General features: G+C 43.7%; 2 protein-coding genes across 2 annotated transcripts in view; one reads left to right on the top strand and one right to left on the bottom strand.

Annotated features, from left to right (window-relative positions):
• LOC142858500 (lactase/phlorizin hydrolase-like) overlaps positions 1–28,955 on the top strand; it is a 40,855-nt gene extending 11,900 nt beyond the window's left edge. The window contains exons 3-17 of the mRNA XM_075987809.1: positions 3,177–3,260; positions 3,690–3,792; positions 4,926–5,004; positions 7,090–7,810; positions 9,144–9,789; positions 12,132–13,688; positions 14,806–15,074; positions 17,542–17,832; positions 18,517–18,715; positions 20,675–20,877; positions 22,849–22,958; positions 25,258–25,392; positions 25,930–26,153; positions 26,576–26,809; positions 27,639–28,955. Coding sequence (XP_075843924.1) covers positions 3,177–3,260; positions 3,690–3,792; positions 4,926–5,004; positions 7,090–7,810; positions 9,144–9,789; positions 12,132–13,688; positions 14,806–15,074; positions 17,542–17,832; positions 18,517–18,715; positions 20,675–20,877; positions 22,849–22,958; positions 25,258–25,392; positions 25,930–26,153; positions 26,576–26,809; positions 27,639–27,856 — 5,073 coding nt within the window. The 3' untranslated portion in view covers positions 27,857–28,955. The remainder of the gene's footprint in view (positions 1–3,176; positions 3,261–3,689; positions 3,793–4,925; positions 5,005–7,089; positions 7,811–9,143; positions 9,790–12,131; positions 13,689–14,805; positions 15,075–17,541; positions 17,833–18,516; positions 18,716–20,674; positions 20,878–22,848; positions 22,959–25,257; positions 25,393–25,929; positions 26,154–26,575; positions 26,810–27,638) is intronic.
• A 4,990-nt stretch (positions 28,956–33,945) lies between these two features.
• On the bottom strand, positions 33,946–66,690 carry Ubxn4 (UBX domain protein 4). The gene is made up of 13 exons (XM_075987810.1): positions 66,273–66,690; positions 57,173–57,275; positions 56,002–56,030; positions 55,061–55,179; positions 52,529–52,703; positions 52,148–52,241; positions 50,708–50,762; positions 48,785–48,949; positions 46,518–46,642; positions 42,369–42,471; positions 39,093–39,224; positions 36,763–36,965; positions 33,946–34,553 (listed from the first exon to the last, which is right to left on the bottom strand). The coding sequence occupies exons 1-13, from the start codon at positions 66,352–66,354 to the stop codon at positions 34,415–34,417; spliced, it is 1,524 nt and encodes a 507-aa protein (XP_075843925.1). The 5' UTR covers positions 66,355–66,690; the 3' UTR covers positions 33,946–34,414.
• Between the last annotated feature and the right edge of the window lie 5,120 nt (positions 66,691–71,810).

Here is a 71,810-nt window from a genome sequence, read left to right as displayed (position 1 = left end):
GATAGGTTTACCTTTATAAGTAAGTTGGCCTTTTTCCTTTGCGGCTCTTAATATTCTTTCTCTATTCTGTATATTTTGTGTTTTGATTATTATATGGCGAGGGGATTTTTTTTTTGATCCAGCCTATTTGGGGTTCTGTATGCCTCTTGCACCTTCATAGGTACATCCTTCTTCAGGTTGGGAAAGTTTTCTTCTATAATTTTGTTAAGTATATTTTCTGGACCATTGAGCTGCACTTCTTCTCCTTCTTCTACTCCAATTATTCTTAGGTTTGGTCTTTTTATTGTGTCCCATATTTCCTGAATGTTTTGTGATGAGAGTTTGTTGGACTTGCTGTTTTCTTTGATCAGTGCGTTTATTTTCTCTATGTTATCCTCAGACTCTGAGATTCTTTCTTCTATCTCTTGTATTCTGCTGGTTATGCTTGTTTCTGTAGTCTCTATTCGTTTACCTAGATTTTCCATGTCCAGCCGGCCCTCTGTTTGTGTTTTCTTCTTTGCCTCCATTTCATTTTTCAAATCATGAACTGTTTCCATTATCTGCTTGATTGTTTTTCCTTGCTTTCCTAGGGTATCATTCACTGATTTACTCAATTCCTCGAACTTTCTGTTATACTTCTCATCCATTTCTATAAGGGCGTTTTTTATATGCTGTTTAAGGGTGTCAATCCCTGTCATGAAGTCAGTTTTTTCTCCTTCTTCTTGATTAAGGTGTTCATGTCCTCCTGTTGTGAGGTCGCTGGCTTCTGGTGGTTTCGTGTTGTTTTTCAGATTGTTGGGTGAATTCTTGCATTGGCGTCTCCCCATCTCTTCCTCCCAATATTCTCCTATGGATCTTCTTTTACAGGATCAGGTCTTCTTGCCAACTGATGTACCTTCCCAGTGATGTCACTCCCCCGTGATGTTTCTCCTGGAGTCCAGATCGGATCTCCTTGCTGCTTGGTTAGCTCGCAAATAAAGGGCCCACCCTGCTTGCTGCAGGCAGGTTATGGAGACAAAGGAGCTACCACCTTCCCCTTTGCACTCACCTTCGGGTTCAGTCCCAGCGCCCAGGCAGGCTGAGCAGGGAGGCGCTCTGTCCCAAGAAGGCAGGGATGGAAGGAGACAGGGGGTAGGGGGATCTGGATGTAAGCTGGATGGGATAGGAAGAGAGAGGAGGTACCGGGCAGTGTAGCCCTGTAGGTTGATCAGGAAGTATAGGCGGGCTGTTCCCGGGTGCCGCAGCACTCACTCACCACAATGATGTCTCACTAGGTGCCCTGATCGCAACTCCGTGCTGCTTGGTTTGCTCGCAGACAAAGGGCCCACCCTGCTTGCTGCAGGCGGGCTATGGGGACAAAGAAGCCCCCGAGCTCCCCTTTGCCCTACGCTTTGGGTTAGGACCCAGCGCCCAAGCCACACTGTTGTATTCTTATGCCTTGATCCTGATTTAAAGTTCTTCAAGCATATGTAAACCACAGACCAGATAGAATCTTGTCTTTTCCGTTATGATTATTTTTCTCTGTGTGTGCATGTGTGCACTGACTAATGCATTACATGTGTGTGCAGGTGCACTGACCTGCTCATCTGTGAGTGTCCAGGTGCTTGTGAAGGCCTGAGGCCGACACTGGGTGTCTTCTTCTGTCACTTTACCCCTCCCCTTTTTTGGAGACAGGGTCTCAGTCTCTCTGAAATGGGAGCTCACTGATTTGACTGGACTCACCGGTCAGTGAACCCCAGGACACACCTGTCTCCATCTCCCAGCATTCAGGTTAAAGACATACTCTCGGCTGAACATGGTTTAGTCTCACTACTTAGAAGGCAGATCTAGGAGTTCAAGGCCAACCTAGTCCTCAAATTAATTCTAGGTCAGCCAAAGGATGCTAAGAAAACACCAACAACAAAATCAATGAGACGTGCTCGTGGATCCTCGGGGGTACTGGGTGTCAGAAAGCATGGGAAGAAGTCACAGAATGAGTCCATTCTCCAGCCCCTTCCTTCCTTTCATTTTTTCTTTTCCAAGACTGGGTTTCTCTGTGTAGCCCTGGTTATAAGAAACTTGCCGTGCAGACCAAGGTGCCCTCAAGCTCACATATCTGCCTGCTTCTGTCTCCTAAGAGCTGGGATTAAGCCGCCTGGCCTTCCCTTCTCTTTGCTTTCTGCTTTGTTTTGTTTTGTTTTTATTTTTGATTTGTCTTCTTTTTTTCGAGGCAGGGCCTCTTTGTACAGCCTTGGAGATCGTTCTGGAACGCTGTAGACCAGGCTCCATCAAACTCATAGATCCACCTGGCATTAAAAGTGTGTGCCACCACGACTGTCCTTGATTTTTTAAAAATTGATTACATTTTTATTTTGTGTGTTGTGTATGTGGTGTACATGTGCTATTTGTTGTATGTGTGTGTGTGTGTGTGGTGTGTGTCTGTATGTGGGCGTGCACATCATAGGGCACTTATTTGGAGGACACAGGGAAATTTGGGGAGTCTCAGTTCTATCCTCATGTGTGATGGGGTAAACTCAGGTCATCAGAGTCGAGGGCAGACACCTATAGCTGCTAGGCCCTGTCACTATTCTCTTCCTCCTCCTCTTCTTCAATACAAGATCTCATGTTGCACAAGCTGGCCTTGATCTCACAAGGTAGCCAAAGATGAGTATACTGGAGTAGAGACGGGCACCACCATGCCCTGTTGATGTGGTGCTGGTGACAGACACAGGGCCTTGCACGCGCTCAGCAAGCGTTCTTCCTACTGAGCTACAGGCTCAGTGAGCTGGAGTCCCTAGCTAGACTATGGGTTAGAGAGTGCTGGTGATCAGGGCTGTGTAGCTTGTTTTTCTGCTAGTAGAACTGCTCAAGCCAGGCTTGACTGGGGGGGGGGGGGGGCTTCAAGCTGTGGCCTGAAATTAAAACCAAACCCCAGCCCCAAGAGGGTTCCCAGATATCACAAAGGTCAGGGGAGGGGGATCTCTGGGGGAAGCTCCAGACACTGATTCCCTCCCTTGGTGCTCCTCCATTTGCTGGCACTGCACACACAGCACACACATTTTCACACTTGCCAGTTCACCACACTCCCGCTCCTGCTGTACTCACATGCACACTCATCCTCAGCTTTCTCCTGGGAATCCCAAGATGGGGTAGTCATGGGGAGAACCAGCACACTTCTGAGGAGGCCATGTTCTAATGCTTCTTCTCCCTGTTTCTAGGACTCGGTTGACTTCCTCTCTCTTGATTTGACTTCCACATGCCAAAGTGTGGCGACTCTACCACAGAAGCTGAGTGACCTGCAGGTAATGTGAGGGCTTTTCCCTCGTGATGGCGAGTGGACAGCTTATCAGAAATGTGACATTTGCCTAAGGCGTGGACTGAGCCTTACATAAGGCAATCAATAACATGATCACGAACACTCATGATCATGGTGATGCGGCCTCTTGGTTAAACATTTTGGGAAGTGCAGGCTCCTATACAAGCAGAAACCTTGGTCTCAACCCTAATCTTCTTGCTGGCCTATGAAGTACTCCATGTAAAATGAGCTGCTATGGTTATCACTTCATTTAGGAAGGGCTGGTGGCCGATGGTCACTGACTGTCGCTCTCCAGAGTCCAAGTCTCTGCCCTCAGTAGGTGGGGTGACTCGAGGTTGTTTCCAGAAGATGAGCATGTAGCGTCTCCCCTGTTCCCATTACTAAAGGCATACTTGTTGGTCTTCATCTTTTCTAGAACATTGAGCCCAAAATGAAGGTTTTCATCTATACCCTAAAAGTTCAGGATTGCCCATCCACAGGGAAGAGCCCCTCCTCACTGCTCTTCAGCCTGCTTGAAGGTGAGTAGACCGACATGTGGCAGGTGTCGAGTGGCATTTGTTACACTGGCATGTTGGGGAGCAATACTGACATCGGGGGTTCTCATGAGGGAGGGGCCTAGGTAAATGGCTGAACTAAGAGCCTACCAGGTGAGGCTAAAGTCCCATAACTCCCCTAGCAGAGAGCTCCTCCTGTCCGGGTACACAGAGTGGTCCTGTATAGATGTCAAGGGTGCCCAATATGAAATGTTCCTGACTCAGGTGTGAACTGTCAGCATGGAAACAGCCTTGTGTTCCCCTGTTCTGAGCAGTTCCTGGGGCATCTAAGATGCTGAAAATCTCTGGTGTAGGACCTTGTGGTCTAGAGGTCAACTGTGTAGTCCTGCCAGGCCTTGGACTCAAGGGAAGTCTATTTGGTGCATGCATGTGTGCATGTCTGTGTGTATGTGTGTGTGTGTGTATGTTTGTATGAGTGTGTGTATATATTGATACAGTTTCATGAGGAGAACAGAAGAGGCTGTTGGATCCTTTGGAAATGGAGTTACTCACAAGTAATTGTGAGCTGCCTACACTGGGTGCTGGGATCTGAACTCGGGTCTTCTAGAAGAACAGTTTGCTCCTTATCCAGAGTCATCTCTCTCATCCCATGCCAGGCTTTTGTGTGGTTCTGGGGGTTGAGCTAATTCCTCATGTTTACCCAGAAGGCACCTTACTTATTAACTCCCTACCCTTCTTTTTCAAAACTTTCACAAGAAGGTGGCAGTGGCAGACACTTTTAATCCTAGTACTCAGGAGGCAGAGGTAGGCAAATCTCTGAGTTCAAAGCCATACAGCTCTAAGAGCTACATCGTGAAATCCTATCTCAAAATAAATCCATAAATAAAATAAAAAGCCCGAAAGAGGTATGAACATGTTCCTAGGACCAAGACTCAAGGGTGGGTCCAGCTATCTTCTGAAGTTTTTGGGTCACTGATATTCACCCTGAAATATGAGGACCAACATTCTAGTTCTAAGCAGACCAGATGCAGCTATGTTATCTTCAGAAAGTCTTAGCATCGTCCTTGGGTTAGAGTGGTCTTAAAATGAGGTTAAACTACAGATTGCATGTTTCTGCTCCAGCTCCACACACAGTTAACAAACTGCTTCTTTTACAGCCATAAACAAAGACCAAGTACAGACTGTTGGGTTCGACATCAGTGCATTCCTGAGCTGTTCATCCAGTTCTGAGGAGAGGTAATGCTGGCTTGTGCCGTTAACAAGAAGGAACGGTTACTCTGGGTTATATTGTGTACATGGGCAATCACTGGGGACCATTGTCCTTGTGTTTGGTTTTGTTTGATGTGTGTGTGCACGCATGCAGGATCCTGAGTATGTAGTGCACCACCTGCCTGAGTGAGCCCACAGAGGTCAGAACGCCAGAAGGACAGATCCCTTGGAACTAGAATTCCCATGTGAATGCTGGGAGCTAAACCCAGGCCTTCTGCAACAGCAGTGATTGGTCTTAACTGCTGAGCATTCTCACCAGTCCTGACTTTGCTCCTGGGACATCAAACAGGTCACAGTCATTTAGGAGATGAGAGGTGGAGGCTCACAGGGAGGCTGGAGAAGCAGTAGCTCGTGGAGATGTGCCTGGGCCCACACAGTCCGGCGTCCTCACTGTCATTTTCTCCTAGGTCTGAATATTTAGCAGAGCTGAGGTGAGGATACTGGGGAAGTGTGCACATATGTGGCAGAGAAAGCAGGTTATGGGGCTCCATGGTTCATGGGTAAAGGCACCTGTGCCCAAGTCTCCGCACATGCCGTGTGCACACCCCACACACAGAGTCTCTGAATGAATGAATGAATGAATGAATGATTCTGGTGCCTCCGAGGGAAAGGCCCTTGCCTGTGTCCTAGTTGACTTTCTGTTGCTCTGATAAAACAGTGACCACAGCGAACTGGGGAGGGTAGAGCTCATTTCTTCTTACAGCGTACAGTCCTCCAAGATGGGCGTCAGGGCAGGAACTCGAGGCAGAGTTGAAGCTAAGGCTATGGGGAATGAATGCTGCTTGCTTGTTGGCTTTCCATGGCTTGCTCAGCCCTCTTTCTATTTTTCACGATTCCTTACTTTATGAAGTTGTGTGTTTTGTCTGCATGTATGCACATCAGAGGAGGCACTGCATTGTTGGAACTACAGTTATAGACATTGCTGAGTCAACATGTGGATGCTAGGATTTGAACTCACAACCTCTGATAACACAACCAGTGCTCTCAACCTCTGAGCTGTCTTATCTCTCCAGCTCCCAGTCTGCTTTCTTGTACAACTCGGGACCATCTACCCAGGAGTCGTTCTACCTACAGTTGGCTTGGCCCTCTCGCACCCATCATTACATCAGGAAGATGCCCACAGACCTGTGTACAGTCCAGTCAGACATAAACATTTTATCAGTCAAGGTTTTCTCTTCTCAGATGACCCCAGCTTGGTGTCAGGTTGACAAAAACTGAGCAGCTCACCACGCAAGCCAGGTGACCCGAGTTTGATCCCCAGGTCCCATGTAAGTGCAGAGTAAGAGAACAGACCCCATGAAGTTCTCCATATATAAAAACCACAGCAATAAATAATGATAGTTAAAGGTGAATAAATATAGTAATTTTATTGAAGCGAAGAAAAAAGAGAGAGTAGGTGCAGATCTCAGCAGCCCACTAAAGCTTCATGAAGTTCCTGAGCCCAGTTCTTCAGTGTGAGATGTGAACACCTTCTCTGAAGCACAGCACCAACAGGAAGCAGAGCCTGCTCCAAGGGATCCTTATTTTAAAAAGTTCTGAGATCAAATTGGGCTGGAGATTCAGTCTGTCAAGTGCTTTCTCTGTAAACATGGAGGCCTGAGCTGAGAAAAGCAAAAAGAGCCAAGAATGGTGATGAATGAATACATGTCACCCCAGCACTGAGACAGAGATGGTCCCCTCTTGGCTCTGTTCCTCCTGACCCTCCTCCTTCTAAACCTCCTCCTACTGGCCCTCATCCTCATTCTGTTCCTTCTTTACTTTCTTTCTTTTCCTTCCTTTCTTTTCTTTGCTTTTTTCCTTTCGTCCTTCCTTCCTTTGTCTACTATTTCTCTTTCATCTCCTCTTCTTTCTCTTTTCTTCGTAAGGTTTAACTTGTAGCCCTGGCTGTGCTGAAACTCATTCTGCACACCAGGCTGGCCTCACATTAACAGACATCTCTCCGCATCTGCCTCCTGAGTGCTGAGATAAGGGCATGAGCCTCCATGCCTCACCCTGTGGGGCGTTTGTAACTCAATCATTAATTGTGTCCCTTGATGTCGCTCTGCCCCACAGCCCATCTTGTTCTCTAACCGACAGCCTGGCCTTTCAGACTGAGCAGCAGCAGGAGACAGCAGCTGTGCCCTCTTCTCCCGTCTCAGCCTACCAGAGAGTCTGGGCAGCCTTTGCTAACCAGTCTAGGGCAGAAAGGGATGCCTTCCTGCAAGATGTGTTACCAGAAGGATTCTTCTGGGGCGTGTCTACAGGAGCCTTTAGTGTGGAAGGAGCCTGGGCAGAAGGCAGCAGAGGGCCGAGCATCTGGGACCGCTACAGTGACCTGAACGCTGCCAAGGGCCAAGCGACAGCAAAGGTGGCCAGTGACAGTTACCACAAACCAGCCTCCGATGTGGCCCTGCTCCGAGGCCTCAGGGCTGGGGTATACAAATTCTCCATCTCCTGGTCCCGGCTGTTCCCCACTGGGCAGAAGAGCAGCCCCAACCTGCAAGGTGTCGCCTACTACAACAGACTGATAGACAGCCTGCTGGACTCCCACATCGAGCCCATGGCTACGCTGTTCCACTGGGACCTGCCCCAGGCCCTGCAGGATCAAGGCGGCTGGCAGAACGAGAGTGTGGTGGATGCCTTCCTGGACTATGCAGCCTTCTGCTTCTCCACTTTTGGGGACCGTGTGAAGCTGTGGGTGACCTTCCACGAGCCATGGGTGATAAGCTATGCAGGCTACGGCACTGGGCAGCACCCACCAGGCATCTCTGACCCGGGAGTGGCTTCTTTTAAGGTACTTCCTCCCATCCCTCAACTCCTGTCAATTAGAAGACACAGCAGGCTGTGGTCTCTCAGCCCTGGAGAGAAAAACAGAGAGAGAAGGATAAGCAGGTGATGTTGTCTCCTACACCTAGGCTGCTACTGAACTCCTTATATAACTGATGATGACCTTGAACTCCTGACCTCTTGCTTGTTTTCCTAAGAGCTGGGGTCACAGGCATCTTTCACCATGCCTGAGTTTTAAACAGGGATGAGAATTAGAACTAGGGCCTCTTCTATAATAGGAGAGCAGTCTGCCAATTGAGCCAAACCCTCAGGCCTGGTCAACACTCCTGGACTCCAAAGACAAGTTCCGGGCTGGGAGGATTGTCCTCAGCTGTAGAGCTCTTTCCTAGCACACACGTGGCCTGGGTTCGGTCCCCACCTCCTTGGTGCTGCGATGACAGACATGTGCCGCCCATGCCCAGTTTCATGGGGTAGACCCAGGGCTCTGTATTTCAGGAACGTACTTGTGTACATATTACTCAGCCTTAGTCAGAGCCGTTACAATCTTGTTTATTTATTTCCATTGGTTTATTGAGATGGGTCTCAGTTTGTAGCTCAAGCTAACGTGAAACACACAGTTTTCAGTCTTCAGCACACAGAAATCCTCCTGCCTCAGCCTCTAAAGTACACACTGAGCCATCACAGCTGGCTTTGGTAAGCTTTTGTTATTGTTGAGAAGTTCCTCAGTGTTTATAGTGTCTCCTGTGATATTTTATATATATTGTATACAGGCTGAGAAAGTCTTCATTTCTCCTCACATCTGTAGCAGTTCCTTTTCTCACCTCTAGGACAATACACCTGTCAAAAGCACTTACAGACTGGGTGGTGGTGGCATGCAACTTTAATCCCAGTAATCAGGAGGCAGAGGCAGGCAGATCTCTGAGTTCAAGGCCACCATGGTTTATAGGACAGCCAGGGCTACACAGAGAAACCCATTCTTGAAATACAAAGAACATCACACAAAATCACTTGGGGAAAGAAGGGTACCTTTGCCTCACAGTTCTAAGCTGCAGTCCTCCATAGCAGAAAATACGTGGCCTTGAACTTGCTATGCAGGCAAGGATGAACCCGCAAGCCTCCTGCTCCACGTCCCTAGCTCTGTCAGTGCAGACTTGCACCACCATGCCAGGTTCATTAGTGCAGGAAGTGGAGACCCGGGTTTTGTGAATATGAGGCTGTCTACCAATCCTGCCACGTCCCAGACACATTGCTGGTTCTGCTGACTTCAGCAGGAACTTGTTGACACTTCTCACTTGCTGGTGCCACTGTTGACATTATTTTCCTCCTTCGTTCCTCCCGAGGTGGCCCACTTGATCCTCAAGGCGCACGCCAGAACTTGGCACCACTATGACCTTCACCATCGCCAAGAGCAGCAGGGACGCGTGGGCATCGTGCTCAATTCCGACTGGGCAGAGCCCCTGGATGGGGAGAGTCCCCAGGACCTTGCTGCTGCTGAGCGCTTCCTGCACTTCATGCTGGGCTGGTTCGCTCACCCCATCTTTGTGGATGGGAACTACCCCACCACCCTCCGGGCCCAGATCCAGCAGGTAAACCAGCAGTGTGGGGGTCCTCTGGCCCAACTCCCAGAGTTCACTGCAGCGGAGCAGCAGCTCCTGAAGGGCTCTGCGGACTTCCTTGGTCTGTCTCACTACACATCCCGGTTGGTCAGCACCGCTGCGCAGCTTACCTGCGTCCCCACCTATGATAACATCGGAGGCTTCTCCCAGCACATAGACCCCACGTGGCCACAGACTGCATCTCCCTGGATCCGGGTGGTGCCCTGGGGCATAAGGAGGCTGCTTCGGTTTGCTTCCATGGAATACACGAAAGGAAGAGTTCCAATCTTCTTGGCTGGGAATGGCATGCCGGTGGGGGAAGGAGAGGATCTCCTTGACGACTCGGTGAGAGTGAACTACTTCAACCTGTACATCAACGAGGTGCTCAAGGGTAAGAAGGTTAACCTGCTGATCCCCAAGTCTTCACAGTTGTGTAATGGGACAGACCAGAGGTTGAACTCAGGCCTTCAGGCTTGTTCAACAAGAGCCTTTATTTCCTAAGCCATTTCAGCCTCTCCAGTCCGGTGTTCTCACTCTCTTAGTAATCAGTGTTAATTGAGAGCACGAGGAGCCTGGAACTGTGTACGACAGTAAAGGTGGAGTTGAGCAATGTCATCTTTTCTGAGGAGACTCAGTCCACAGTGGGATACAGCATGGACTGACACTTCGGACAGGACCCTAGTCCACTGACTGCCCTTAGGGCACCAACCCCTTTGAGCGCCATCTCCCTCAGCTGCTATCCAGTCTGCATTGCACCTCCCTGTTCTGCAGGTGAGCCGTGCATACATGCTCAGTCGGACCCAAAGCATCTTCTTATCTAAGTGGGAAAGGATGGCTCGTGGTTTTCCGCACATCAGTCACTAACCTAGATCAGTTCATGATGGCTGTCACTCACCGAAGCCAGTGATCAGGGTCGGGGATGCTCTCTGCAGAGACTCGGCCATCAGAGGAGACTGGGTTCATAGCCTAGCCCAGTCTTCCTTATATTCTCCAGCCACAGTCTATGTTTGGAGAGTGGCGAGGTTGGCTTCACGCCAGTCTATGCCTCCATCTTCGTGTGATCTTTCCTATTAGTGACACGTGTCGCTAGGCGTGGTGGTGCATTCCTTTATCCCCAGCAGCTGGAATCAGAGGCAGGAGGATTGAGAGTTCAAAGTCATCCTGGAATACTTAGTGAGAGCTTGTCTTAAAAACAATTAAATAGGCCCGGGATGCAGCTTGGTAGATTCTTTCCTAGCATCTGACAGTCGTGGGTTCCATCCCCAGCACCATGTCAACTAGGGAGTGTGTCCCTGTGACACCAGTGCTCAGGAGGTGGAGGACGTGGGATCAGGAGTTCACATTGAACCTCTGCTATTCAGAGTTTGAAGTCAGCCTGGGCCACCTTGTTATTATTATTGTAATGTGTATGCAGTCAGGCTAGGGTTGTTGTGGGGGGTGGCACCTGGAGAAATGGCTCAGTGGTTAAGAGCTCTGGCTGCGTCGGGATATGCTATTTTAAGGCATAAGACTTTTGTGTATGCTGCATTTGTCTAACTCTGTGAAGCTGTGATTCTTTGCCTGTCTAAAGTACCTGATTGTCCTATGAAGAGCTGAATGGCCAATTGGGTAGCAGGAGCAAGGATAGGCAGGGCTGACAGGCAGAGAGAATAAATAGAAGGGGAAATGAGGAAGAATGAGAGCAAGAAGCAATAGAACAAAGAGAGGAGGGCACAAGGCTCCAGCGACCCAGCAGCACAGCCAGCCACAGAGGAAAGGAAGACATACGGAAATAAGCACAGGAAAAAGCCCAGAGGGAAAATGTAGTTGGGATAATTTATAAGAAGCTGGCTACAAACAAGCCAAGGCTGGGCATTCATAACTAAGTATAAGTCTCATGTGTGATTTACATAGGGGTTTTGCTAGTGGCCCCCAAAGCCAAAAGAGTAAAAACATCTCTCTACAGGCTGCTTTTCTGGAGAATATGAGTTCAAGTCCCAGTAACAACATGGCAGCGCACAGTGTAATGATTGTTCTGTCTCTTTAAGAGACAAACCAAGCCCACTCCCCCTCCCATCCACTGAGGCTGGTGATCTTCAGCTTTTGGCCTGAGCTCTCTCTCTCTCTCTCTCTTCCATCTTCCTCTTGGTGAGGCAACTCTCTCCCTCTTCTCCACTTCCCTCGCTTCTATCTCTCTCTCCTCTCTCTTCTCTGGCTCTCTCTCAGAGAGGCAGCTTCCATCTCTCCTCTCCCCCCCTCTCTGCCACTCTCTTTCCCTCTCCTCCTTTCTGCCCTTTCCCTTCCCTTTCATAACCCCTAAATAAATGTCCAACTCCACTCTTTATGGTGTGCCTATCCTTCTCTCTCTTACCCACCCCCCACTGCCACATGGACACCGGTGCCATCCCTGCCTGTCCAGGGACCAGCTACCTGCTGGCATGGCCTCATGCACAGTCCCTGCCTATTACCTGCTGTTCCCGCTGCCCATTGCTGGGGGCTTGCACAGTCCCTGTATCCACTCTCTGCAGCTGGGGACCAGCCACCTTCCTGCTGCTTGGTCTTCTGCGCAGTCCCTGCCTGGGACTGGCTACTTTCCACAGCAAGATGCCAGGGACCTCCAGCAAATCCATTTCACACACCCCTCTGAAACTCAAGTCCCACAGAACCTGACGCTTTCTTTTGCCCTCTGCATGCCCTGCACGTATGTGGAGCACAGATATACATGCAGGGAATGACTTTGTTTTCTCTTTACAGCTGTCAAGGAGGATTTGGTGGATGTCCGTGCATACATTGCTCGTTCCCTCATTGATGGCTTCGAAGGACCCCCAGGGTACAGCCAGAGGTTCGGGCTGTACCATGTCAACTTTAGTGACAGCAGCAGGCCGAGAACAGCCAGGAGATCTGCCCACTTCTTCACTGGCATCATTGAAAAGAATGGTTTTCCTGCCAAGGAGCTGAGAAGAACCCCAGTGCCTATGAAAGCAGACTTTTCCTCCAGAGCCACAACCTTCTACAACTCCCCATCTGAGGTGCCCTCCCAGGCTAAAATCGTGTGGGAGAAGTTCTCCAACCAGCCCAAGTTTGAGAGAGACTTGTTCTATCATGGCACATTCAGAGATGACTTCCTGTGGGGCGTGTCCTCCTCGGCCTATCAAATCGAAGGAGGTTGGGATGCTGATGGCAAAGGACCCAGCATCTGGGACAACTTCACCCACAGTCCAGGGAACACCGTGAAAGACAATGCCACCGCAGACATAGCTTGTGACAGCTATAACAAACTGAATGAAGACCTGAACATTCTTCGCGCCCTAAAGGTCAAGGCCTATAGGTTCTCTATCTCCTGGCCTCGGATTTTCCCAACAGGAACTAACAGTTCCCTCAACGAGAAAGGTGTCGATTATTACAACAGGCTGATTGACGGCTTGCTGCAGAGCAACATCTTCCCCATGGTGACACTGTTTCACTGGGACCTGCCCCAGGCCCTCCAGGATATTGGAGGTTGGGAGAACTCTTCCTTGATTGATTTGTTCAACAGCTATGCTGACTTCTGTTTTAAGACCTTTGGTGACAGAGTCAAGTTCTGGATGACCTTTAATGAGCCCTTGTATGTGTCACAGTTAGGCTATGGTTCAGGGGTGTTTCCCCCAAATGTGCAGGACCCCGGCTGGGCACCTTACAGGGTCAGCCACACACTCATCAAGGCTCATGCTAGAGTCTACCATACTTATGATGAGAAATACAGGCAGGAGCAGAAGGGGGTCATCTCACTGAACCTCAACACTCACTGGGTGGAACCTAAAGACCCAGAAGTCCTAAGAGATGTGGAAGCTGCCGACCGGATGCTGCAGTTTTCCCTGGGCTGGTTTGCCCACCCCATTTTTAGAAACGGGGACTATCCAGATGTCATGAAATGGAATGTGGGGAACAGGAGTGAACTGCAGCACCTGGCGGGCTCCCGCCTGCCCAGCTTCACAGAGGAGGAGAAGGCGTACATCAGGGGCACGGCTGATGTCTTCTGCCTCAACACCTACTCGTCCGTGTTTGTGCAGCACAGCACCCCAAGGCTGAACCCACCCAGCTATGATGATGACCGCGAGCTGACGGTCAGCGATATGGACTCTTCGCTGACCTCCCCGTCAATGCTCCCAGCTGTGCCCTGGGGGATGCGGAGGCTGCTGAACTGGATCAAGGAAGAGTATGGCAACGTTCCCATTTACATCACGGAGAATGGACATGGGCTGTACGACCCCTCGCTGGATGACACAGACAGGATATTCTACCACAAAACTTATATCAACGAGGCTCTGAAAGGTACATGAGGCTTCAGCTCCTCTCACTAAACCTCCACTCTCCCTGTCCTATGCCTCTCTTGTGTCCAGTTTTCCTGTCCTCTGTCTGTCATGTGTCCCATGCTTTGGCAGGCACTCTGCACATCTCTCTTTTGGGTTTGTGCCAGGGCTCAGTTAATAAAGTGTTTTTATTGCAAGCCTAGGGACCAGAGTTCAATTTCCAGGGAATCATCAGACTTGGTTCATTTGTAATCTCTGTGCCAAGGAAGCAGAAAGGTGCATTCTTGGGGCTCTCTGGCGGCCAAGCCTAGCCCACTTGCTGAGCTCCAGATCAAATGAGAGGCTTTGTAAAAGACAGTGAAGTTCAAGACTTGATGTCTGAGGTTGTGTACTAGTTCCACACACACACTTGCTAACTCATACACACAGAGAGATTTACATTAAAAGGTAAAGTTTCCACTTCTAGAGCAGGGGATGAGGCTCGGTTAGTAAACTGCTTGCCCAGAATACACAGCCCCAGTCTCCACTCCCAGCCCTAGAGTGGACAAGGTGCAGCCTGCAATCCCACACTGGAACACTAGTGGCAGGAGGAGCAGAAAAAAATCCAAGTTTAATCTTGGTAGTGCAAGACCAGCTGTGCTACCTGGGATCCTGTCTCACAATGTTTCAAATGATATCACACTTGTGTGCTTACTAGCTACGTGGGCTGAGGCTTATCCCTTTACCTTAACAAATAGCACTTGCTATAAGGTCACTGAGGCCAGGAAGGGTAAGAGTGAAAATTGGTAGTCAGGGTGCTGCTGCGGGATTTAATTAGGCGGCTAGGGATGAAGAGGTAGGCTGAACTCTGAGTACGAGGCCAGCCTAGTCTGCATAGTGTGTTCAGGACAGTCAGGGTGACACAGATAAACACTGTCTCAAAAAAGAAAAAAAAACCCACAAAGACAAAAGCAAAACAACAAGAAGCAGAAAGTATGAGTGATGAGGTCACATGTCCCTCTCTCAGGAAGCATGTGACTGCACACTTGTGTGGTTTAGCATAGGACATAGCCTGGAGTCCAGTACCAGCAAAGGATTGGCTTCTCCAGAGCCCTGCCTACTGGCTAAAGCTTTCTTCTGCTCTCTTTGGCATTTCCTAGCCTACAGGCTGGATGGTGTGGACCTTCGAGGGTATATTGCCTGGTCACTGATGGACAACTTCGAGTGGCTGTCAGGCTACTCGGTCAAGTTTGGACTGTATCATGTTGACTTTGACAATGTGACCAGGCCTCGAACAGCAAGAGCCTCGGCCAGCTACTACACAGAGGTCATTACCAACAATGGCATGCCCCTGGCCAAGGAGGACGAGTTTTTGTATGGAGAGTTCCCCAAGGGCTTCATCTGGAGTACGTCTACTGCTGCCTATCAGGTGAGGAGTGTGGAGCCATGAGCTCACTTTCCTACTGGCTGCTGGGCGCCAAGCGTGTGCACAGGACTGGAGGCACACAAGCCAGAGCCGCTAGTGAACCTGCGCAGACCGTGTGTGCACGAGGATCCAGGTGCCTCAGACCCCAAAGTCAGTGAGATTCCTGTGGGTAAGGTTGTCTTGTTCCTTGTCTAGTAGCTGTGGTGAGGTACCTGACACAGGCCACTTATGGAGGGAAGGGTTAATTTAGGTTCACAGTTTAAGGCTGAGGAAAATTCCTGACAGTAGCCAGGTGAGGCTACTGGTCACATGACATCTTCAGTCAGGAAGTAGAGAGACGTGGATTTGGGTGCTCAGCTCACTTTCTCGGTTTTATTCGGTAGACTCCAGCCACTGAACGGTAATTGCCCAATAATGGTGATTTTTCTTTCCTTAATTAATTCAGTCTAGAAACTTCTTTATAGATTGGTCAGACATTTGTTTTCTAGGTGTCTGTAGATTTTGTCAAGGACTGAGATGGACATTTGCAGGAGCACATGGATCAGGTAGAGCCATGACAGAAGGTTCAGGAAGAACATGCAAACACGTAATCTCCCTGGAGGCTCCATCTGGAGGCAGATGACCTAACTGGCCCAGCAGTCAATCGGGGTATTTTCTGATGCTCTGACCCGGGGCTGCTACTGAGTTCACGACAAGGAGGTGAACAGAGAACATATGGTCTGTGATTCCCTTTCCTCAGGAAGAGAAAAGATGAAAGAGAGAGGGCAAGGGGTGTGTTCGGTGCAGGCACAGTGACCCTTCAGAGGGCTTGGTGTTTGGCCTTTCTTCACCTTCTTTTCTTACTCCTCCCCTTTTTCCTATTTTTTCGTGTCAGGGTCTGATACAGTTCAGGCTGGCCTTGAATTTACTGAGCAGCCCATATTCTTGGATTCTTGACCATTCTGCCTCCATTTCCTCTAATGCTGGGTTACAGGTGTGCGGTGCCAGGCCTGGTTTCTCAGTGCTGGCATGGGATAGCCTGGGGTCCACGCATGCTAGACAAGCCTCGACCAGTTGAGTCTCACCCCACTCTGACTTCCTTATCCCTTCGGGCACAGTGGGCGCCTCTGTTCCTCCTCCTCCCCAGCTCTTAGCAGCCATTTCTCTGGTGAGACCCAGCTGTTTTACACAGCAGCCAACAATTGTCCTCTGGTGTCCTGACTGCCCCTGGAGTGTCACAACTTGTAGGTCCTCTCAGTAGTCGGAACTGCACAGCATGTGGATGTTCCCACACATACATTTCTGTCATTTTACCCTTCAGCCTCCCCACTTTGCATTTCTTAATTCAGTATACAGGAGACAGAGTCTTGTGTAAACCAACTCACTCTGTATCCAAGGATGACATTGAACTTCTGATCCTCCTGCCTCTATCATCCAAATATTAGGCTTCCTAGCATGCGTAAATACTCTCAGCATTTGCAGTGCTGGGAATGGAGCCCAGCGCCTCATGCATGGCAATCAATGCGTCATCTAACTTAGCCATATCCCCCAGCTCTACGGTTTGTATATTTAAAGCCGTGAGTTCATATCCATGTTTCCAGTTCAAATCTATAGGGAAATGCTAGCCCTTTCATTTTCCATATTTGTATCTCCTTCAGTGAATAACTCTCTGAACTAATATATAGATCTAGCTCCTGGCAGCCTAGGCTAGTCCCTTTAGTCCTGGCCTCCTACCTCCACAGAGATGGTTCCTATGGCAGTACTCCTACTGACTCCACTCTGCCTCTCTCTGAGCCAGCACTAGAATGCCAACACCATCTCAGCTGTGACGTCATATTTGCTGTCCCACCATATCTGTTGAAATGTTCGAAAGTGAATTACAGATGTGGTACTTATCTAACCACGGACCACCACAGACGGCATTCTCCAAAGTCTTATTGGAAGGGAGTTAGAGAGGAGGAGGAGGAGGAAGGCATAGAAACAGCCATGTATATCTGGACTACAAATACTTTCTCCATACCAGTATCCTTGCAGTAGGCTTGCCTGTAGTTAAGGTAGTAGCAGATGTTAAACTTTCACTCAGGACCTTTGGTGAGTACCCACCATATGCTAGACCCCACTGCCAGAATTAATTTGTACACTAAAATGCGATACCCATTCTTGGAACTAGGGATGTAACTAAGTAGAGTACTTGGTTACTTTGTTACATGTTGTTCAAAGCCAGCCTAGGCTGTGTGAGATTCTCCGTTTCTCATGTGCATTGGTGTATATGTGCGCGCATGCGCGCGCGCACACACACACACACACACGCATGCACCTACACTGTATGGTGATATGGGAAACCAGCATGGGAGCAGAGTGCAGAGTGATGCCGCCATGTGTGCAGGGCAACTTTAGTAACTGGGTGCAGGGTGTGCAGAGAAGGCTCCCCAGGGAGCTGCAGAAGGGAATGTATTTGGTCAGTGGCTTAGACTACCTCTTGTCATCTAAGATTGAAGGCGCCTGGAGAGCTGATGGCAAAGGACTCAGTATTTGGGACACATTTTCCCACACACCATTGAAGATTGAGAATGACGACAATGGAGATGTGGCCTGCGACAGTTACCACAAGATTGATGAGGACGTGGTGGCCCTTCAGAACCTGGGTGTGTCCCACTACCGGTTCTCCATCTCCTGGCCTCGAGTCCTCCCAGACGGAACCACCAGGTTCATCAATGAAGCAGGCCTCAACTACTATGTTCGATTAATAGATGCACTGCTGGCTGCTGGCATCACACCACAGGTGAGGGTGGTCCCTGGAGGTAGTGGGTCAGGAGGACTCCGTTTAATATACAAACAAGTGGTGGGATTTTATTTTATTCATTTACTCTATATATTTTTAAGGTGTGCTGCCTATTTCTCATATCTATTTATTTATCAAATATGGTCCTACATATTTATCTATTTATCTACATTTGAGAAAAAATCTCCATTATCCCAGCAGACCTCTTACTCCTTATGTAGCTGAAGATGTTCTTGAACTTCTGTCCTGTATCCCACACCTCATAGTGCTAGACTTACAGGTGTGCACCACCGTGCTGTACGGATGGAACCCAGGGCTTGCTGCATGCTAAGCAGGACTCTATTGCCAACTCCAGAATTTGTGTGTGTGTGTGTATCAGAGAAAATCTTTATAGGAGTGACCGCTCTCCTCCCCCATGTGTATCCTGGAGTTTGAACCTACATCATTAGGTTTGGTGGCAGGCACCTGGTGAGCCATCATCTTAGCACCTAAATGGTTTTGTAACTTGGGTTTTGAATTGTCCATAGATTCACATGGTACAGAGTTAGAGAATGAAATGTTTTCTTCCCTGTAGTGGAGAAAGTTCAGAACTCCCCGAACCTTTCCTTGTAGTTTTCTTGCATGTCTCATGTTGTTGGCTTCCTGAGAGATGGTGGATAGAACATTGTTCTGGCTTCCCCACAGGTGACCATACATCACTGGGACCTGCCCCAGGCACTGCAAGACATTGGGGGCTGGGAGAATGAGACAATTGTGCAGCTGTTTAAGGAGTATGCAGATGTGCTCTTCCAGAGGCTGGGGGACAAGGTGAAGTTTTGGATGACACTGAATGAGCCCTACGTCATTGCTGTTCATGGCTATAGCACTGGGTTGTATGCTCCAGGTAAATATCCTAGATCCAACTTGCCAGCTGTTTGGATAATGACATTCACAAGACAGTGAAGCCCTGGGATCCAGGTGTCATGAGAAGTCCTGTTGCAGTCCCTACCTCCACAGTCCTGGGGAGAGGGCTCAGCTCTAAAGTGCTTACTGTGCAGGTCTACGGGTCTGAGTTCTTGCTAGAATTCACGCTAAACACAAAACATACAAACGGGAAAACCAGGTACAATGACACATTTGTAACCCTAGCCCTGGGAAGGCCGAGCCAGGTGACCCTCTGGGGCTCCCATGTCCCTCAGTCTACCCTAGTTCAGGTCCACAAGTGAACCTGTCACAGAGAAGTAGGTGGTCTCTCTGTGAATTATATCTAAGGCTGTCCTCTAGCCTCCACCTACAGTCACACAAGTCAGCACATGCTCCTGCACACACATGCTCCTGCACACACATGCTCCTGCACACACACATCATCCTGCACACACATGCTCCTGCACACACATGCTCCTGCACACACATGCTCCTGCACACACATGCTCCTGCACACACACATGCTCTGGCACACACATGCTCCTGCACACACACATGCTCCTGCACACACACATGCTCCTGCACACACACATGCTCCTGCACACACACATGCTCTGGCACACACATGCTCTGGCACACACATGCTACTGCACACACACATGCTCCTGCACACACACATGCTCCTGCACACACACGCTCCTGCACACACACACACATGCTCCTGCACACACACACATGCTCCTGCACACACACATGCTCCTGCACACACACATGCTCCTGCAAACACACATCATCCTGCACACACACACTCCTGCACACACACACTCCTGCACACACACACACTACTGCACACACACATGCTCTGGCACACACATGCTCTGGCACACACATGCTCCTGCACACACACATGCTCCTGCACATACACATATGCTCCTGTACACACACGCTCCTGCACACACACATGCTCCTGCACACACATGCTCCTGCACACACATGCTCCTGTACACACATGCTCCTGCACACACATGCTCCTGTACACACATGCTCCTGCACACACACACATGCTCCTGCACACACACGCTCCTGCACACACACACATGCTCCTGCACACACACACTCCTGCACACACATGTTCCTGCACACACATGCTCCTGCACACACAGCTCCTGCACACACAGCTCCTGCACACACACACTCCTGCATAAATGTGTTCCTGCATAAATGTGCTCCTGCACACACACACTCCTGCACACACACACTCCTGCACACACACACATGCTCCTGCACACACACACTCCTGCACACACATGCTCCTGCACACACATGCTCCTGCACACACACATATGCTCCTGCCACACACATGTTCCTGCACACACACATGCTCCTGCACACACATGCTCCTGCACACACACACATGCTCCTGTACACACACACATGCTCCTGTACACACATGGTCCTGCACACACATGGCCTGCATACACACACACACACTAAATTGAAATGGATTGGGAGGTATTTCTCAAATCACAGATAGATGCATCTTCTGTGGCTCTTAGTTGGCACTTTGATTTGAGCACTTGTTCTCGTGATGTGGTGTGTCCTCCAGTCCTGACCTCACGGTGGTCCCCTAGACCTCTAGGATGTCAACTGAGCATACGTCATAGTAGAAGTCCCACCAGAGGTGGGGACATAAGCCACCATAGATCAAGTACTTTCCCTCAGCCAGAGTGCTGCTGGCTGCTGCCCACAAACAATCTATTCCCTTCTTACAAGCACTCTTTGCTGCCTGTTCTCCTGGGAAAGGCACTATGAGGCTACTGTCTGCCATCCAGTAGGAAGGAGATGTGGGATTAGAGTGCCTGTCTCCCAGGTGTCAAATCCCTCCTGCCATACACAGGGAGGATGATGTTTTCTGCTGACATCCTGTGTGTGTTTCCAGGAATCTCCTCCAGGCCTGGCACGGCTCCATACACTGTCGGCCACAACCTAATAAAGGCTCACGCTGAGGCTTGGCATCTCTACAATGACAAGTACCGTGCCAGCCAGGGAGGCGTGATTTCCATCACCATCAGCAGTGACTGGGCTGAGCCCAGGGATCCCTCCAAGCAGGAGGACGTGGAGGCTGCCAGGAGGCACGTCCAGGTGTGTCCTCTGGGTACCATCTCTTCTTGGCCATCTTCTCTCCCACTGTGCTCTGAAAGAAGTAGATGGAGATCAGGAATCAAAGGTTTAGATCTAAGCCAGTTGTGTTCTCACTTGATTTTGTGATTCTGAAGGGAAGTGATCAACTGTTCTGTTCTTCAAGTTTTTCAACTGTGAACTAGATGTTTCTTACTCAGAAGTTGCTGTGACAGAGGGGATGAGTTATAAGAGATTGTTTTTTTTTTTAAGATCCTTTTTAATTATTTATTTGGTTTTTGGATTCAGGGTTTCTGTGTGTGGCCGTGACTGTCCTGGAACTTAATTTGTAGACCAGGCTAACCTGGAATTCACAGAGATCTTCCTGCCTCTTCCCCCAGAGTGCTGGAATAAAAGGTGTGTGCCACTACCTCCTGATTTATTTTATTTTTAATTTGTGTATGCATGTGTGCCTGTGAGTGCAGGAGCCTGTGGAGGTCGGAAAATGACATCAGAATTCCAGGAATCTGTGAGCCACATGGCCAGGCTATGGGGCACCAAACACAGGTCCTCTGGAGAGCGGCAAGTTTTTTGACTATTGAACCTCCACTCCATCCAGCGACTGTGTTTTTAGCCTTAAAAAATTGTCTGTGGGTTTGCAAGATGGCTTAGTGCTTGCCAATCCAAGCTTGGTGACTTAAATTCTATTCTCAGAACCCATGTAAAGAAGGAAAGAGGCCTGGCAGTGGTGGCACACGCCTTCAACCCAGCACCTAAGAAGCAGAGGCAGGAAGATCTCTGTGAGTTTGATGCTAGCTGGGTCTGCACAGTGAGTTCTAGGAAAGTCACAAGTGCTACAGAGAAGCCATTTCTTAGGCTGAAAAAATAAGGAAGGAGAGGCAGCTGTAGAAAGGGCTCATCAGGTAGGAGCACTAGGCTGCTTTTTTAGAGGCGGTAAGTTCAATTTCCAAGAGTCACGTGGTGGTTCTCCAGCTTCTGTAGTGTGACCTGATGCCCTCTTCTCACAGAAAGGAATACACCAGATAGAGCACTCATACACATTTTAACAAATACGGGAAAGAAATCAGTTCTCTAGGACTGAAGAGATGGCTCCTCAGTTAAGAACACTGTCTGCTATTCCAGAGAACCTGGGATCAATTCTCAGCACACACAAGGCAGCTCACAGGGTCTGTAAGTCTAGTTGTGAGGGTTCCTACATACTTACACAGATATGCATGCAGGTAAACATCAATGTACATAAAATATAAATAAATTTAAAAATAAGAAGGATGGATGGAGAGAAGAGACTTTACAGAGTTGTCTTCTAACCTCAACAATGGCACCCGCTCCTACTCTACCTCATACATATAGACGCATACACCACCACTGCCACTGTCACCACAACCAATAACAATAACGATAATTTAAACAAATTGTTACTACAGGGCTAGGGAGGAAACTCACTGGTTGCGTGCTTGCTTAGCATGCATGGAGTCTGAAGTTCTGTCCTCAGGTCTGCATGAGCCTGGTGGTGGTGACGCGTGCCTGTGAGCCTAGAACTTTGGAGACTGAAGCACAGGCATCCTTAGCTACACAGCAAGTTTGAGGCATGCCTGTGCTACAGTGAGACCTTGGTCACATGTAGGCCTCACTGGATGCAGCACTGACTTGATACTAATTTCCTCCACTATAACCTCCTGCTTTGCCTACAGTAGCTGTAGCCATCAACTCTGGGTGCCAAGAGTTCCTTAAATTCTGAGGAACTCGAGTGCCCCTGTTTTCTAATTCTCAGAACAAGGATGTGCTTATACAGCCCCTGGAAGTCTATACTATAGTAAGCAGATGCCAGCAGGAAACAGTCATGTTCAGTGAAGACCCCTGACAGGAGGGAGAGAGTGACCCCGATGGTACAACCTCCCCTAGCCTGCTGGTGCCCGGGAGAGGTGAGATGACTCCCTCCCATGTCAGTTTCAACAGTGATTTACCCCCTCACAGTTCATGGGAGGCTGGTTTGCACACCCCATCTTCAAAAACGGAGATTACCCAGAGGTGATGAAGACACGGATCCTTGAAAGGAGCCTGGCGGAAAACCTCACCAAGTCAAGGTCAGTGCTGTATCCTCAGCGGTGAGTGAGCGGTGTGAGTGTCAGTGCCAGGAAGGGCACCGTGCCTAGAACTGGCGTCCTTGCTATGAAGATGGCATTTGATAGCATCTGTAAAACTCAGGAAGACACTTAGAAATACCCATTGCCTCTGACTCTTACAATCTTCCCACTTCCTCTTTGCACATAGTTCTCAAGGGGAGGGCGGGTTCTAGGAAGACACCCAATTATGAGAGTGCTCCAAAGTCCCCCACTCTGCACCTTGTCCAGTTGTGGCTCTCTGTTAATTCCCATCTAGTGCAGGAAGAGTGTTTTCTGATGAGACTGAGTGAGCCACTGATATATGGATGGGGCTTTTTGTTTTGATTTTTGTTTTTGAAATAGAAGAAAGCAAAATTTGGTGAGCAAGAGAGGTTGGGAGGGTAGAGCTGGAGGAGGGGAAAACATATTCAAAACATTTTGTAGGACAAAAATATTTTCTTTTTATAAAAAAATTTATTTATTATATATTCAGTGTTCTGTTTGCGTGCATGCCTACACACTAGAAGAGGGTATCAGAGCTCATTCTAGATGGTTGTGAGCCACCAGGTGGTTTGTCAGAATTGAACTCTGAACCTTAGGAAGAGCAGGCAGTGGTCTTGACCTCTAATCCTTCTCTCCAGCCCAAGAAAGAAGTTTTTAATTAAAACAAAAGAAAACTGAGCTCAATCCTGGCACGGGAATATGCCTGGTGAGACAGTCGCTATTGTTATTGTTCTCCAGGATAGCCGCAGAAACTGTCCAAGAGTACCCGGTCCTAAGCAACTCCACTGCCTTGCTCAAGAACTAGTTCCCCAGTTTGTTTACTTGCTCTGTTTATCACCTTGAGAGAAAGCTATTGCTTGGGGACTGTCAGGCTTTTTGTCTTTTGGCCAGAAGATGGCAGTAGTTTGCAACAGGGCATCCATGTTTACCTGCTCTGCTCTCTCCCTGGGAGCAGCAGCTGGAAGTTATGGTTTCCAAGGTGTTCTTAATACAAAAGAAAGTAATAAAGGTCGGGACCAGAGTGCTCCACCAAAGTGATGTTCAGAACAAGGCTGCCTATCTTCAAAACCAACATCCACAAAACCTTTCCATGAAAGGCTCAAAAAGATAGCTCCTGGCCTTTCAGGGAAAGACTCAAAAGCCCAACTCTATCTATATCAAGTGTCTGGCAGAGGATGATAGGAATTCAGCAGACATCCATTCCTAATAGCCTTTGAGTCTGTCTCCCAAATCTGCCTTCTATCACAAAATTGTAGTTCTTACCTTGTAGCACGCACCTGGCCTATGTAGGGCAGTCCTGATGTGCAAGGCTGTGCCACTGTGTCTGAGTAGCAGTCTGCTAGTGGGCATTCTGGACCCTACACACAGCTGTGTCAGCAGCTACTGCACACCTGGGTCAGAACTAAGTGGTAGGGTCCATAGGCAGAGTCTGGCTGCTCCAGATGGTGACAGGCCAGCAGGGAAGATGAACTGGCATGGGATTCTAGTCCTCAGTTTCCTCAGTACAAAGAAAAGTCCAAAGACCAGGAGGATGGTCCACCTGGGGCTATCAGAGCCAAGGCAGGGGTATTGGAGGGCTGGGCCTCAGAACAAGAAGTTGTCTCAGGACTATGAGTCAGACGGAGGAAGACTAAGCAGAATACATACAGCAGAGTTGAAAGGAGCCTGCTGCAGGGTAGGGCCACATGGAAGCTGGACAGGGACATGGCCTTGAGGTCACAGCTGAAGAGCCATTACAGACTCCAGAGAGAGAAGCAAGGGTTGAGAACACAGGTCAGTGAAATGATCAGACACGAAAGTCCACAATCCAACATTCAGTTCTCAGAGCTTCCCCGTTAGTAAGGACAGACAGCCGAGGACACCTGAATGAAGCAAGCCCAGGAAAAGAGAGGAGCAAAGTGTGAGCTGGGGGGACACGAATGGCAAAGACTAAATTAAACACATAAAGGAATAGTTAAAAGAAATTACCTCAGATGCAGGCTTGGTTGTCAAACCTATCTTACATAATAAAACTCAGAATGTCTGAAGGTAATGGGGCAGGGGTGGGGGACAGCCCGCAGGGAGTGTACCCAGGACAGTGAGACCAGTGTGCAGGTGGCTCTTTGGGGAGAAGGGATGGAGCAGTAGGCAGGAGCATCACCTGAAGAGCTTCCCTTTGTGGAGCTGCTCTAGTCATGACCACGTGTCTGGAGTTCTGAGTGCCCCTACCCTGTCCAGACAGTCTCTCCTCAAAGTGTGATTCCTCCTGATTCTTCCCCTAATGGCTCCCTCTTCCCAGGCTCCCTGAATTTACAGAGAGCGAGAAGAAGAGGATCAACGGCACCTTTGACTTTTTCGGGTTCAACCACTACACCACTGTCCTGGCCTACAATCTTGACTATCCTGCTGACATCTCCTCCTTTGATGCAGACAGGTAAGACAAACAACAGGATAACCGAGGCAGGAAGTGCCCTCTGCCCTGTGTGGACTCAGGTCTGTCTGTCCTAAGAACATATCTGGTTGTCTGGATACCAGGGTTTGCTTGATGGCTACAGCACGTGGCAGCCATGTGACATTGCATCTCCCAGCTGCTTTCCATAACACATGTCCTTGGCTTCTTTTTCAATACAAAGGCTAAACTAGTATATCTGTGCTATATAAATAGTAAAAATGCATGGAGGAAACACTGAGAAACCAGAATAAGATATCCTTACATGAAGCTGGGGAGAGGGTTTAGTGGTTAAGAACACTGGCTGCTCTTCCAGAGGTCCTGGGTTCAGATCACAGCAACTACATGGAGACCCACTCTCTGACGGTAGCATTTACATTTCAACAGCAGACAGGAGCTGGAGACACGTGGAGCTGTTCATGTTAGTGTGAGGTGCCCTATGGGAGAAAAAGTTAGATGTCACAACCGAGGCCATCCTTGGGTTTATAAACAAGACATCTTCTTTACCTTGTGAACTTGCAGGGGCGTGGCCACTGCTGCAGACAGCTCATGGCCAGACTCTGGCTCCTTCTGGCTGAAGATGACACCTTTTGGCTTCCGGAGGATCTTGAACTGGCTAAAGGAAGAATACAATAACCCTCCAATATATATCACAGAGAATGGGGTGACCAGACGAGGTGACCTAGAACTCAATGACACCGACAGGATCTACTACCTCCGCAGCTACATCAATGAAGCCCTCAAAGGTCAGAGCTTCTGCCTCACTGCCTGGCCCCAGTGAGCCCCTTCTCTGCTGGAGCATAGCTACTCTACATTCAAGGGAACATACGGGAAGTCTTAACTATGGCTCAGATCTTTTGCTTCTAAACGCTCCTGCTTCTCCATGGGTATTTCAAGGTACTGACTCAGACCAATCCCCCCAGCTACTGAAGAAAGCTGTGGGGTTAGCTCAGGCTATCCAAGTTCCATTCAGAACTGAGCCTTTCTAGAAAGATACCAGTGGTCCCGCATGTCCACTGTAGAGAACCTGCTAGCACACAGGAAGGGTTCAGAGCTGGAACTCACACCCTACAAAGCAGTATAATGGGGACAACTATGAGCCCAGCTTCAGGAGGACTGGCAAACAAGTGTCTTGATGTGAAGTGTTCACACCCAGCATCTTTTTTAGCCACTGTGCAGGATAAGGTGGACCTTCGAGGATACACGGTATGGAGCGTGATGGACAACTTCGAATGGTTCACAGGCTTTACGGAGAGGTTTGGTTTGAACTTTGTGAACCGCTCAGACCCTTCTCTGCCAAGGATCCCAAAGGCATCAGCCAAGTTCTATGCCTCTGTAGTGCGCTGCAATGGCTTTCCTGACCCTGCACAAGGACCTCACCCTTGTCTCCAGCAATCAGAGGGTAGGTGGCACTGGGAGGGACCAACACTGTGTGGTCAAGGGTGAGCGGGAGCTGCTCTTTGCACCTGCCTTCCTCTAGTTCCTGGCCTTCTCCTGCCCTTCTGTCCCCTCCATTCATTAGCATGCACTCCAGGCACCTTTTGGCTGCTGCAGGTCTCTCCAGCCTGTCTTACCCTAGAGTCTGGGCCCTGCTGTGGGAATGAACAGAGCTAGATTCCTCCAGTCCAACCTCTAACTCAGTGCAGCGCCTTCCTTGAAAAGGACAGACACTTCTAGGCAGTTTCTAGGTCAAGTTTAAGGATTGTATAAATACTAAAGCTAGTACTTATTGTGTGAGTATAAAACAGAAATGGTTATGACAATACTCAGTGCTACACAAAGAGGATACAGTTGCCCAGCCCTGCATCTGAGTACCTAGCAAGTAGAGGCAGTAGAATTTGAAGTTCAAGGTCATCCATGACTACCTGGCATAACTGAGGTCTCTCTGGGCTACATGAGACCAGTCTCAGGTAAATAAAGGATGTGGCCGTGGGGTGGCATACTGAGATGGCTCATGGTTTTGTAGGGAAAAGCGTTATGGCGTGAGTTTAATACTAGGAGCCCAAAGTGAAAATAGAGACCTCCTGAAAATTATGCTCTGTCCATACGTGAGCATCATGGGATGCACATACAAAAACACCACCATGAAGGTGATCCATGCCGACACCACAGCGGTGAGCTTTCTTTTGTTGTGTATGTTTGGGAGGAGGGTACTAAGCAGTCTCTTGACTCCAGGATCAGCGGGACCTTTCCAGAATGCCAGAGCCTGAGTCCCCATTGTCCTTTCCTAGATGCTGAACCCACTGCCAGCCCTGTGAAGGCAGAAGTGCCCTTCCTGGGGCTGCTGCTGGGCATCACAGAAGCACAGACGGCATTGTATGTGCTCTTCGCTCTTCTGCTTCTTGGAGTCTGTAGCTTGGTGTTTCTATTGTACAAATACTGCAAGCGCTCCAAGCAACGGGAAACACAGCCAAGCCAAAGTGAGCTGAGTCCAGTGTCTTCCTTCTGAGGAGTCGCCAGCTCCTCTGTTGTGCAGAGAAGCCCTGTGCCCTGTGCCTGCTAGCACAGACTCCTGACCACAAAAGATCTCTTCATCAAGGCTTCCTGCACTGTGGGAGATGGTTTCTATCTTGAAGCTTTCTAAATTCTCAGTTGAAATGAAAAGCATCTTCTTCAGTACTAGCAATTTTCCTATGGACTCTGAGAAGCTTTGCCAGGTACCCTGTGGAAATGCAGAGACTTAACTGTGTAGCGGTTCTATGTGTTCATTTCGGTGTCTGATGGCAGACTCCAAACTAGATAAGTACAAGTGAAAAGCAGGTCTAGCCGCGATACTACATGTCTGCCTATAATCCTAGCACTCAGGAGGCAGAGGCAGGAGGTGCTCCAGTTTGAGGCCAGCCACAATCACATAGTGAAATCCTGATTTGGAGTGAGAGGGAGCTGGGACGGGGGTTGTAGAGGTCAGAGACAAAGATGGTATGATGGAAAAATACTTGCCTATCAAATAGAAAGATCTGGCCTAGCCCCTCACCACCAGTGCTTGGCTAACTTTAAAAGATTGTTATATGGTTAGAGAGATGGTTCAGCAATTAAGAGCACCGGCTGTTATTTTAGAGGACCTGAGTTTGATTCCCAATGCCCACATGACAGCTCATGTAGGAAACTCCAAGTCTAGGGGATCCAATGCCCTCTTTTGGCCTCCCTAGACACCAGGCACTCATTAAAGTATAGACATATATGCTGGGACACTACGCATACAGAAAAATGATGGAGGAGAGTCATCTGTCTATGTGTTACTCTCACTGGTTAATGAAGAAACTGCCTTGGCTTTCTGATAGGGCAGGATTTAGATAGGTGGAGTAGACAGAACAGGATGCTGGGTAGAAGGCAGTATGGCAGACGCGATGAAGCTCTGACCCAAGGTGGACGTAGGCTAGAATCTTCCCGTTAAGCCACCACCTCGTGGTGCTATACAGATTATTAGAAATGGGTTAATCAAGATGTGAGAGTTAGCCAGTAAGAGGCTAGAGATAATGGGCCAGGCACTGTTTAAAAGAATACAGTTTCCATGTAAATTATTTCGGGGTATAAGCTAGCCAGGCGGCTGGGAGCTGGGTGGCAGGAACGCAGCCCGCTGCTCCTTCTACAGAAAAACAATAAAAATTTAAAAGAGTAATTATGTCTGTAGTTGTGTTTCTTACAAGCATTCCTAACCTAAAGTATATAAAGTATATTCCTATCCAGGGAGTTGAAGACATGGCTTAGGAGTTAAGAGCTCTACCTGCTCTTCCAGAGGACATGGGTGTTGAGTCTCAGCATCCATACAGCAGCTAACAACTGTCTGCAGATTCAATAATATCTTTCGGTTTCTGTGGTTACTGCATGCAAATGGTACACAAACATACATGCAGGAAAGCACTATCCACATATATTATCTTAAAAATCCTATTCAAAGGTTCCATGACTAGCTTGGCAGTCAGGAATTCTTTGGCGAATGCATTATTTTTCTGTCAGTAAGAAAAGTTGCCAAATGGGTTTGTTTGATTTTGCATGTTTTGAAAGAGGGCATCACTTTGTACCCCGGGCTTCCTTGGAACTCTATGCAGGAAAAACTGGTCTTGAATTTAAGGTTAGCTTTTAATTAGGCCTGTGTTTAAAAATACAGGGATTATAGACCTGCACTACCATGGGTTAAATGTGGGTGTTTCCAAAACAGATACTGAGGGCATTCCTTGGGCAGAAAGATTCATGACCAAATGTTATCTACTGGAACTAGAGAGATAGGTCAGCAGTTAAGAGCACTCGCTACTTTTGCAGAGGTCCTGGGTTCAGCTCCATGCACCCACAATGGCCTACAATTAATTACTGTTAATCCGGTTCCAGGGACTATGGCCCCTCCTCTGGCTCTGTAAGCATTAGGCAACAAGTAGTACCTTTACATACATTTAAGCAAAACATTCATACAAATGAATTAAAAATAAATCTTTTTTTTTTTTTTTAAGAACAAGAACTCTAACGGTGGCACATGCTTTTAATCCCAGCACTTGGGAGGCAAAGGCAGGCGGTTCTCTACATTCAAAGCCAGCCGGGTCTAGAGTTTCAGGACAGTTGGGGCTATACAGAAAAACCCTGTTTCATCCCCATCCCTACCCCCCGAAAGAATATTAGGATATAAAAACTTAGGTTTTGAAGTGGGAAAGATGTCTGTGAGACTGAAGAACTAGAGGATAAAAAGAACCATCCTAATAATATCTGACCACATATAAGAAAGAGGGCTTCTGAGATTGCTCAGCAGTTCAAATCTTACAACCTGAGCTTACACCTAGGATATGTATAGGGGAAGAACTGATTCCCACAAATTATCCTTTGATCTCCCTACTCTCTCCCTCCTTTCCTCCCTCCCTATAATGAAAAACAATTTTCAGGAGGCTGGAAAGATTTCTCAGTACTTATGTTGCTCTCACAGAGGATCTGAGTTTAGTTCAGTTCCGTGTCACCTCGGCTCCAGGGGTTCAAAAACTCTCTTCGGGCTTCGGGGGGCATCTTACCCACATCATAAAAAACAAACCTTTAAAATTAAAAAAGAAAGATTAAAGGGCAAAATATTCACATTTATATGCTAGTAAAGGGCTTTCTTATGTGCAGAGTTTTTACAATTCAGTAGGAAAAAGACAAGTAAAACTGGAGGACAATTTCAAAGTAAATCAGCATGGCCAGGAGCATTGAAAATTGACCACCTCACTAGTCATGCTACAGACCTTTAATCCCAGTACTCAGGAGAGGCAGACAGATCATGAGTTCAAAGCCTGGCCTATACAGTGAGTCTGTGGTGAGACTTTGTCTCAAACTCCTCCCCACAACCTGCAAAGTCCATATTCACTCAAGATAACCAGTGCAAATAAATTATACGTACCAGCCAGGCCGTGGTAATGCACACCTTCAATCCCAGTACTCAGGAGGCAGAGGCAGGCAGATCTGTAAGTTCGAGGTCAGCCTGGTCTACAGAGAGAGTTCCAGGACAGGCTCCATAGATACACAGAGAAACCCTATCTCGAAAAACAACATTAACAACAAAAAGCAACAATTACACATATCCTTCATTTATAGTGTTGACAAAGATAAAAAAAAGGCACAGATGGAGAGGAGTGGGGTCTGATCTCACACACTGAGGGAAGAGTAATTTATACAGTCTTTAAAGAGCTCATTGGTGTAGGAGGTCCTTCTGTCTGTTGCTTTCATTGGTTATTAAAGAAACTGCCATAGCCTGTTGATACGGTGGAACTTAGGTAGACAGGGAAAATGGAACTGAATGCTGGGAGAAAGAAAGACAGAGTCAGGAACATCATGGACCCTACTTTGCCAGAAATAGACACGCTGAAACTTTGCTGATAGGTCATAATCTGTGGTGATACACAGATTATGAGAAATAGGTTAAATTAATATAAGAGTTAGGCAATAAAAAGTTAGAGCTAATGGGCCAAGCACTGTTTAAATTAATTAATTAATTAATTAATTAATTTTAATATAATTAAATTAATATAGTTTCTGTGTGGTTATTTCAGTTCTGGGTGGCTGGGAGGAATGAGTGGCTCACCTCTCACTCCAACAACTCATGGCATTTTTCATACTCTGAATGTCAAATATTTTTAAGGTAACAAGCCATGTTCCATCGGTCCATTTTCTCAGACACAATATATCTCCCCTCCAGGGTGTTCATGTTTGTAACAGAAAAACCAAACAAGCAATAACTGTTTTGTTTACGAGACATGGTCTCACTATGTTAACGTAGGTCAGCCTGAAATTCACCATGAGGACCAGCTGGTCTCCTTTTTTTTTTTGCCCCCATAATGCTGGGATCAAAATCTTGTGCTAGGGGCTAGAGAGATGGCTCAGAGGTTAAGAGCATTGCCTGTTCTTCCAAAGGTCCTGTGTTCAATTCCCAGCAACCACATGGTGGCTCACAACCATCTCTAATGGGGTTTGGTGCCCTCTTCTGGCCTGCAGGCATACACACAGACAGAATATTGTATATATAATAAATAAATAAATATTTTTTTTTAAAAAAATCTTGTGCTAACACACCTGGCCTAACCAAGTAACTTCTTTCCCCCCATTTTTCAAGATAGGGTTACACTGTGTAGCCCTGGCTGTCCTGGAACTCACTGTGTAGAACCGGCTGGCCTTGAACTGCACCTGCCACTCAAGTGCTGGGATTAAAGGTGTGTGCCATCACTGCCTGGCTCAAACTAAGTCCATTTTAATAACCACAGACTACAACCAATGGTGGGTAATCAGCTGGGTCCTTATGTTCAGCAAGCTTCAACAGGCAGTAGTAGGAATGAGGCAGCTAGCTGTTTGTGGACAGGTCAAGATCTTCAGGACTGTAAAGAAGGAGCAAGATGCAGGGAAGTACATACAATATCCCATTTATTTAAAAATAAACATTACATATTTGCTTATATGCATAAATTTTTTCTGAAAATTACATTAGAAATTATTAATAGAGGTTGCCTCTGAGGAATGGTAGTGGGGTATGACACCATGACAGAGACACCATTATCTTATATTTTGGAGGTTTTTCAACCATGTGTACTTTTTTAAGAGATAAAGTTAAGAAGGAACCCTCTTAATGAAACATGAATTATGTACATTTTAAGATTTGTATATGATTTTCTTCAAGACAAACTGACTTGAGGTACTTAATGTTTTTCCAGGATTCATACCCACTTGACAAGTATTTTTTAAAAAATCATATATTGACTCGCTGATGTGGAGACAGGATCTTATTCTGCCTATGCTGGACTTGACTGAGGATAATCTTGAACTTTTGATACTCCTGCCTCTGCCTCGGATAAGTACTCGGACTACAAACATGAGATGCCACACCCAGCTTGCTGCATTTTTAGAGGACTGGATTTTAAATGAATCGGTTGCTAGCAATTTTTAAAAACTCACATTTTTGTTGTTTTTGAGACAAGGTTTTATCTTGTAGCCCTGGCTGGCCTAAACTTGCTATGTAGACCAGGCTGGCCCCTGAATTAGACTGCCTCTGACTCCTAAGTGCTGGGATTTTCAGTGTGAGCCACCAACCACACCTGGCAAAACTCTCTTTAAATAATGTAAATAATATGATCAATACAGAAGACTGGAAAAATCCAAGACTACAAGAAAACTAGGACATATAGTCATCCATTAACAATGTTTTCTCTTTCTCTACATACATGTTAACACAATGTCCTCTACACATAAAACTTACAAGCTGGACTCAGCCTATGCGAGGTCTCCTACCTTCTTTTCACTAACACACAGCAGGCAGGCAGTAAACATGGCAAGTGCTGGATTAGTATGTACCACTTCTCAGCAGAAATTACATTTAGTTGTTTCCAGTTTTTAAGTTAAATTAGTAATAGCTAAACTTTTGCAATGATGATCATTACTACTTAGAAAAGGTTATTGTTAAAGTATGAAACATTAAAGTTTCTGGGCATGTTTTCAGAAAGGTCTGCTGCCCCCAGCAGCTCAGCAGCTATTCTACTTCCTGCCAACACTCCTATCTTACAAACCTATTATTCCTCCAATCACAAATCCAAGTCAGTCTTCCTTGACACGCAGTTGTTCTAAGAACAGAGAAACTGTCACACATACCCACCCCATGATTCAAACATTACAACTTTTAGTGGAAGAAGTTCAATTAGAGAATGTCTTCCAAACTCTTAGTATGAATAACCTCAGTGAAGGAAGGTGTGTTTTAGTGCTCTACCCTAGTCTACACTAGGTCCTAGAAATGTGACTGTTAAATGTGAAACTTTATAACAAATGTGAGTGTACAAATTAAGCTGCAGACTGGCCATTCTCGACTGCTTGGCATTGATGAGAACAGATTACAAAACAAACAAATAAATGCCTCAGTGACCTAGGGCACTTGGGATTTGGTCTCTATAACATTTAGAATCCCTAAATTTTTACACTTTAAAGAAAAGGTAGCCAGTCATTTTGCTGACATCTTCAGGGCAGCACTGTGAGGAAAAAAAGTCAGACAAAAGTGACCTTGATACAGCCCTGTACAACAGAAAGATGCTTACAGCAAAAATAAGATTATTCTCATTTTTAGAAAACATTTTTATTCAAGGTTTAAGATCAAAAACTACAAGATTTTGTTTGTTGTTGATGAGTGCAAAGAGAAACGCTAAACACTGGTTATCACCTGGTCAGCTAGCAGAGTGCTCTAGGGTCAGATTACCCAGTGACATACCAATTACTTTGTGTGGCTTAAAAATCTTGAAGCAAAAAGTATTCTAAATGAAACATTGGGCTAGAGGGCTGTAAAGTTTGAGCAGGAACTGGTAGGTGGCTGGGAGAACAGCTGGTTACCCTATATAAGGACCTAGCATCCAGCTATGTCATGTTTTGACATTTTCAGGTTAAACAACTTTAACTCATAACCTCTAAGCAGAAATAAAGGCTGTATACATGGTCTGAAAACAAGCAGATTCACTTCTCCAGCAAAGGTCTGAGTGGAACCCTAAGGGAAACAGTGAAGACTGCACACACTGTGCCTGCTATATTACATCTGCTGCGTAGAGTTTCCATTCCAAGTGTTGTTTTCGTCTTCGCCGTCATCCTGAGTCCTCAGTCTATATATTTTTCCTTCCTTTTTAAAGTCCTCCCCTCGTTTTTCCAGCACTCTTTTTCGGACTGGTTCCCTGATATGAAAAAGAAGGAAAAGAGGGAAGGGGACATAAAACACAAACAATACAAAGTGTTTCTTCACATTTCTGATGATGGCAACTATATTTTATTTTTGACTCAACAATGAAGTCTACGGGCAGTATTTGTATGTCCCTCCTGCAATAATCAATTTTATTAGCCTTTAGTAATTTAATCTCCTCAGTTCTATAAGTCAAACCAGTCAAATCATGTTGTCCATTTTCATGATGACTTACTAAACCTCAGAACATGAATTTAGTTAACTAAATTTAAAAACCTCATACAAGCTGACACATATACTAAGATCTACCTTAGAGATCACCCTAGAAGCTACACAAAGCTGCAGCTGTACCTTAACATATAGAAATGGCCAGTCATTTGCAATTCTTTCAAAACCTTTCCCAGTAACTTACAGCCAAGAACACATGGGACTTCCTTATCCCAAACAGGAAGGAGTCTTAAGTTTAAAGAACTTTTTGTTTGTTTTTTTTTTGAGACAGGGTTTCTCTTTGTAGGGTGTCCTGTCCTGTCCTGTAGACCATGATGGCTATGAATTCAGAGAGATCTGACTAACTGACTGTGCCTCTCAAGTGTTGGGATTAAGGTGTATGACGCCACCACTACTACCCAGCAAGTTTAAAGAATTTTATTAGCAACAGAAAGTGTAAAAACAATGGAACATAAAGGCTTACCCTTTCTCATACACACACACTCTACCCTCTGCCTCAAGTCCACTCACTTGAGAAAGTTTTAACAGTTCACATGGAATCCTATTCCATACTATAGTATACAGAACTAAATATTTCTACCTACTCTTTAGGAAGATTAAGGATATTATTGATCTTGTTGCCTGACACTCAAGATAAATGCTCTATCAGCTAATCACAGGATTCATATAAATCACCATCCACAGAATCAGTGAAAGATTGGACTAAGTGCCCAGACAGCAGAGCAATGGCTTCCAGGGCTGACAGATTTGCTACAATGTCTATTATAGGTCCAAGAGAAGTGGGAGTGTAGTGGGTAGCAGCTGTAACCCTAGTACTTGGAAAATGGAGGCAGGAGGATCATGAGTTCAAGGTTATAGACAAGTAGTTAAGAGGTCAGCCTGAGCTATATAAAACCCTGCATCTCAAAACACCTCACCCCCTGTAAGACAAATACTAACAGAGTGTGTTTAACAAGAATAAGCATTGTCAGATGGTGGTATACCCTCACCGTCTAGATAATACTTTCTATTAACCTATTTAGAATATGCCATCAGAGTATGGGCTAAAGCTATCAGTGTGGTCTGTATAACGAAATCTTTGATCTATGATGAAAATAATGCCTCTTGGTTGAAGAATCAAGTCTGAAGGCATCATTTTTTTTTTTCAGTTCTTGTTTTTCATCTTCTGTTTGGCTCAGGGTTTCAATGTGTAACCTAGAAAGGACTCAAATTCATGATCCACACCCTCACTCGCCCACCCACCAGGCTCTCAAGTGCCAGAGATTACTGTGCACGCTGATAAGTCTGGCTTAGAAGCACCATATTCAAGGGTGTACTTAGTTTTTTCAGTGTGATTTTCTTCTGAGTGACTCAAATAAGAAAATCAGTCAGTAGATCAAAGAAACCTCAGATTAAAATTCTCTATTTTCAGATTCAGTGAGGTACTGGAACAGACTTAGTTGAATTACCAGGAGAGGAAGGACTTTCCCTGAGGAGCGAAAGGGGGCTAGGGTGGGAGGAAGGTTGGGGAGTAGGAGGAGAAACTGGGATTGATATGTAAGAGAAAAATAATAAAAATTATAGTTCAAAAAAAGGGAAGAAATTATGCAAGACTATAAGTAACCAATGCCATTGTATTAAGCAAAATATGGCTAACAAGAAAGCCAGGTGAGGTGGCACAAACCTTTAATCCTAGCACTTGGGAAATAGAAAGGAGAAGGAACTGATCAATCTGATCTACATAACAAGTTCCAGACCAGTCAGAGCAACATAGTGAGACCTCATCTTAAAATCAAATGAATGACAACAGAAAAACATGGCTAGCCAAAAAGGAATTACATACATGGGAGGAAAACCTGTATTAGTAATTATGAAATAAAGAGAGTTCAATGAATGGGGGAAAAAGAGGCAACACTGCTTTTCTAGCACCAGGGAGTAAGAGATCTATTGGACATGACCTGGGTATTTTTACCACCAGAGAAAACAAGAACATATACCTTTTCTCTGACTTGCTGGATGACACAGGGTTTGAAGGCTCTGTGGATGTGGCTCTTGCTGAAGTCTGTGCAGGAGGAGGATTACTAAATAAAAAGTTGCTAATTAGTCTCCATATGGCCAGGAATGGATAAAGCACCGTCCCCAGTAATGTCCAAATGTCTCTACTGGAAGAGTGGACAATAGATGTGGCTGGTCGTCCTGCCTAGAAAGTAAATGAATAAATAAATAAATAAACAAACAAACAAACAAGCAAGTGAAGACTGTGTCAGTACAATTGAATCCCACATGGGTCTTAGATGCTTCTTTTATCTGGAAATGAGACTCTACTAACTGTCTCAATCCAAGAAAGTGAAAATGATCATCTTTACTGATTTCCATGTCCCATGAACTTAGGTGGACTTCTAGAGTTACCTGTCTTTGTTTCTTTGTATTTTTTTTTTTTTGAGATGGGCCTCACTTTATAGTCCTGGCTGTCTTAGAATTCACTCTGTAGACCAGACTGGCCTTAAACTCACAAAGTTATGCCTGCCTCTGACTCTGCCACCCAAGTACTGGGATGAAAGGCATGTATCACCACACCTGTTTTTACTTTTTAGAAAACAATTAAATAATTTTATGTGTATGTGTATGCTTGAATTTATGTATGTGCATCACATGTGTGCATGAGCCCACAGAAGTAAGAAAAGGGCATGGGATCTCCTAGAACTGGATATATAGACAGTTTTGAGCCACCATATGAACGCTAGGAACCGAAGTTGGGTCTTTAGCAAAAGCAGTAAGTGCTCTGAACAGCTGAGACAACTCTCTAGCCCCTATTTATGTTTTGAGACAAGGTCTCACAATATAACCCACACTAGCCAGGAACTTAGTATGTGAACCAGGCTGGTCTTCAACTCGAGAGATCCATCTGTTTCTGCCTCCCACATGCTATAAGTGGGTGTGCCACCACACTTGGATGAATCAACTAAAAAAAAAAGTCTTTTTTTATGTGTATTAATGTTTTGCCTGTATACTATATACTATCTATGTCTACTACATGTGTGCCTGGTGCCCAGTGAATCAGAAAAAGACATCTGGGCTGGGCAGTGGTGGCGCTCGTCTTTAATCCCAGCACTCAGGAGGCAGAGTCAGACAGATTTCTGTTAGTTGGAGGCCAGCATGGTAGATTGGGTTCCAGGACAGGATCCAAAGTTACAGAGTTGCTCCGTGTCTGCAGAAACTTAACCTATGTTCTCTAGGAGAGCAGCACCTTCTCTCTTTTGTGTTTTAAAAATTCATATGCACTGGTGTTTTGCCTGCATGAAGGTGTTGGGTACCCTGGAGCTGGAGTTACTAGGAGTTGAACCTGGGTCCTCTAGAAGAGCAGTCTGTGCTCTTAACTACTACGCCATCTCTCAAGTCCCCACAGTATCTTCTCTTAATTGCCAAGGCATTTCTCTAGCTCTGAACCAACTATTTTTAAGAAAAGTAAACTTTGGCAATAAAATTAACAACTTTGATAATAAAAGTCTCACTAATTAAAAGAGAAAGGCTTTTTAAAAAACCAAATCAAAGAAAAATAAGTAACTAAAAGATTAAGATTTAAAATCCAGCAAATACCATGAAATTCTGATTGCAGGGCTGTTTCAAGTGTGCTGGCAGCTCTGTTTAGAGTAGGAAAAACTATACTGACCAGGACGTAAAAGCCCAGGTGACACTTCAGGGAGGACCCTGGCAACATCTTAGCTTTCTGACCCTCTTTTCTGCTTGAGAGATGAAAGTACTAAACTTACTGGGTGTAGTGGCATACATCTTCAGTCCTGACACTCAGAGGAAGAGGCAGGAAGACCTCTTTGAGTTCAAGGCCAGCCTAGTCTATACAATGACCTCAATAACACAATAAGACCCTTTCCAAAAAAAAAAAAGCAAAAGCATGCTATACTTAATAATTAAATCTAATTTTTTGTTATACATATATTTTTACTGTGCTAGACTATCTAGTCATAGCCTAAGAGTTCACAGAGGAAACAACTCAGTATTTGTTCTCTTCTGTAAATTGTTTTGCATACAAAACAGCTGAAAATTCAAAGCCTCACAAGTATGTAAAATGAGAAAAGATTATTTTTTAAAAAACAAATTTAATAATAATAATAAAAGAAAACTCAAAGCCTCACAAAACATTAGCATTGCAAATTTATAAAACATACAATAAAGGTACTATAAATTGATCCAATTTTGTATTTTAATTGCCCACAGCCTATTTTTTTTTCTCTTCCACCAATTCTAAGCAATGACCAAGAATAGAACAGACAGAAAATCCAAAGAGCAGAACCCAGAACTGTGTGCATACTGGCAGCAGCACCACGGAGGCACTGGGGGCGAGCTCCAGGTCCAGCAGCTTCCTCTTATAGTCTTCTCTGGTGAACTCCCTCCTGGGAAACATGGTTGCTAGCGAAAAATTACCATAAGTGTTGCCAACAGTCTGGAACAGAGAAGTGGATGTAAACCTTTAAAAAGTAAAGTACTAACAATCTGCATAATTTTTGATTCTAAAATGACTGTTAGAAAATGTCTTAATTTAAAAAGTTCAATTAGATACAAATTCAAAAACCTCTTAAGAAAAAATGTTTTAAAAAGTAGTTGGCACATACTAAATCCAAATGGTTTTAAAAAGCTTTTAACATCTACAGTATGACCATTATCTTGCTGTTGGCTATTACAATAAAGCAGTCCCACACTAGCTCAGAATGGAGTATAATAAAGGGTTCTTTATTTAGGGGCAGACTTACAGATCTACAGTCCTTTGCATGAGCGGGAAACAAAAACTGAATTGAGCAGCCAAGAGGGCAGGCATCTGTTTTTATAGTACCCAAGGCCATGCCCAAAGTAAGCCAGCATCTCAAAGGCCACTGGCTGGAGGATTTCCCCAGCATCTTGTTTTATTCCAACTGCTGCAGGTAAATGGAGGCTGTATGGGAAAAAGCTTTCTTCTGTGGACCAGCTAGATGGCTCACGGTTTAAAAGTGCTTGCTGCCATGCCTGACCACTTGAGTTAGGTCCCAGGGAGAGAACTGACTTTTCAAGTTGTCCTACGACCCCCACACATGTGCTGTGGTGTGCATGTGCCTCCCCCACTTCCCACATAAATTAAATGCTGTAAAAACTCTTTAAAAGATACCTGTCCCACTAAAGCTCCTCTGTGCTAGGACTGAATTTTATCTTTGTTAAAGAACACGGAAAGATCTATGGATTTTTTTGTTTTCGTTTGTTTTCAGACAGGGTTTCTCTGTAGCTTTTGGAACCTATCCTAGAACTCACTCTGTAGACCATAAGGATTAAAGGCGTATACCACCACCGCCTGGACCCATACTTTGCTTTATTTATTTATTAGCAGGGTTTTTCTACATAGCCTTGGCTATGTAGACTAGACTGGACTTGCAATCACAGAAATCTGCCTGCCTCTGCCTCCCAAGCGCTGGGATCAAAGAGGCCTGCCACCACGCCCAGCTAAAAAGTTTTTCTTTTTTTGGGCTGGAGAGATGGCTCAGAGGTTAAGAGCACTGGCAGCTCTTCCAGAGGTCCTGAGTTCAATTCCCAGCAACCACATGTGGCTCACAACCATCTATAGTGAGATCTGGTAGCCTATTCAGTCATGCAGGCAGAACACTGTATATATAATAAATAAATGAATAAACTTTTTCTTTTTTTAAGCTGGGCTTGATAGCAGGGGCAGGAGGATCTGAGTTCAAAGCCAGCTTCGTATATGTAAAAAGTTCCAGGCCAGCCTCTTCTGATGATAACAGTGAGACCCCACTGCAGTATAAGTTCCTGAAACTGAGATTATATGTATGGCATGAGTCATTTATATCTCAGTATGAAAAGGAAGTTCTCTTAAAAGGTATTAATTTTTATTTTATGTGCACTGACCATCTGTCATAAAAGTCTGATAACTTGAGTTTGACTCTTGGAACCCAATATGAAAGCTGACTAAAACAAACATGTATGCCCACATTCATACACACACACCTACACTCAAACATCAGACACACACAACAGTTATAAATAAAAATATGAAAAATGGTATCTATAGAATTCTGAAATGAGGTTTGTATTAAGGGAAATAATGGTCATTGTCATTTTTTTTTAAAAAAACGTATGTATTTGGAGACATGATCTCAATCTGTATGCAAAACCATTTCAAATATTTTATAAGAAAAACTGGTAACAGTCCAAATATGTTGGTGAGTCATTAGTCTAAGTTTTCCAAACGCTACTGAAGACCCCAGCTGCTGCTAGACTTGACTGTACAACTGCTACTTTGTTATTTGTTTTGCAATACTATGTGGGAAGTGGGGGAGGCACATGCACACCACAGCACATGTGTGGGGGTTGTAGGACAACTTGAAAAGTCAGTTCTCTCCCTGGGACCTAACTCAAGTGGTCAGGCATGGCAGCAAGCACTTTTAATCCATAAGCTGTCCAGCTGGTCCACAGAAGAAAGCTTTTTCCCATACAGCCTCTATTTACCTGCAGCAGTCGGAATAAAGCAAGACAGGGGTCATGTGTTAGATATTAAAAGTTTTCTTAAACCATATGGATACTAAAACAAGACAGAGGAGCGTTGTGGGGTCCTCAGGAAATCAGAGCAATGAAAGACCACCTGAGTTGGATTCTGCTGCGCTGAGGCATCATGTCCTCTTGTGACTCAACATGGTGGAAAGACTATTTGAGTAGTCTGTGAAAAGGTCTGAACCCAATATCCCAACATTTTTTTAGTCATTAAAATTATGTTTTAATAATAGAGCTAAATTTTCTTTATGACTATATGAATATATTGTAAAATACCCATCCATGGGGTTCCTGTATTTCTTCTCATTGATTAAAATTCTCAATTATTTTACATCCTGATAGCAGCTTCATACCCCCTCTCCCACCTCCTCTTGTTTCCCTCTACAATCCACGTAATCCACATCTGTTCAGAAGGGGGCAGGACTTCCACGGGTGCCAACAAAAGCATGGCCTATCAGTAAGCTATTCCTTGAGAAAATCAAACTTAATACCTAGCCACAAACACAGCCCTAAAGAAGGAACTAGAAAAGAAGCTCCAACCAAGGAAGTTAGCTGCATCCATGAAAACACAGCCAACTTTCTAATCTTAACCTTGACATTATGAAAACCGTACTGTACATACAAAGCTTAAATCCTGAAGGATGATTTGTAACCAGAATCCATTTACTCAGGACTAAGGGAATAAAAGTACTAGAAACTGCTCCTACCTAACTTGTAATGTCATCAAATTTCATGTGCCACTTAGATTTTGAGTAAGCCCACACTTTTAAAGTAAATTCCTGATCTTTCGATTGGTAAACAGAAAAATAGCTAAACACTAATCACCCATGAGAAATCAAAGAGAACCCACTTCCTTTCAGCGACTAGACCACTGGCTTTTCACTGCTCTTGTTAATTAAGCATGCTAAAGGAACGTTCCTGAGCCTGCCGCACACTGTCATCACGTATAATACAAGTCAGAACTCCAGCCACCTCAGTCTATTTCCTGTCATTCTTCTGCTTTGGAACCTTTCCTGCAAGATCTTAATAACCTACACATCTGTCTTTATGAACTCACCTGTGCAGCGAACTGCCTTGCTTCTTCTAACGGAGCATCAGAAGGAAACTGACTTGTAAAGGAAGAGCCGTCAGGCAGCCGGAACTGAATTCTTGCAATGGTGCTATGAAAAAAGAAAACAGTCAAGCTACAGTCAGTGTCATTCATCACCAGACAAAGGCTACTGAGAAAGGCCAGGACACTTGCTCCCCAGCTTGATGATATGACCTTGCTCCCATGGTGAAAGGAGAGAACCCTAAGCTGTCATCTGACCTCCATGCATGCACCATGGCATGCTGCTCCCACACCCATAAAGTTTGTTCCTTCTTTCCTTCCTTCCTTCATTTCTTTTTGATCTTTCTTTCTCTTTAAATGAAGTTGAAAGTAGAAATGATGTTTTGAGGCAGGCAAGATGGCTCAGCAGGTAAAATACTTGCCATGCAAGCCTGACAACCTGCAATCCTATCACAGGAGGATCCCAGGTTAGAGGCAAGCCCAGGCTATGTGCCCAGTGAAACCTGGTCTCAAAAACAAAACAAGGGCCTAGTGAGATGACTTAAGTTCAATCCCTGAGACCCTTCCATCGTGGAGGAAGGAGAGAACTAATTCCTGAAAGTTACCGTGTACATTCACATGGACTCCACGGACACAACACCCAGCCCAGGGCCAAAATAAATGTTAATTTTTTTTTTAATTTTATTTTTCAAGACAGGGTTTCTCCGTAGCTTTTGGTTCCTGTCCTGGAACTAGCTCTTGTAGACCAGGCTGGCCTCAAACTCCCAGAGATCCGCCTGCCTCTGCCTCCCGAGTGCTGGGATTAAAGGCGTGCGCCACTACCGCCCGGCTGTTAAAAAAAATTTAAACAATAAAAAAAAATAAACAAAGCCATGTAGCTATCACAGCAACAGTAGAATATTTTATGACTTCCCAAAATAACCCTGAGCATATTAGTAATCACTTTATTTCCTTTCCCAGGCCCTATCAACCATTAACTGGTTCACGTAGTCAGAACCTTTCATCTTAAAAAAAAAAATCACAATATTTTTTTCATACAGTATTATGTATGTATGTATTTCATACAATATTATGTAATCAAAAATTCATCAAATGCTCTGTAAGCTCTTGATTCTTTTATTGGTGAATCTCCTCCTAAACTGATAAATTTTATCACATTGTAGCTTTTATGAATACCATTAATGTTTATGGACAGGCTTTTTGTGGACATATTATGAATCCTTGTATTGGCTAGTTTTATGTCAACTTGATACTAGCTAGAGTCATCAGAGGAAAAAGCATCAATTGGGCAAATGTCTACATAAAATCCAGCTGCAAAGCATTCTGTCAATAAGTGACCAATTGGGGAAGACCCAATCCATTTTGGGTGGTGCCATCCCTGGGAAGGGTGGTCCTGAATTCTATGAGTAAGCAGGCTGAACAAGCCAGAGTGAGCAAGCCAGTAAATAGCACCTATCCATAGCCTCTTCTTCAGCTCCTGTGTCCAGGTTCCTGTCCTGTTTGAGTTCCTGTCCTGACTTCCCCAGGTACAGACTGTGATGTGAAAGTGTAAAACAAACCCTTTACTCCCCAACTTCCTTGATCATGGTGTTTCATCACAGTAATAGTAACACTAACCATGACAACCCACTCTGATATATATCTAAGAGTGAGTGCTGGGCCACCTGGTAACTCCATGTTTAATATCCTGAGGAATTACCAAATGGTTTTCTAAAATGGCTTCACCATTTTATCGCCCATTCAAAATGTAGAGAGGCTCCAAATTCTCTTCCTCCTCACCAACACTCGTTACTGTCTTTATTGGATTTTGTTCAGTCTCACTGTGTAGACCCTGCCTAGCATTTGTTGTTCTGACCTTGAATTCAGAGACCAGTTTGCCTCTGCTTCTGAGTGCTAGGATTAAAGGCATGGGCCATCATGCGCAAACTTATATTGTCTTTTAAAACAGAATTATCCTAGGTGGTATAATATTCAACCTTTTGTACTGTTTCTTTTTGTGAGATAGTTTTACTATGTAGCCCAGGATGGTCTGGAACTTCATATATAACCCAAGCATCCCTCAAACTTGCTGTGTTCTTGACTGAAATTACGAAGGGTTAGAATTGGCTAATGGCCAAAACACTGTTTGGCCAATAGCTTAGGTGTATTGCTAGCTAGCGCCTATATCTTAAATTAACCCATTTCTATTAATCTGTGTATCACCACGGGGCTGTGGCCTATTGGTAAGGTTCTTGTGTCTTTCTCATTTGGCAGCTACATGGCACCTGCACGACTCTGCCTACTTTCTCCCTGCATTCAGTTTAGTTTTCCTGCCTAGCTCTATTCTGCCCTGTCATAGGCCAAAGCAGCTTCTCTTTAACCAATGGTAATAAAATATATTCACAACATACAAAGGAAAATCCCACCTCACCTTATAAATTTCAAGATTAAAAATTCTGTACAAGTCAGGAATGGAGAGATGGCTCAGCAGTTAAGAGAACTCACTGCTCTTGCAGAGGACCTGAATTTGGTTCCGAGCCACCAGGGTTGGAAGCTACCTTGACTGTAGCTTCAAGGCACCCAACCAACATCATCTTTCACCCACTGGAAGTTGCTTTTGAGATTAAAAGGAGAGGTTTAATTTGTATGTGTCTGTGGAGAGCATATGCAAACATGTATGCATGCACACCTTCACAGAAGGCAGAAGAAGGCACAGGGTGTCTTCTGTCACTTTCCACCTAGTCCTTTGAACCTGGGGCCTATGCTGTCTCAGCTAGCCTGGAAGTCAGCCAGTGTTAGCCATCCTCCTGTCTGCTCCATGATTGGAGCTGGGTTAGACATTTGGTGGACTCCGGGCTTGTTACGTGAGTGCTGGGATCTAAACTCAGGTCCTTATGACCACACAGTGACCTTTGTTACCTGATAAGCCATTTCTGCAGCTCCAAGTGTGACCACCTAAATACTATGACTTCTGAGGACAGAACAGAATGTTTCCCCATGGATTCTGGTTATAATTTTTTCAATAATCTTCTTTTTATTCTTAAAGACTTATACTGTTGCTAAATTTATCAAATATTCAAAAAGCAGTATAGTTAATATTTAAAGAGCAGTATCTTTAAGTTTTTGTTTTTTCAAGACAGGGTTTCTCTGTGTAGCTTTAGTGCCTGTTCTGGAACTATGCCTTGAAGACCAGGCTGGCCCAGAACTCAGAGATCCGCCTACCTCTTCCTCTTGAGTGATGGGATTAAAGGCGTGCCCCACCATTGCCTGGCTGATTTAACATACTTTTTTATTGCAATTTTTTTGTTTGCTTGTTTTGTTTTTTGAAGCGGGATTTCTCAGTGTAGCTTTGGGGCCTGTCCTGGAAGTAGCTATTGTAGACCAGGCTGACCTCAAACTCACAGAGATCTGCCTGCCTCTGCCTCCAGAGTGCTGGGATTAAAGGCGTGCGCCACCACCGCCTGTCTTTATTGCAATTTCTAAGCAAGTTGAATTCTCTTTATTTTTGAGATTTATTGTGTTTTTATTTATGTATATGTGTCTGTGTATGTCTGTGTCAATGTATGTCAATAAGTATAGATGCCCTTGGAAGCAGGAAGACGGAAGACAGTGTTAGATCCCCTGGAGCAAGAGTTGCTACAGGTGGTTTCAAGCTACCTGATGTGGGTGTTAGGAACTGAACTCAGGTTCTCTGCCAGATCAGCAAATGCTCTCACCCAACCTCTGAGCCATTTCCCCAGCCCTTATGAGAAATCAAAAGTTTAAAAAAGTGTATTTTTGAGGCAGGGTCTCACCCTGTAGTCCTGGCCAGCCTGGAACTCACTATGTAGACCAGGCTAGCCTCAAAGTCAGAAGAGAGATCTGTCTGCCTTCCAAGTGCACCACCACACGAAGTCATTAAAGTTAGCAATTGTCCAATATCAAAAAACCACATAAATCCTAACCAAGAGCTGGGCTTGGTGTCCTATGTCTTTATACCCAGCAGTTTGGAGGCAGAGGCAGTTTGATGTCAGTGAGTTCAAGGCCAGGCTGGTCTACATAAACAGCTTCAGGTTAGCAAGAACAACCTAGGGAGAATCTGTTCAAAATAACTAATACAAACAAACAAATAAGAGTAACACTAACCAGCAAAGACACATGGCTGTTTCTGGGTGACATTTATAAAGCAAGAAGTACCTTCTGTCTCGAGCAGAAGACTCCCTCTTGACTTCTGCTTCTGCCTGTCTGGCCAGCAAGGCAGCAGCTTTGGCAGCCTCTACTTCCTTTGTCTTTGCAAAACGAGCAGCTCTCTCTGCACGATCCTTTGAAGGAAACACCATTAGACACATTACTTCTCTCTGCCAGAGCCTACATGTTTATAAACGCAAGGGATAAACACAATATATGAAATTCCTTAGGTTCACGTGCAGACTTTACACATTTAAGATCTGAGGTTTTTGTTTGTTTGTTTGTTTTCCTCATTTAGGCAAGTGTCAAGAATTTGAGTTGTTTGGGAAAAAAACTGCCTCCATAGCCAGCATCACAAAGGTGATGCTTAATGAGTGTTTGTGGAATGGTCAGAGGAATAAACAGTATTTAGATATGTATACAACAGGTTAATTTAAAAAGCAGCTGCCGAGCTTGTTATGGCCCAATGGTTCAGCACACTGACAGTTCTTCCAGAGGACGCAGGGTCCCAGCATCCACATGGCAGCTAACAAACCTCTGTAACTCCAGTCCCAGGGGACCCAACACCCTCTCCTGGCCCCTATGAGCACTGTATGCATATGGTGTACATACATATACAGATGCAAAACACTTATACCCATAAAAATAATTTAAAAAAGAAAATAACTGCTATAAAATTTTCCTAGACTTGTAACCCAATCTTTTGAAAGTCTGTCTCTGTCTCTGTCTCTGTCTCTCTCTCAAAATTAATGCTTTTATACAGACTGCAATTTACAAATTCTTTGTTTTTCTTTGAATTTTTTTGGACAGGGTTTCAGTGTTTGGCCCTGACTGGCCTGTGACTCTCTTCGTAGACCAGGCTGGCCTTGCATTCACAGAGCTCCATCTCCATGACTCCTGATGCCAGGGTTAAAGGCTCACATCACCATGCCCAACTAGAGAATCTTTAAAAGCTGTGCCTTCTTAGAAAATTCTTAATAACTAGGAGAGGGTGGGGTAGCACATGCTTTTAACCTCTCCGCACTTGGCAGATCTCTGTGAGTTTGAGGCCAGCCTGGTCTACACATCATATTCCAGGGCAGCCAGGGTTATAATGTGAGACTCTGTCTCAAAGAATAAAATAACATGAAGAAAATAACTTTAAAATGGTTTTGGGTGGCCAGAGAGATGGCTCAGTCGTTAAAAGCACTTGCTGCTCTTCCAAAGGACCCGAGTTCAGCTCCTAACACTCAGGTAAGGGAGCTCACAACCATCTGTAGCTCCAGGTCCAGGGGATTTGACACCTTTGGTCTCTGAGAATATCTACACTCTCATGTACATGTCCACATCACATACACACACCTACAAATATAATAAAACATATAAATACATCAGAAACAAATAAAGAACAATAAAACTACCCCAAAGAAAACAAACAACCCTATCTTGGGCTAGTGTGATGGATTCAAGAGTAAAATAAAAGCGTGGGCCTGGTGACCTGAGATTGAGCCCCAGAAACCATAGAAAGGTTGATGGCGAGAAGTGACTCCACACTGTTGTCCTCTGACGTCCAAATATGTCACACGTGCATGCACGATTTTGATGGGGTTGGGGGCAGAGCTGACTCAGTGGTTTAGAGCACTTGCCAGTCTTGTACAGGATTCTTGTACATGTTCAGTTCTCAGCACCAACATGGTGACTTAACAACCATCCCAGAAGATCTGACGCCCTCTTCTGCCTGTGAGGGCACCAGGCACACAACTGGTGTTTCATGCAGGCGAAACACTCATACATGGGAAATAAATGAACAAGACACTCATATATGGGAAATATATCTTAAGAAACAATTTTTTTGGCTCCAAAACCACAGAGAAACCCTGTCTCGAAAAACCAAAAAAAAAAAAGAAAAAAGAAAAAGAAAATTTTTTTTGAGGAGTAGTCATGTGGGTGGGGGGAGAAAAAAACCTGAAAATTAAAATAAGTATGTATCATTTTTTCTTAACTATTTCAATTCAATACAGAATTCCTTGAAGACAGAAGCAAAGATTGATATTCTTTCAATTACTAAATGTGCTATTGTGTGCACTGTGTGGTAGGGACTGAAAAAATCAGTTTGCATAGAGAAACAATATTACAAACATCAGAAGATCAAGCATTTCAGATAAAGGTAGACACCAGTGGCTCACTTCTCTGGTCCCAGCACTTAGCTAGTTCAGTGAAGAGAGTTCAGGGATTCTACTGGCTGCACAGAAAGGCGCAGTCTCAACATGAATGAACGAGCACACAGCAAAGCTCACCAGTGCTATCTGCTGCTTGATGCGCTCTCGAGCCGCTCTGTCTTCTGCCTTTTCTCTGCTTCTTTCTTCTAACATTCGTTTTGCTAATTCCTCTTCTTGTTTCCTCTTATAATCCAACATTTCCTTTCCAGTTTTTCTCCTTTCGATTTCCTTCTTAATCTCTCTCTGAATCAAAGAAAAGTGTGATGAACCCAAACCATGATCCAATCTTCTGTCCCAGACAATATTCTGATATAAGGAAAACTGATTATAGAATATAGTTAAAAGAATAGAATTTCAGCCTAGTGGTGGTGGAGAACACCTTTAATCCCAGATCTCAGGAGGTAGAGACAGGTGGATCTCTGTGAGTTCAAAACCAACCTAGACTACAGAGTGAGTTCTACAATACGCTCTAAAGCTCAGAGAAACCCTGTCTCAAAAACCACTACAAACCAAACCAAAGAAAATAAAACTTCAGAAAATATCTCCTGGTGAGATGGGTCAATGAGTACAAGTGCCTGGCACCAAAGTTTACACTATGGACCCACATAATGAAAAGAGAAAATGGACTGCTGCAAGTTTTCCACTGATCTCCACGCACATGCCTATGCACGTGTGTGTGCATGTACACACAAAATAAAGTAATTTTTTAAAAAGAGCTGAAGAAGTCAGGTGGTGGTGGCATAAGCCTTTATTCCCAGCATTCGGGAGACAGAGACAGGCAGATCTTTTTGAGTTTAAGACCAGCCTGGTTTACAGAGTGAGTTCCCTGACAGCCAGAGTACAACAGAGAAACCCTGTCTTGAAAGAAAAAATAAATAAAATAAAAATGGTGCTAAAAAGATGACTCAGGCCCAGGCAGTGGTGACGCACACCTTTAATCCCAGCACTCGAAGTCAGAGGTAGGTGGATCTCTGTGAGTTTGAGGTCAGCCTGGCCTACAAGAGCTAGTTCCAGGACAGGATCCAAAGCTACAGAGAAACCCTACCTTGAAAAACCAAAGAGAGAGGGGGGGAGGGGGAGAGGGAGAGAGGGGGAGAGAGATAGAGAGAGATGACTCAGTTATTAAGCTCACTGGTTGTTCTTCCTAAAGACTTAGATATGATTTCCAGCAACCATATGACAGATAACAACTGTTCCGTTACAGCAGACCTGATGTCCTCTTCTGGCTTCTACAGGCACCAGGCATGCAAGTGGTGTAAAAAATGCATGCAGGTAACACACTGATAACATAAAATAATTTAAAAAATACTTTTATTGGCAGCATAATTAATGATCAAATGTCTATCAACTTGTAAACTTTTGTCAGTGGCTCTGTTAAGAGTATCGTGTCCTCAATGTAATCTGTATCCAAGCAGAATTACAAGCCTTTAGATTCTACAGCAAATGAGCTGCCCTCCAAGGACAACATGGCAATCAATTATTTGTCTTGAAAACAATGATAATCTAAATGATACCCAAAAGAGATGGGCACAATTACTGTGAGAAAGATGATGAGTATACTAGAATGCAACATTAGATAAAAAACTGAGGAGAATGTCTACAAATTTGATTTTCCTCAAATCTAGCAATTTTAGATCAACTTCCTTTAGATACTTAATTTGAAAAGATCCATCCACAGAATGAAAAAAAAAGATTATTCAATTGTTGCTGGTAATTTATAAAAAAAGAAAATAAACAGATAGCCATGGCAACTCCTTACAACCCTATGATTTCAGGGCCAGTATAGATTGCATAGCAATCATGACAAACAGAGAAGCAAACAATAACCAAGATCCTAAAATGTATATAGATAGTACAAACTGAGTGCAGAGAACAGATAATTTCCTCCACCACAATACAACACTGAGCTCTAAGGATATCACTCTGAGTCTGCTAAATTGGACAACAAATCAAAAATTCCTTCAAGTAACAGAGTGAACCAATGCTAAGGGTGAGCTCTACCTGTTCTTCTTCCTTCCTTTTCTCTTCTCTCCTTTCTTCAAGCTTTTTTGTTAGTCTGTTTAAAAAAACAAAACACCAAGATAAGATTCCATTATTCAAAACATAACTAAGAATTTTACTGGGGGATGGAGAGGGCAGCAGACGTGGTGGTGAATACCTTTAACATCAGCATTTAGTAAGCAGAGGCTAACTAGGGGCTACATAATCAGACTGTCTCAAAGTTTTACTTTGCTAAAACAAAGGGGAATATAGAAACCTAAACAGAACCCCCTGAAAATACAACAGTTTATCTGCCCACCTCCATGAACCCACTGGTGTCTAACAGAAGTCCATCATTTACTATTAGAGTCCTCACTTTTTGATGATTCTAATGCTTGGAAAATATATTAATTTGAGGTAGAGAAAAAGCTTAGCAGTTAACAGTTTATATTGTTCCTGCATTGAACTCAAGTTCGATTCCCATAGCCTACTTCTTAAATCTCACAACTGCCTGTATTTACAGCTGCAAGTGACCAAGAAGACACCAATTTCTTTGAAGGAATTTTATTTATGTTATTATTACTGTTTTGCAGAGCTTAGGATTTAATCCAGGACCTCATGTCAGCTAAGTAGTCTAATACTGACTCTAGTTTCCTCTAAGAAGTATTTTGTTTTGTTGTGTTTTTGAGACAGGATTTCTCTGTGTAGCCATCCTGGCTGTCCTGGAACTCATTCTGCAGACAACGCTGGCCTCAAACTCAAGAGATTCTCCTGTCTCTGCCTCCTGAGTGCTGGAATTAAAGAAATACTTAAAGGAGAAAATTTAATTTAAATTAGTTAAATTAAATTAATTTCCTTTAAAGAAAAATTTAAAAAGCATTTTTAATTTTTTTACCTAATATTAAAAGGTTTTAGGCTAGTATTAGAAATATTAGTCATTAATTCATACTTTTTAATAAAAGCGTAACAAACACATTTCATAATTACCACATTTTTATAAACCCTAACCTAGAAAGTATAATGAATCAGAGATGTTTACTATTAGTCCAACCAATAAAAAATGACGTTTAGTAGTTGTGCAGAACGCCATCTTAATACATATGCATATTATGAGAAAAGTTTTTGTTCATCTGGAGCTTATTATTATTCTGGCATAAGGGGATATAAGCAGAAGTGACAGAAGGACATACACGCATACACCAAAAGGGGCTCTTAGAACGAAATGCTCAGGTCTGTAGCTGACTGACAACTTCAATGATACAGAAAACCTGTACCCTAACTTTAATTTTCATGGAATAGTTGGGTTATTGAGGCAATCAAAAACTTAGACCTGCAATTCTGAGTCTTCATTTGTATTATATTTAAGTTTCATACAAGTTAAGAAAATAACTAGAAACTGTAATTTTTTTTAAACAAAATGTTATCTACAAAAGTAAAAGAAAAAAAAAAGTAAAAGCAAACCTTTCCACTTTGACAGTGAGATCCTCTGCTGGTCTCTGGTTTGAACATCCAGGACGTTCCTGGGAGGGATTGTCATGACCTGAGCATTCTCCTCCTTAATTATTAAAATAAAACAAAATAAGAATACTACAAATAATACAACTTGTAAAAGATATAAACCATTTGTTAACCTTTTCTCTTGAATAGTAGTACGACATAAATGTACCACTGTGCTTATTGGAATGCCAAACAAGCACTCCACCAGCTAAGCTAAGCCGTCATGTTTGGCTGGGTTTATCAGGGTGTAATCCCATTTGAAAGGCTTGCTATTATCTGTCTGGGATGCTACAGTGAGACTAAACCATGTCCTTAAATATGAAGTAAGGAATTCTCTTCCTGTACCTGTTGCAGTATCTGACTTTGTGTCAGAAGCCGCTGGTGTCTCACAAAGCTCTGTATTTCTGGACTCAGTATTTTCACACACATCATTAGGTTCAAATGAGGCAGATGGGGTAGATACTGAACTTTCTGACTGGTTGTCATTTGTCACTGATGTTTCACCTTTTGATGAGTGCATCTCGGGAGAAAACATATTGCAACTTAACATGACACTCTATAGCCATTTAATGGTAGATTAGTTATCAACACACACACACACACACACACGCACGCGCGCGCGCATAGAAATACTAAACTCTCAGTAAGACAAATTGGAAATAAAGAGTCCAAAACAAAACAAAAAACATATTATGGTATGAACATGGGGGCACATCAGCCTTTAATCCCAGGCAGAGAAAAGTGGAAGGTTCAAGGCCAGTCTGAACTACGTAGCAAGTTCCAGAAAGCCAGAGCTATCCAGAGACCCTTCCTCAAAACAAAAACAAAATCACATTATGGAATTCAATAATAAGTTGGCCAGAGCATAATTTTCCTTATTTGGTACTGGGGGATGAGCTGTATCTCCAGCCCATCAAAGGTTTTAAAGCAGAGTGATCATCTGGCTAGGGGACGGGACTCAAGACATTTCCAAAGGCAAGGCAGATGAAGATGGGCAGTACCACCCTCAAGATAAGCTCACTTCTCTCAAGGGTCCCAAATCATTGCAGGTATTGGTGAGACTGTTTCCTCTGATAGATGGGTCACTGGTTGGGATAATCTTTCTTTGTCAAGCTATAGGATTCAGAGGGCAGTTCTGTGTTATCTTCAGAGGGTATCCGTTGTTTAAAATTGAGCTACCCCAGGGGCCTGCGATCATAGAACATACACAGGTTGGGAAGCATCAATTTAGCCTGCCACAGTCCCTAAAACTCCAAACAGACAGCTGTGGGCACAGGAGGGAAGGACCCCATGGGCTGAGGCGTGCAGGTGGTAGGAAACTGGCTTGGACTACTAGGAAATGTGTTAAGAGACATCCCTGCACACTCAGTGGCTAGAAACAGAGTTCATCAACTGAGAATTAACCTGAAGCTCAAGAGCTCTGAACTTAAGGACAGTGAGTGAATTAAATCCTAGAGTCACTGTTCTTTACCCTCACTGCTGTAGTCAGTCTGAGAAGTAAGGTTCTAGGGGTGTAACTGATACTCACATTGGCATCCCTCTAGAAGGGTGACTAAAATTCAAAGCCATACCAATCTCAGAGCTGTGGCTGCTTTCTACACTCAAATAATTAAAAAAAAAAAAAAGCCTTGTACCACAAAGTTCCAGAAAAACATGAACAATCCAAACCTTGAAGCAGCAGACAGCAAGAAATAATAAGGATAACATTAATGGCCAGGCACAGTAGTGCCCTTAATCCCATCACCCAGGAGGCAGAAGCGAGCAGATCTCTGTGAGTTTGAGGCGGGCATGGTCTAGAAAGTTAGTTCCTGGACAGCCATAGCTACATAGATAAACCCTGTCTTGAAAAAACAAAAACAAATCAAAAAAAAAAAAAAACTCCAAACAAAACAAAACAAAAACCCCCACCAAAAACAAAAAAAAAAATCAAAAACAAAAAACCCAAGTAACATTGAGAGAACCCTAGTCAACTAATGCAACAGTGCAACAGAAAGAGTAAGGTGACCCAAATAAGTAATATGAAAAGGGGAGGTTACTCTACTCTAGAGTTCAATGAAATACAGAAAATAATTAAAGATTTAGTTTAAAAAAACTGGAAAATTTCAGGGCTGGAGAGATGGCTCATAGGTTAACAGCACTTACTGCTCTTGTAGAGGATTTGGGTCACTCACATCAGATGGTCACAACCACCTATAACCTAGTTTCAAGGGATCCAATGCACTCAGACCACTTCTAGCACCTGAGTGCATATGGTGCCCATATATATAATCAGTCAAACACACACACAAAATTATATACATACTGGAAAATCACCAGGTATGTTGGAGGACGCCTCTGATCCCAGCACTCAGGAGGCAGAGGCAGGAGGATCTCCAACTTTAAAATCAGCCTGGTCTATAAAGTGACCAGGGCTATGCAGAGAAATCATTTCCAAAAACCAAAATAAACAAATAAATAAATAAAAATAAAACTGAAAAAAAAACTCTAGACAAAACATGTATTTCACTGCACACCTATGACCTAGCAAAAATTATATATAAACAATTTAAACAGATCTGTAACAATTAATGAAACTGAAGCCAGATTTAAAAAAAAAAATCTTCCAATGGGCTACTGAGGATTAAAAATAAAATCTTAAAAATAACAAAACAAAAAAAGTAACCAAACAAAATGAAACAACTAAACAAAAAAAAAGAAGTCAGGAGGTAGGTGTACAGGCCTTTAATCACAGCATGTGAGAGACAGAGGCAGGCAGATCTCTGTGACTTTGAGGCCAGCCTGGTCTATAGAACGAGTTCTAGGACAGCCAGGGCTACACAGGGAGAAACCCTGTCTTGAAACCCCCCGCAACCCCAAAAAGTTCTGGTTCCTTCTTACTTGTTGGACTTTGTGAATTCTTGTAACAAGTTCTTCTGCGGAAACACTCCCTGCTATTACTTCCAAAGGGATTCCGCTGTCTCCTATAAAGAAACTGGATGGAACGCACACTACAGGATCTGTACAGGTTATTTAAGTCTAATAATTCAGGCTTGAAACAACGAGTTTTATAAAATACAATAACAAAGCAAAACACATCACCTTAGTGGACTTTACAATGTGACTAGCATGTTCATGCCTCTAGTACATGTGATATGTAAAATGATTTATGGTTTGTAGAGCACATTAGAGTGAAAAAATGCATTTCATTCTACATTGTTATATCTATTTTGCCTGGAGCCACAGATTTTTAACATTTCAACCAAATTATTCCATACTGCTCTTCAGATATTCACCTTAAACAAAAAAAAAAAAAATCAGCACTGGAGAGATGGCTCAGTGGTTAAGATCACTGACTGCTTTTCCAGAGGACCTGGGTTCAATTCTCAGCACCCACATGGTGGTTTACAACTGTCTGTAACTTCAGTTCTAGGGGACCCAACACCCTCACACAGGCATACATGCAGGCAAAACAGCAATGTACAGAAAACGTTAAAAAAAAAGAAGAAGAAAATTAATCAAAAAAAGAAAACTTAAAATTAAAAAAATAACAGCACCCACATGATGGCTCAAAGCTGTCTATAGTAACTCTAGTTCCACAGGACTCAACATCCTCAACCAGCTGTACATGGAGGCAAAATACAAATAAATTTAAAAAAGAAAAAGAAACACATACTTTGCCATTAGCTATAATGTATTATATATAGCTAATACAAAAGACTGCAACATTGCTTCTATCAAAAGGTAAGTTTTCCCAAATAAAACTAATTCCCAAATTTTTTAATTAAAAAAAGAAAAGCAAATATAATCTATATGAAACCAATGCTTCAATGAAAGGATACAAATTTGTGAAAATTGCAGACAAGCTTCACTGTAAAAAAAAAAATCAAAAGAAAAATCACAACATGAATTCAACTGTATTGCATTCATTAAATTTACTATACCAATCATAAGTATATTTTAAAAATTAGATAGAAATATGCTGGAAGGACAAAAATATGAATTTTATTTTACAAAACATTTTTGTTCTTTTTAATTTTTGTTTCATAACTTTCAGATTAAACAATCCTTTCTTCTTATAACCCACAAAGTGGTGGCTGGGTTTGTAAATTAAAAATGTCTATCTTGCTGGGTGTGGTAGCATCCACCTTTAATCCCAGTGCCAGGGAGGCAGAGGTGGGAGAATTTTTATGATTTCTAGGTCAGTGTGGTCTACATAGTGAAAAACCATCTGGAAAAAAAAAATCTCATGTTGCTTCCTTAAATAGCAAATACAATAAAAAATCTTGGCGGCTGGAAAGATGGTTCAGTGGTGCTCTTCCAGAGGACCAGGTTTGACTTCTAGAAGCCACGTGGTGGCTCACAACCATCTGTAACACTGTTTCTAGGCAATCCAACACCCTTTTCCGACTTCCTTGGGCACTGCAAGTACATGGTGCACCGACATACATGCAAATACTCATATAATACACATAAAATAAAAAATTAAAAAAAAACCCTTAGCTTGAAACAAGATACAGTGACATAATATTCTGTAATAAGAAGGATTAAAACATCCTAAGTATCCATCAAGAAAAACTATCTAAAATAATGAATGGGGGAAAGGTATAGAAAGTTGTTAAGTCCATGCCAGGCAGTGGTAGATCACATCTTTAACCTCAGCATTTTAATCTCAGAGGCAGGCGAGTTTGTGAGTTTGAGGCCAGTCTGGTCTACATACTGTGTTTCAAGACACAGCTACACAGGGAAACCCCGCTAGAAAAACAAAACAAACAAAAAAGTTGTCAAATAATAAAGTATAAATAGTAATCATAACAAAATTATTTAAATTCCATTAACTGGATGTGGTGGTACACTCAAAAAATTAAAAAATAATTTAAGTTCCTAATATATCTTAGTGCCTTAGAGATCTGTACCTATAAAATGAACATTCTTAATAGTTCAAGAATATTATCATAAATAAAAAACATGATTAGAAATAAAAAGTAATGAAACATTAAAGTATAAGCACACCTTTTGGTATCAATTTTAATTGCAACAAAATTGTTTGAAGATGCTTCTGTCACTTTCTCATCTTCCCAGCTTGCAGCCATCTGCGTAGACTGCTCATCATCACCTGTGAACATATTTTAAGAAGTCTTAGAAATGCCGAGGTCAGGACTGCTAATTCTAAATTTCTTCCCCCTGTGAAACTAGAACTCAAATAAGATATAATCCACAAGTATTCTTTTTCAAATTTTATTTTATGTGTATAAGCTCTTTGCCTTGCATGTATTTAAGAGCATCACATGTGTGCAGTGCTTGAGGAGGCCAAAAGTTGTCTTTGGAAACCCTGGAAATGGAGTTACAACAGTTGTGAGCTACCATGTGAGTGCTGGGAACCAAACTGGTCCTTTGTAAGAACAGTAAATATTTTTCTCCTTCCTTCCTTTTTTGTTTTTGTTTTATCTGAGACAGGGTATCTATATAATCCTGGAACTCACTATTTCTTCCTCCCAAGTGTTGGGATTAAAGACATGCACTACCACACCCAGTTTAGCAAGTGTTCTCTTAACTTCACCAAACTTGAAAACTGATCCTAATGAAGCTGTGGTTATGGTCCCATAGCAGGGTGAGGCTTATCTAGAATGCACAAAACCTTTTGACCCCCAGCAGAGCAAACACACAAAACAAGCCCAAAACACTTTATCCATAACTTCAGTTGACTATTTCAAAAATACATACAAATGAAACTACTGCTTATTATAGCTTCCACTGCTACCACATTTAGCAAAGCTAAAGCAGATGAACATAGAAACCTAAATGAGTCTTCCTTGCTAGGTCATTTTTTTAAGACTTATCTATTTTTATTTTATGTGTGTTTTGTCTGCATATATACACACACACATATAAATCACACATATGTTTATCTAGTACTCAAAGAGGCCAGAAAAGGCCAGGCAATAAAGGTGCACACTTTCATCCCAGCACTCAGGAGGCAGAGGCAGGCAGTTTTCTTGAATTTGAGGCTAGCTGAGTCTACAGAGTGAGTTCCAGGACAGCCAGGGCTACACGAAGAAACCATGGTGTGTGTAGTGATGGTGGTGGTGGGGAATGGTGGGTGAGGGGAAGATTGAGGAAGAGGACAGAGAGAGCATCAGTTCTCCTGGAACTGGAATTATGAACAGTTGTAAACTACAATGCAATGCTGGGAACTGAACCTGTGAAAGAAGAATAAGTGCTCTTAGCTTGTCCAGTCCCACTAGGGTTATCTATTCTTACACAGCAATTGTCTACCATGTAGCTTCTGGGAACTAAACTTGGTGCCTCTTTAAGAGCAGCAAGCCGGGCGGTGGTGGCGCCTTTAATCCCAGCACTAGGGAGGCAGAGGCAGGCGGATCTCTGTGAGTTCGAGGCCAGCCTGGTCTACAAGAGCTAGTGCCAGGACAGGCTCCAAAGCCACAGAGAAACCCTGTCTCGAAAAAACAAAAATAAATAAATAAATAAATAAATAAAAATAAATTAAAAAAAAAGAGCAGCAAATGCTCTTTTCCACTGAACCATCTCTACAGCACCACTTAACACTTAGAACTTGCAATGAAAACCATCTCAGGTCACCCACCTTCTAATACACTATGCACCTTAATTATCTTTATTGTTTATTGTCTTTTTCTCCCAATTAGAAAATAATCCATGAAGGCAAAGACAGTTTTTCATGTTATCTTTTGACTGAAATCCCTACAACAGATCCTGTAGCAGTAAGTATCTAGGCATAGAGCAGGTATTCAGTGTTTATTGAAATGAACATTTAAATGTCTAGCATAGTGAGCATACAGGCGTGCCTACAATACTTGACTGCATATGAATGAGAGAGCTGTGGAGGCTGAAAAATGCAGACCCATTTCTACCTTGTCTGAAGGTCAGAGAGTTTGGAGACTGACTGGTGTAAGAATGTCTTTTGAAATTACGAGAGCTCAATGCCATCCTGACAGGTAGTCAGGATGTGCAAATGTACTTCTGCTCTTTCTATTGTCTATGAGGTCACCTAGGGAAGGGCGGGTCTTTAGCTTATGTGACCTAGAACACATTACTACCTAGATGCTAATTAGGTAGTAATTAGGTAGCTAATTAGACAGAATGCTAATGATTTAATGTCTCAGAGTGATAAGGCCATTGACTGTGTGAGTTATCCTATGTATCATGTTAATAAAGTCTTTTGTTACCTTCTCCCCCAGTTTACATTGGGTATAAAAGCTGGGGAAAAATAAACCCAATGAATTTTAGGATTTCAGTCACTGAAATGCCCTCCCAATACTTTCTATGTTTTCTGTCTTATTATTTGTATGAGCCTTCATATTCTTTACTTATATTTCTTCAATTTCCACACCCCTACCCTGGTATGAAGTATTTTTGCTGAGACCAGTCCTCAGCCTATGAAAAATTTGGACATGGAAATGGGACAGATCAAAACCAGTAAGAATACCCATTTTAACTAACTCATGGAAGTTACAACAAAGAAAATAAAGGAAAGTTGCCATTTGCAAATGAGAGCATTCTGAATGAGTTTCCAGAGACAATGGGGTAGGAAGAAATAATAAATTCTTAAGAAAATGACTCAACTATCAACTTAGAAAATAGCTACTTAGAACATTCTTTCTGTAAGCATTTCAAGGAGACAGTAAAGAGTGAGAAATCTTATGTAATCATTCTTTTATTTACTATTTTATTTCAGTTCTTCTATTCTGGCATTTGGCTTATGTACTAGATACAAATAAAACACTGTTCTCAACACAGCTTAAAACCTAGTGATATGGCTGGGGAGATGGCTCAGAGGTTAAGAGCACTGGCTACTCTTCCAGAGGACCTGGGTTCAATTCCCAGCACCCATATGCCAGGTGCACAACTGTCTGTATCTTTGGTTCCTGATGTGGGATGTCCTTCTGTGTATGTGCTGCTTTTATTGGTTGATGAATAAAGCTATTTGAGCCAATGGCTTAGCAGAGTAAAGCCAGGTGGGAAATCAGAAGAGATAGAAGGGTAGGCAGAGTCAGGGAGATGCCATGTAGCTGCCTAAGGAAGACTCTGGAGTCTTACTGGTAGGTCATAGCCTCATGGTGATACAAAGATTAACAGGAATGGGTTAATTTAAGATGTATGAGTTTAGGAATACGCCTAAGCTATTGGTCTAGCAGTGTTGTAACTAATATAGTTTCTGTGTGATTATTGGGGTCTGGGCGGCTGGGAAACAAATGTGCAGTCTCCATTTACAGGTTACAGGGGATCTGACACTCTCTCACAGACGCACATGCAGGCAAAACACCAATGCACATAAAATAAAAATGAATAAAGTGTGTGTGTGTGTGTGTGTGTGTATCTCCAAACAAGTAGACAACTACCAACTCATACAGCAGTAATTGCTATGAATGAGAGTGTTTAGGTTTGGGAAGACAGTTCTGTTAGTAACAAGAAGATCTGAGTTTGATTCCCAAGATGTGAGCACACATACAAATAAATAAAACCTATCATGGTCAGAGAAGACTTTTCTGAGATGACTTCTCTTTCTCTCCCTTTTTATTTCCTTTTTCTGAGACAGGGTTTCTCTACATAGCCCAGAATGTACTGGCACTCACTATGTAGAACAGGCTAGCCTTGAATTCCCAAGTGCTGGGATTAAAGACATGCCCCACCATATCCATCTCTAAGGTGACATTTAAGATAGGACCAAAGAATTGAGCCATACCAAATACAGAAAAGTTCAGCATGCAGAAAGAATACATGTACAGAGAAAGATCTGTGTGGCTGGGAAAATAATAAACAATGGAGAACAGGAGAGAAATGAAACTGAAAAGCTAATGAGGGCTACCCACATCATGGATTATCTAACAGAATGTACAATGGTGACATTTAGCTAGAAACCCTGAGGGAGAATAACAAATAAAGGCAATAAACATATTTAAGCTTGAGTCAATCCTAAATAGACTAGTTTGCGTTTTGCTATTTTGTAAAGCATAGTACCTTACACTGGTTAGGTTAGGGTCCCAGAGTCACAGTCCCACTGGCACTATCTGTTCCTGACTCAGCCTTGTGACGGCGGCAGCAGGAGAAGATAATTTTCTACTATTTATTTATTTATTTTGGTTTTTCAAGACAGGGTTTCTCTCTATAACACTCCTGCCTGTCCTGGGACTTGCTTTGTAGACCAGGCTGGTGTCAAACTCAGAGATCTGCCTGTCTCTGCCTCTCGAGTGCTGGGATTAAAAGCATGCGCCACCACCACCTGGTTGAGAAGCTTCTTAACACTAAGTTCCACTAGAATTACCAGTTGCCATTGTCACTATCTTTTGTGTCTTAATTTTAATCAAATTATCACCCACATTTTAAAATCAGGTGACCCTAAGATTTTAGGAGAACACATGCTATACATGGTAGCAGCAACATCCAAAGTGAAGACACTTAAAGTGTGCCAACAAACTCTGAAGCACAGACAGCTGCAGTCTTTCACCACCCAATCTAAGAAAGAAATCTCAAATGCTCAAGCCTTATAGGCTTTGTGATCTATGCTAACCAAAGAGGGCAGCCAACAGTATCAGACATGAACAATTTTCAGACTAGACAGACAGCTTTGCTACAAAGTCTCCTCAACAGATTTTTGTACTATGGTACAACTGTCTTTACATCTTTCAGTTTAAACAGCTAAAACTAGAAATTCTTTTTTTTTAATATTTTTAACTCTTTTTTAAAATATTTATTTATTTATTTATTATGTATACAAGATTCTGTCTGTGTGTGTATGCCGGAAGGCCAGAAGAGGGCACCAGATCTCATTACAGACGGTTGTAAGCCACCATGTGGTTGCTGGGAATTGAACTCAGGACCTTTGGAAGAGCAGGCAATGCTCTTAACCGCTGAGCCATCTCTCCAGCCCCCTAAAACTAGAAATTCTTGTTAATTTAGTTGAAGTATCTCTAGTTTCTAATGCAACTCTACAATTATTTAATTTTTAATTAAATTAAATATTTAATTTTACTTCATTCATGAAAATTTTATTAATCAAAGCCAGATGCCATAGCCCATGCTTAAAGTCCTAGATACTTGGGAGGCTGAGGCTAGGAGGATTACTAAGTCCAGGAATTGGAGGGCAGCCTGGGCAATACTTAGCCTCTAAAAAAGTAAAAGGAAACAATTTCATAAAATAAAAACTTGCCTAAAACTTTTTCCCTGAAATAATTTGTAAAAAATATTTATGTGTGTTTATGTAGATCACATATATACAGAAGGCTGTGGAGTCAGACGAGGCATCAAATCCCCTAGATCTGGAGTTGTAGGTGATTCTAAGTTGCACATGGGTGCTGAAACCTAGGTCCTCCGCAGAAGCAATAAACACTCTTAACCACTGAGCCATCTCTCCAGTCCCTGTATGTAGTGTGTGTGTGTGTGTACCTGAAATAGTTTTTTGAACATTCTTGAAACACTTCCTCTAGCTATAGCTACCTTTTACATTTCTTAATAAGTTGAATTTTGTTTCATTTTTAGAGATAGGGTTTCTCTGTGTAGCCTTGGCTGTCCTGTAACTCAACACTGTAGACCAGGCTGGCCTTGAACTCACAGAGATGCATCTGCCTCTGTCTCCCAAGTGCTAGAATTAAAGGTATGTGACCATCACCCAGCAATAAACTGAATTTTTATATATAAGTTGAATTTTTTAAAGGTTAGTATATTATTAATGGTATCTCAGATCAAGAAAATCCTAAGTTCTAGACATTTTTTTTTTTTTTTTTTTTTGGTTTTTCGAGACAGGGTTTCTCTGTGGTTTTGGAGCCTGTCCTGGAACTAGCTCTTGTAGACCAGGCTGGTCTCGAACTCACAGAGATCCGCCTGCCTCTGCCTCCCGAGTGCTGGGATTAAAGGCGTGCGCCACCACCGCCCGGCTAGTTCTAGACATATTCTTCAAGTTAAGAACAAAGCTCTAGGCCCAGGCATGTATAACCATGCGTCAAAGCATAAGAGAATAGCTATGTCTATGGTACAATATAAAGTCCTGTGAACTTGTTTAAAATATCTTGAGGACTATTTGGCTGGGGATGGGGTGGTGATGGTGGTGTAACTTGATTCTGAGGTTCTAAGGTGTGAACTCCATAGACAGCAGTGTCATGTCACAATGTCAAAAGATGGGGCCTACCTGTTAGGTGCTACCAGAATGTTGCTGCTTTATGATCCCAGTGTCTATACATTTTTTTTATTTTTATTTATTTTATTTTAATGGTTTTTTTTGAGACAGGGTTTCTCTGTAGCTTTGGAGCCTGTCCTGGAACTAGCTCTTGTAAACCAGTAGGCCTCGAACTCACAAAGATCCACCTGCCTCTGCCTCCCGAGTGCTGGGATTAAAGGCTGTGTCTATACATTCTTAGAGCAACATTTATCCTACTTTGTGTTGGGATGACCTAGCTAAAACTCTAGGTCTTGGAAGAGGTTAAGGGACAGACTCCACTGTCTATTCCTAACAGTATTTCTGCAAACATTCAATGGTTGATGATATTCTAAATATATCTAATACCAGCAAATTTCAGTAAAGTTAACTGAGGAGTGTGTATATTTTTACAGCTTTCAAATATTTGTTAATCAAATCTAGCAAGTTAAACTAGGGGTCTAGTTCTTTAGTAGAACAATTACCTGGCATGAATGTAGCCCCAGGTTTGGACCCACCCATGAAGGGGAACTTTTTTCTTTCAAGTTAACTGATTGCCTTAGTACTTTTTAGGAATGGTTATGTATCATCAATGGCATGTTCTGCTAAAAAAAACATGGATACTATGATTCTAAAGTTCATTACTGATTTATTTTACCATATAACCTACAACTGTTCTTTTCCTCCTTTTTTTTTTTTTTTGAGACGTGTTTCTCTTTGTAACCCTGGTTATCCAGGAACTCACTCTGTAGACAGGGCTAGCCTCAAACTCAGAGAGTTTCCTGCCTCTGCCTCCTGAGGGCTGGGAGTAAAGGCCTGTACCACCACCACACGGCTGTTTGTTGTTTTTGTCTTTAAAAAACAAAGAAAAAAAAGCCCCCAGATATAACCTATGCACTTGGAAGGCTGAAGAAGGAAGACAATTATGAGTTTGGGGTCAGCCTAGACTACAAAGTAAGACCCTGTCTCAAAAACAAATGAACAAAGGCAAGATACTTTTTCTAAGTGGATAAAATATTTTACTGTTAAGCCAGGTATGGTGGTGCACACCTTCGATTCCAGTACCTGGGAGGCAAAGGCAGACAGATCTCTGAGTAGTTTAACCCTGTAAAAATAAAATTCCCCTCACTGTTAAAATGTAAATTTTAATCTGGTGTGGTTGCACAAGTCTATAATCCCAAAACTTGGGAGCTCAAGGCCAGCCTGTGCTATCTGTGAGATCCTGTCTCAAAGCAATAAAAACCAACCAACCAACCAATTTTTCTGAGCCTGGTTCAAGTTACTTTACAACACTGGACCTAAGATGTTCAAGTATAGAAACAGTGAAAATAAAATACCACATACACCCCCCAAAAAAAAGCTATTGAAATTTTGTGAAGAACACAGTTTAAAATGTTATAAACTAGGGTAGTAGAGATAGTTCAGTAGTTAAAAGCACTAGCTGCTCTTTCAGAGGACCTGGGTTCAATTCCCAAACCCACGTGATGGCTTACAACCATATTAAAATCTCATAAACCTATTGACTTCATACTATAGTGTCATAGTCTTTTCATTCTTATGTGACCATTGTCCTTACTGGATTACAAGACTTATTTATTTATTTATTTAATGCATAATACAACTTCAATAGAATCTAAATGATTTATGCTCTAACTTAACAGTATCAAGCTAAAAATTTAGTATAACAGACATTTAAATTTTAAGGCTAAATAAATTCATATTTCAGTCATTTTTCTTTACAAAAATGGACAAATTATAGAATTACTAGAGACGAGGGTCAATTATGAGTACAATGTTACTAAACACAGGTAGGTGAAGAAATACACTTCAGGGGCTGGAGAGAGAGCTGAGCAGTTAAGAGCACCAATGGCTGCTTTTCCAGAGGACCCGAGTTCAATTCCCAGCACCCACACGACAGTTCACACCTGTCTGTAACTCCAGTTCCAGGCCTTTGACACCCTCAAACAGACATACATGCAGGCAAAACACCAATGAACATAAAATAAAAAAATACACTTCAAATTAACAGTTGTCACCCAAATTGTTCCATGTAACAAGAATGTAGAAAACTACAGAAGCAGATGGTTGACTGCAAATATACAAGACTTCAGAAATAAAACAGATTATGGAACAAAATAATACAGCGAAACGTAGGGTAATGAGTTAGCGCATGTCTGGAAAACTAGACTTTACATTAGAAGGTAAGAATCACGACTGAGTATGTACTTTTAAAACTATGTTAAAAGAGTGTGTGTGTGTGTGTAGTCAACTTGTAATAAATCTAAGTTATATCTTAGATTACCCTCCTAGCGCTATCATAAAAGATTACCCTCTACGAAGCTTATGTTTCAGGAACATTCTAAGACAGCTGCTGTGGACATCAAGTGGTTTCTTTGTGGCTTACCGATGACACAGCTTTCTTGACAGCTCACAACTAATTAGACCCAATTGTCTGCCTAGTGGCTCGTCCCAATCCCACCTGAACGTCCAGAATTAAAAGGACGTTTAAGCCCCCTTGAAAGGGGGATCCTAGAGGATCAAGGGGGGAACCGGGGCGGGGGTTTATGGGGGTCTGCCGGCGACAAACCGACTGCCGGGGCCTACAGGGCGCTTCTCCTCGCAGGGTTCAGTGTTTGGGGACAGGGCCTGGAATGCGCTCCCCACCCAGAAGCACAGGGGTCAGGCCAGCGTCCCAAACAGAGCCAGAGCCACCGAGGAGTCCCGAGCCCGCCCGCGGTCTGAAGAAGCTTGGCGTCCGGGTCGGTCCCGCAGTCGGGACAAGCCCGGAGCCAAGCAACAGAAAACCTAACTGGCCCCGATCGGGGACGAGCGGACCCGAACAGACCCGAGCGGACTTGGCGACAGGCTTAGGCTGTGGGAACCCAGCCGCAGCGCGGGTCCTCCCGCACTACCTCGGTTCCTTCCCTCTCAGGCCCACTCCCCGGTCACCTGCCACGAACACCACGAAGACCGCGCCGCTCCTCTTAGCCGACGCGATGGCCGCCGGAATGGCGCCCTGGAACCACAGCATCGCTCCCCTCAGGCCCAGGCGCTCGGTCGGTGCGTCGTCGCCGCGGTCCCGCAGCAGGGCCCGCCCTCCTCGTTTTTCGGCCTCGCGGCTCGGGGAACCACCGGCTGGTCGGACGCCGCGTCTGAGGATCCAGCTCCTCACCGACTCGTACGCCCGACAGCCGCCCCCCTGGGGACGCGCACGGGAGCGCGCTCGGCAGGAAAAGCACGCCCCGTGTCACGTGACAACACGCGTCGTCCGGGGGCGCGCGCTCCCGTGCCTGGTTGGCTAGGTAAATCAGCCTGCGCGCGCGCCCGCAAAGCCAGGTTCCGAGTCCAGGAAGAGGGAGGCTGCTTCAGGAAGGATGAGTAACCGCTACGGCACGTTGGCGTCGCCTGCCGTGAGGCTCCCTGGGAGTTGTAGTCTTTCGAGTCTTGTTTATTTCCTTGTTGCAATATAAACGACGAAAGGGGGCAGTAGTGGGCGCCACAACGCTGTAAGAATAAATGCTAGATAGCGAGTTGCTATCACTCTCTTTGTACCACAAAGAAATAAAAAAAAAAGCTTTACAGGGGCTTACCGGAAGCCTTTGGTTTCTATTTAGTGTGACCTATGAAAAAGACAGAGTGGCATGGTGGCGATTGCCTTTGATCCCAAGCACTCTGGAGGCAGAGGTGGTTGGATCTTTGAGAGCTTGAGGCCAGCCTGGTCTAAATGGTGAGTTCCAGGACACAAAGGATATGTAGAGAAACCCTGAATCAAAAATCAAACAAACGAAAGAAGAAAAAGACTGGATAAAGGCACAAGCGTAGGGGCTGGAGAGATGGCTCAGCGGTTAAGAGCACTGCCTGTTCTTCCAAAGGTCCTGAGTTCAATTCCCAGTAACCACATGGTGGCTCACAACCATCTGTAATGAGGTCTGGTGCCCTCTTCTCGCCTGTAGGCATACAAGCAGACAGAATACTGTATAAATAATAAATAAATAAATATTTTAAAAAAAAGGCACAAGCGTAGTTTGTATATTACCATAAACCCCATATACAAGGGGCGGTATTGGCAGAATACTGACCTTCGAGGATATAATGAGCATTGACTAACTACAGGACATTCTAAAACCTCTAGACACTATACTATTGGGACAACTTATTTATTTTTATTCCCATGAGAACAATCTTGCTATGCAGTCCAGGCTGGCTTCAGAATGGACATCTGTTATTGAAAGACCCCAGCTTAGCTGCAGTAACGCCATTTTGCAAGGCTTTCACACAAACAAGTATAAGTTCAAGGTAAAGTCGGTACTCCTAGGCTGCCAAACAGGATATCTGTGGTCAGACATCAGGCCTAGGAGGGGAATGAAAAGTTCTGGGACAAACTACATGTGCCCTAGATAGAACCAAGTCAGCTATCATCAGATCTTCATGTCCCCGAGGAACTTGTCCTCAAGTAAACCCATCACCTCATTCAAACTGACCAATGAAATCCCTGTAACCATGCATCTGCTTCTGTATGCCTGCTTCTGCCTTCCTTTTTCCTTACCCAGCCTGCCGACGCGCAAGTCTTCCAAATAGACTCTGACACCCGCAGGTACCTGTGCACTTCTTAATAAAAAAAAAAAAACCAAAACAAAAAAAAAACAAAAAAACAAAAAACCTCTTGCCAGTTGCAGCCAGTGGTCTCAGACTGTTCCTTGGGTTCAGGGGTCTCCTCCTGAGGGAAGGTCCTCTCTGAGGATCTTTCATTATAATGGTCATTATCAACTGGATTTGGACTCACTTAGGAGATAAAACCTTTGGGCTATCTGTGAGGTGGTTTTCAGAGTTTAACAGAAGAGGGAAGAGTCATTCTAAATGTGGGTGACACCATCCTGAATAGAAAGAAATATTTTTCTTTCTTTTTTTTGGGGGGGGGGGGTTTGGTTTTTTTCGAGACAGGGTTTCTCTGTAGCTTTGGAGCCTGTCCTGGAACTAACTCTGTAGACCAGGCTGGTCTCGAACTCACAGAGATCCACCTGCCTCTGCCTCCCGAGTGCTGGGAATAAAGGCATGTGCCACCATCGCCCGGCATATTTTTTTCTTTGAACTTGGTTTCTGTCAAGTATTTCATCACAGCCACAAGTAACTAATCCACCATCCTTCTGCCGCAGCATTAATAGTACTGAGATTATAGGCCTGTGCTATAATGTCTAGTCCATGGCCACTTTTTTTTTAATTTGGTGTGTCGAGTTCTTTTGTTATTGTTGCTTGTTTGTTTGTTTGTTTTTGTTTTATCAAGATAGAGTTTCTCTGTGTGTAGTCCTGGCAATCCTGGTACTCATTATGTAGATCAGGTTGGCCTCGAATTCACAGAGAACTACTTGCCCCTGCCTCACAAGACCTGGGCTGGATTAAAGGTATGTGCCATCACAGCCCTGCCCATAGTCACTTTTTGAACACTTATTTTCTAGCTGCTTTCTCTATGGTAATACAAAAGAGGAAAGGAATGGTTTCATTTCTGTTGCTATTTGAGAATGTCTTAAAAGATATGGCAATTGGAGGTTGTTTGACATTGAAAATAAATATATTTATATTATACTTATATTTATAAATATATTTATTATATTTAGTACTTTAATTACATTATATGCTTTTTCTTAAATAAGATCTGAGGATTTATGTGACTTAACGTTGCATAAGTAATTACATTTTCCACATCAAATCTACCTACCTGCATCTGACAGTCTTTAAGGGAGGTAATAATAAAGACACTTTTCTATATTTTACCTAAAAATAGCTAACAAATTACAACTCAGAGTTTGTTTCTTTCAGCCAATTAAAAAAAACTGAAACATAATGATTACCTCCTTATATAGGACACCATTCTCAAGAACTAATAATTGTTTTTTTTCACTTCAATTTTCACTTTATTTTTTTCTCTCCTCTCTTCTCCATTACTAGGAACAAAATTCAGGGTCTTATGTATGGTAGGCAAGCATGCTTCTACAACTCCAGCTGTGTGGACTTACTAAAATTCAACCTGCAATCAGGTAGGACTTTGAGTTTTCACAATAAAGAAATGGTAAATGAGACAGATTCATTTAACTTGGTTTAAACATTCTACAATGTATTCATGTATTGAAGACATATGGGACATATACACAACTTTATGCTTTTATATGTCATTTAAAAATAGCTTAGACTCAGGGTATATCTAAGTGGAAGGATTGAAGTCCTGGGTGCCACCCCCAGGAAGGCATGAACTGGATGGAGTGTCATACAACTATAATCCCAGCTCTTGGGGAGGTTAAGGCAAGAAGCTCACAAGGTCAAGGTTATTCTTGCTTGTAGGCAGAGACTGCTTGTTCATTTCTCGGCTGCCCAGACCCGAAATAATCACATAGAAACTATATTAATTACAACACTGCTTGGCCTATTAGCTTATGCATACTTCTAGCTAACTCTTACATCTTAAATCAACCCATTCCTATATTTTGTATTTTATCATGAGGCTCGTGGTTTACCAGTAAGGTGGGCCCATGTCTTTCTCCTTCAGTGGCCACATGGCATCTCTCTGACTCCGCCTACTTTCTCCCAGCATTCAATTTAGTCCCCTCCACTGCCCGCCTAGCTCTATTCTTCTCTATCACAGGCCAAAGAGCTTATTTATTAACCAATGATAATAAAACAAATTCACAGCATATAGCGGGGAATCCCACATCACTTGCTAAATAGTAAGTTTGAAGCCAACCTGGAATACACAAAAGACATTATGTCTCAAAATAATAAAGGTTCCATGTTTTACTTGAAACAGCATTTTATTTTGATTTGTATGCATGGATTTATAAATTTTTGTTTGGTTTTTGAGACAGAGAAAATGAGTCCTAGCTTTTCTGGATCAAGCTTTTTTTTTTGTTTTTGTTTTTGTTTTTCGAGACAGGGTTTCTCTGTAGCTTTGGTGCCTGTCCCAGAACTAGCTCTTGTAGACCAGGCTGGCCTCGAACTCCCAGAGATCCACCTGCCTCTGCCTCCTGAGTGCTGGGATCAAGCTTTAAAGGTACAAAAATAAGAATATAAAAACATAGATTCCAGAAATAGAAATGCAGAAATAAAGAACTATAAAGTTGTATGCCTAGAAGAATGAGAACACACTGTCAATAGCTTTGTTAGTAGCTTAAGGATTAACCATTAACAATGGATTACTCAGCGGGGCAGTGGTGGTGCACGCCTTTAATCCCAGCACTTGGGAGGCAGAGGCAGGCATGTAGTGATAAGAGCGGCGGGGCTGTGTCCCCAGCACCCCGGCCGCCCGCACAGCTAGCTTTACCTGAAATAACAACACACAAACTGTATTCATTTAAACAGTGCTTGGCCCATTTCTATCTAGCCTCTTCTCGGCTAACTCTCACACCTGGACTAGCCCATTTCTAATCATCTATGTAGCACCGGTCTTACCGGGAAGATTCTAACCTATGTCCATCCTGGGTTGGAGCTTCATCGCGTGCATCTTTCCGGGAGTGGGGAGCATGGTGTCTCTCTCAGGCGTCTGCCCCCGAGAGGAGAGCTGTCGAATCTCTGCTCACTTCCTCTTCCTCCCAGCATTCTGTTCTGCTTACTCCTCCCACCTATGTTTTAACCGATGAGGGCCAGCCAAGCAGTTTCTTTATTTTTTTAACCAATGACCTTCCTCCATTACAGGCAGATCTCTGAGTTCGAGACTAGCCTGGTCTACAAGAGCTAGTTCCAGGACAGGCTCCAAAAACACTACAGAGACTACAGAGAAACCCTGTCTCAAAACAAACAAACAAACAAACAAAAAGTCTCACATGAGACTGAAATGGATCACTTGAAGGAAGTAGTATTTAAATATGAACTCAGGGGCTTTATGGAGAGAGAGGGGCTCACTGTTTCAAAACACACATTGTTCTTTTTTTTTTGGTTTTTTTTCGAGACAGGGTTTCTCTGTGGCTTTGGAGCCTGTCCTGGAACTAGCTCTGTAGACCAGGCTGGTCTCAAACTCACAGAGATCCGCCTGCCTCTGCCTCCCGAGTGCTGGGATTAAAGGCGTGTGCCACCAACGCCCAGCCACACATTGTTCTTGCAGAGGACTTGAGTTGGTGGCTCACCACAGCCTGTAACTCCAGCTGCAGGGGATCTTATAAACCGCCTTTGGCTTCAGCATACATGTATACATAACAAATATACACATATGTAATTGAGATAAATCTTTTTTATTTTCTGAGTTAAATTGACTGAAAAATGCCAGGTGGGAAGAATAAATGTTTTAGGCAGAAGTTAAATACAGAAAAAAATCCTCAAATTTTTGTGCTCTGAATGCCCACTTGTTTTGTGTGTGTATACTTTTGTGAGCATGTGTGTGGAAGCTCAAGATATTTCAGTTGTCATTCCCCAAGAACCATTCACATTATCTGTTGGGGATAGGGTCTCTTACAGGCATGAAGCTTGCCAAGTAGACCAGGCTGGGTAACCAACAAGGCCCAGGGA

Source organism: Microtus pennsylvanicus, chromosome 10 (assembly GCF_037038515.1).
Source record: "Microtus pennsylvanicus isolate mMicPen1 chromosome 10, mMicPen1.hap1, whole genome shotgun sequence".
NCBI classification, from domain to species: Eukaryota; Metazoa; Chordata; class Mammalia; order Rodentia; family Cricetidae; genus Microtus; species Microtus pennsylvanicus.
This window is presented reverse-complemented; position numbering and strand designations above follow the sequence as displayed.

What these genes read in the sequence shown, in the direction of transcription:
- Ubxn4 (XM_075987810.1), bottom strand. Translation starts at nt 66,354, where the DNA reads ATGCTGTGGTTCCAGGGCGCCATTCCGGCGGCCATCGCGTCGGCTAAG. An exon ending in ATTAAAATTGATACCAAAAG is followed by an intron (nt 56,031 to 57,172) that starts GTGTGCTTATAC and finishes TTTTTTTTACAG; the next exon opens with TGAAGCTTGTCTGCAATTTT. An exon ending in CCTCCGTGGTGCTGCTGCCA is followed by an intron (nt 36,966 to 39,092) that starts GTATGCACACAG and finishes TTTACTTTCTAG; the next exon opens with GCAGGACGACCAGCCACATC.